Source organism: Lygodium microphyllum, chromosome 29 (genome assembly GCF_053477565.2).
Source record: "Lygodium microphyllum isolate KBCC chromosome 29, Lygodium_microphyllum_v1.1.10, whole genome shotgun sequence".
In the NCBI taxonomy this organism is placed as follows: domain Eukaryota; kingdom Viridiplantae; phylum Streptophyta; class Polypodiopsida; order Schizaeales; family Lygodiaceae; genus Lygodium; species Lygodium microphyllum.
In genome coordinates, this window is record NC_141163.1 from 59098208 (window position 1) to 59170296 (window position 72089).

Consider the following 72089-nt stretch of genomic DNA (forward strand, 5'->3'; position numbering starts at 1 on the left):
TCATGAGAGGCTGGACATTGCTAGACCCTATAAAAGCTTCTTTTCCAACTATATATTCTTTCCTTTTGGATAGATCATTTAAAAAAGTCAATATCGCTTATACATTGTGAGAAAGGAGTCCTGGGCATTTTTGTCTTCTAAATATGTTAAATGCCCCACATTACTCAATTTCAAAAGCAATGGCTTTAAGGATTAAGTTTATTTTCCCCTCATATCCTTAGTAAGCAACAACATGCCATGTATTTAGCTAGGAAAATATATACCCTAAATCTCCTTTTTGGCATAGATTGGACAATGGATTGGGAGGTTTCTATCTCATCTTGGATTTATATAAAGATTATGATAGAGCTAATTGGGATTTCACCTTTGGAAAAACTTTTCATTTCATGCTCTAGTACTTGCTCTCTAATGCTTCTACAATTACTAATACAAATGGATACTACACAAAACCTTTTGAGCTCAAAAGGTCAATTCAACATAGATGTCTAATTAGCCTTATTTTTGTTTGCTTTAATCATGCAATCACTGCTAGATCACATTGGTTAAAAGGTCCAATTAGGATTAATGAAATGTATCCCCCTCCTAGATGGCCAGATATTTACAACTTGCAAACAACAATTCCAACTTTTGTCAGTACTCAACCCGATTCTATTATGGAGCTCATGTGCACGTACAAAGAATTTGCCATTATGTTTGGATCGGTGATTAGCACTATAAGAGATGAAGGAAATTTTGTCACTAGATTCCAATGTGCTTATGAAAAATTATTGGCATTAATATATGCATGAGTATGGTTGCCAAAAAAAGTTATTGATATTTCCATAGGTGTATATCAGCTAACTAAAAAATTTCACAGATAGTTATACTAATGTATATATCAATGACTATTTTAACATTGGTAAGAAATACTTATAAGTGAGACCTTTGTTTTTTAAATGCGATTGAGCTTAGAGGTAGTTCTCAAAGCCTAGTTCTTTTGTTTTTATTTCACTTTCTTATGTGATTTAGGGTAATTTCTTACATCTCTACGTAATGTCATTTAGGCAAAGGATTTTGTTGTTTTTTAAAGGGTTTGCTTTGATGTTAGGTTTATTAGAGTAGAGTAGAGTAGTTTATTATCGTCCACAGACGGCCAAATTATGACCCATGGGACCTTTCCAAATATACAATGATTCTCCTTCCCCATGGTAGGAAAAGGGTAACTACGGTGAAAGAATGATCTATGCAGCGTGGTTCTCCCGAGAGAGAGAGAGAGAGAGAGAGAGAGAGAGAGAGAGAGAGAGAGAGAGAGAGAGAGAGAGAGAGAGAGAGAGAGAGAGAGAGAGAGAGAGAGAGAGAGAGAGAGAGAGAGGCATGAGAAATAATCTCATAGGGCATTTACGATATAAATTGGAGGAAAGCTAGCTTTGACTACAAAGAGTGAGTTTACATCTTCATCAGGCATATGCTAGATGTGCTAACTAATTACAAAGTCATTAATGAATTATTAATTATGTAAGAATTATTAGTTAACTTTGAAATTAAAAAGTAAAGATGTAAAGGTGAGAGGGAGAGAGAGAGGAGAGTAAAGAGTAGAGAAAGCGTAAACAAAGAGTAGAGAGTATGAATGCTCTTATTTATCCTAAAATAGAAACTCCCCCCAAAAGAGTATCTAAAACGTGCTTCAAAGGTACAACAACACATTAAGAGTTCCTCGTGGTGACCATGTTCATGAATTTTTTAAAATCCTTTTAGAAAGCTAGGAAAATCAAAGGCTTCTCTAAAACAACGAGGTATGTTCAAAGGCAATAGAATATGAGAGGTGGAGATGTGCATACCTCAACAAAAAGAAACCCAAGAATGTATGCATTCACCAAGAGAAGATATTCTTGTAAGAGAGGTAAAGCTAGAATACCTAGTGTCAAACTTACCTCAATATAGTCAAAAATATGCTCACCTAAGAAACCAACCATAGTGCCAAGTCCTCCCTCAAGTCTACGCTTAATATGCTCCTCTAAGAAGCTAACCATAGTGCGAAGTCCTCCCTCAATTACTTGTTTGATGCACACCCCACAGGTACCTGAGAAAGGACTTGATGATGTACTCAACTCCTTGAGTGAGCTTGTCAAGCTTCATTATATCACATATTTTCTTCTCTTACAAAAGGGTCTTCTCTTAATGTACGTGTATATTCTAAAGTTTTTTTTCTTGCAAAGGATCTTTCCTTCATGTGGTAGACTCTCAAAGGGTTCTATATATGTGTGTGTATCACATGCATCCAAAGCCTATTTATTTATATCCTTATTTGTGAATTTTTCTTGAATAGAATACAACCCTTTTTTATTCAACCTATAAGTAGCCCCTTTGTATGACACCATTCTGTATGTAAAAAATATATAAATTTTATGTTTTTAGAACATCTTATTTTGAACTCACGTGAGATATACATATATTCATCAGTGACCCCCCCAGTTCAAGGCTAATTAAGACGATGTGAAGAGCTATCCTAAATAGGATTGTTAGGTGATTTTATGGAATCGAACTTTAATGCAAATACAGGGGTAGATGCTCCCAACAAGCCACACACAGAGAGAGAGAGAGAGAGAGAGAGAGAGAGAGAGAGAGAGAGAGAGAGAGAGAGAGAGAGAGAGAGAGAGAGAGAGAGAGAGAGAGAGAGAGAGAGAGAGAGAGAGAGAGAGAACACTAACTATACTAATTTATTTATTTTTACAAGTTACAACTAGCACTTGCCACTATGAGATATTGGGTGATAGATGAGGAGATGCAAAGCTTTATAAAGGCATAGACCTTGAGACCACAAAGATTATGTGAGATAGCATAACAATCCTTGTGATGATCAATGTCATGTGCAATATCAAAGTAGGTAGCTCATATTGTGTATAGAGCTAATGCACTTGTAGTCATCACTCCCAAAGTTCAATTCTTATAGCTATGTAGACTGCAACATAGTGGAAGCAATGACACTATCTTGCCATTATAGCCATGACCCTTAGCTTAGCAAACTCCTCTCCCCCAATTATCATAGGCCTAACATCCAATCACTCCCTCCTGTAATGAATGAGATTGAGAGGAGGGAGGAGAATGAGTAGAAGAGAGAGAAAGAGAGGAAGAAGGGAGAGAAATACTAAAAGAGGAGAGAGAAAGACAAGAAAGAAGGGGGAAAGAGGAAGGAAACCACCATGGAAGGTGAAGAGTCAGTTCTTGATTATACGTGGATACCCTAAATTGGGTCTCTTACACCTTTTATACCTTGGTTAGTGTGACTGGGTATCTAACCCTTAGTTCCCATACACCCCACTCATTACATTCCATCTCGACCCCAAAAGTTTTTTCCCTCAAAATGAAAAGACAACTGGAGGGACTTGTTAGAGTGGCTAGTGAGTGGGCTTATAGGTTACTATTCCGATCGGCCTTACAATGAGAATATCGGATGGGGGAGGGGCATGTATCCAAGGTGAATTGGGGCAGAGAGTAAGGTATGGCTAACATGCATGTCGTTGGCATGGTCACAAGGAAACAATGCCACCAATTCATTTTAACTAAGGGCATAAGGAACTATGGATAACATATTGTCTACCATAGGCCTGCTAAGGTAAAATTATCATAGATTTTGATGGCCATGCAAAACATTTTTTTGCTCAAAAAGGGTACGTTCATCTTGATTTTGTTTTGGGCGGGGGGGGGGGGGGGGGGGGGGGGGGGGGGAGGGACATGTGAGTCTACATGTCACTAGTGCTGGTCAAAGTTCAAAACAATATCAGATAGTAGAAAACATTGAAGTGCAAAGGGCATCTACTTGCCACCGCCACATGCATATATACAACCTAGTCAAGATCCCCACCTCATACTATCCTTATGATTATTATTCCAAGTAAGTACCATTATCTAAAAGCTGAATTACATTACTTAATCCTAGTTGAAATTTGAGTGATTGGCCACTAAGTCCTTTTAGTCTCTATCATTCAACCTTTCCCATGTGACTCGTCTCATTGATCATTTATCAAATTTTAATTTCCACAAAGTGAAGTCCCTTTGGGGTCCCTTCCTTGTCAATTTTTCTTCCAATCAATTCCCACCATCTTGCTCTATACCGTAAGACAAGGGGGGCATAGATTGAAAATACATTCAATGGTCCACCATCAAATTCCAAACTAATGGCCTAGGATGTTACCTTGATCATCATTGTATGGTGAAGAAGGAATAAGGGTGTGATTTTGCTACAATCAACATGCCAGCCACCCTCTACTTTGAGAATGATTGAATGCTATGAAACCCTATTATTCTATATTGATAACTACATCTGCTTCTAATTTTTTTTCCTATAGACATAAAACTTTTGCCTTACATCTTCAATTTGAAGTTATGCAAATGTTCCTTCTATTGTTTTAGCACCTGCACTTGGTGTTCCAAGTAATTGAGGCCAACTTCCTGATGAAGACTCTCTCCACACTATGTTGTAGTTCACAAATTGGGGTCTAGATCTTTGTGTGATGCATAAATATTTGTGAATTCTTAAAATACCCTTCTAGGAAGCTTCTTACGGGAGGCATTGACAAGCTTTGAATTAGAGTCATGATTGGATCCCTTGCCTCCCTTACTAGTATTGGTAGAGGTTCTATTTAGTGAGCTCCTACCCTTTATTACTCCCCTTGTAATTTCTTCCTTTATCCTACCAGTTTTGTGGCTTCACACTACCTTTAGGCTTCTGTGCTTCCTTCTACATAATACCCAACCTTGACCTTATTATCTATCTCCTCCTTACTCTCAGGTCGTTGTTGCCCCTTTCTTTTGTTGGGGCATGCTCTAACAAAATCCCCTAATTGATGCCATAAATGGTAGGTGTTTGGGAAGGGTGCAAACTTAACCTCATAAATGACTTCAAATATCTTATTCTCATGCAATTCAAAGATCTTTGGGATTTTGACTCGTTGGTCCTAGAGGATGCACACCTTCCTTTTTCCTTGGGATTGAAGATGAGAATAGGAACATAAAGTGCTCTTGTTAGTGAAGAAGAAATGCTTTGAATCTAAATTTTTAAGATCATGTGCAGATTTGGAAAAAGAAAACCAAATGGGACATTGATCAAAACATCCGCTATAGAAAATCTGGTAGTCTACTTGGGGGTGCACCTTATAAAACATGTAAGATACCACGTGAGTTCAAAAGGAAGCAAGTTTGATATAGTAAAAGGGATCATTTTATGGCCTTATAACATGTAAAGAAAGCGTATTTCTTAATATCCTTTGAATGCATGTTATACATATGATTTCTTATAGGTGTACCCCCCTAAGGTAGTCTAAGGGTGATAGTGAACCAAGTTATCTTTAAATCCCATTGAACATGAGGGAACCCAATCTTGTTCCTTTCATGATGAAAGAAGCACCTACTAAAAGCCCTTGCATATGAATCTTGGGTAGACCATAAATTAAACTCATTATTTGAGGAAATACATCCCATGGAAAAAAGCAATAAGCTAGCAATAGAAAAATCATAGTACCTACTCTAAATAGCATATGTAGATAATAACTCATTAGCCTCATGCACCCTTTTTTGACCTTAAAGATCTTGCTTCTTTGCTTGATTGAGCCTTTTTATACAAACAAGTAGGGCCTTCATGAAAACTTGCAAGTGGATCCCTTTAACCTTGGTAAGGTCATCATAACTCTCTACCTCTATTGCTCGGGTAAGTTACTCATGAATATATGTGTGCATCACGTGGGTTCAAAAAAATGTATTTTTAAAATACTATTTTTATACATTTTTGACATACAAAAGGGTGTAATATAAAGGTGTTATTTATAGATTGAATAGAAAATGGTATTTTTTAATTCAAGAAAAATTCAATAATAAAAGATATTTATAAATGAGCCTTGAACACATGTGATATAGAGAATATACATATAGTAACTTCCCCGAGCTCTATTGTCCCATCTTCACTTGCTTTTTACACCTTCTAATTCACACTTGTGTCTTACACTTGCTCCTCTATAGCTTGTTTGCTTTGCATGCAAGATGGTTGCCACGTACTTGGCATTCTCATTAGGTACATCTCGATGAATAGTGTTCCTGCTATTTTCCTTGAACTCAGAGTTTCTTTTTGCATGCTCTTGTTTATGAAATAGACTTTGGTTCACACATTAAATTACCACTAAATCCCAAATTAAATGAAGCAACCAAAAGTTCCAATGGATGTCTCATAGTTTTTAATTCAAAAAATGATGCTTTTGTTGATATATACATAGTTAAGATGTGCCTTTTCCTTTGAATGATAGACTAACATGGATTTTGAAAGTAACATAATCTAAAACCATATATGAAGTGTACTTTAATGTCAACCCAATCACAAAATCCATGTGTTCATGTTATAGAGGAATATACAACAATGTACTAGTTAATACTTGTCAAAACTATATTATCCTAAGGTGATCTTCAAGTGTGAATTTAGTGTCATTCTTAGGGCACACACTTGAAAAAACATGATTTTCAAGGCTTTACACTTTTTCTTTGACAATTTCCCCATGTTTCATTGCACAAATTTTTAAGTCTCGTTCATATTCAAATAATGTGTTCATGTAAAGTTGCATCCTAGAAAAGGACTTTTAGTGGCAACTAAAGGTGAGAGAGCAAAATGAAGGAGGAAATTAGAAGATAAAATAAGAAAGTGACAAAGTATGATGCCTCCTTTGATTGGCTCGGGCTACCCTTGAAAACCTTTTCCAGATATAATTAGTTGAGGCGTCTTACCCTTGATGGGATATATTTGGACAGACTCAAGTGTATTATTATGTATGCAAAATTGGTGGTCAAATGCATGTAATTTATTATCAAAGGATTCCATGGATTTGAGTAAACACTTTCATACATTGTAGTAAGATGAATGTTAAATTTTTGCTCTTGCTAAGTGTAGCAAATCTATGCCTTCCTTTTTACATGAAAAGTTCAGCTTGATTTGGCACATGGTGATTTCAGAAGAATATTTTAGAACAAATTATTGGGTACTTGAGTTCAAGTTACTATTCACTACACAACTTTGAACAAGTTTAGAAAGAGTAACAAACATAGCTTAAAAGGAGTTGTGATGTCTCTTTCAAAAGAAAAGGCTATAGGTTCCTTTATGTTTGCACGTTGTAGGTCAATCAATGATATGCCAATTGTATCTCTTCTTCCTTTGGGGTAATGCTTTGTTACATTCATGAGGGTCACATTTCACGACTTCAAGGTCTAACAGACTTTGAGGAAATACTTCTCATAATTGCTATCAAATTATGAGTAAACACATGTAACCATAGGTTTCGAATAACGGTATGCTAAAGTATGAAATTAATTGGGACTTTATGCAATCTCACATGTCACATTGGTTCATGTTCCAAACTACATTGTGACTAAGATGTAGGTTGAAACTTCTCTTCTATGGTACATTTGGGCAAATAATGTCATTAAGACTTCTAATATCATATGTTATTGTCCATAGCATGGTCAAATATACTTAAAGGAGCATAAATTTTGGTCACTTACACATATCAAATGTGTATCAATTCATGTTCTATGGCTATAAAGAAAATCCAAGGAATCATCATCAACCAAATAAAATCATCATCAACCATCTTGATGATGACTAGTGATGATTTTGAATAGTTTTAAAGGATTTATCGAAGCAAGAGAAGGATAGTTGAAGAGAGCATGGAGTATGGCCGGTTTGAGCGAACGAAGTAGCTCAAGTTACGCCACCCACCCATACCAGCCTTGCTACAGAGGATCCTTTTTTGAAAAATAATGTGGTGCCTTTCAACACGATTATCTTATTTTGACTAAAGCTCATTGGCCTAAAGGCCAGCAAGTATTGCTCACTCGAAGGTAAAAGAGCCCCTAGGGTCGCCCCCACAATTGGATGGCTGCTCATGGGGTGCTCTTGAGAATTCTCAGTGTCCAAGTTCACAGCAAGTCGATTGATGTGGGGGCCTAGCCTTCTTCCTTTGACTTATGAAGGTAGTTCCTTTGGTGTGAATGCAAAGAAGAAAGGGAGAGGGTGGAGGCCTCATGTGCATAATGCAGCATGATTGATGATTGGCATGTGAGAAGCCCTAGTGGGAAAGGGAAGCATAAGAAAGGGAGTGGAAGGAATTGGAATGTGAGAGAAGGCCTAGCTAGTGTGAGAAGGAAGCAAAGGAGGGGGATGGGTAAAGAGTAAAAGGAAGGGGCTAAAGTAATAAAAGGGAAGAGAGGGAAATCATAGGGTGGCGAGCAAGGGGAACATTAGGACAGAAAAGAGCCAAAAGTCCGACAGAAAGGCATGCAGGGGGGGGGGGGGAGAGGCATGCATTATTATTACCTGTAGGTATATATATATGTGCATATGTCTGATGTACAGAGAGAGAGAGAGAGAGAGAGTGCTTTCCCGCGAATGCGTCTCTGTCCGCCTCAGACAGCGGCCACCTACCTCTCACTCAGATACATTTCTGTGACACGTGTCTTTGCTGACGAGTGCTTGTGCAGCTGTGAGAGCACTCAGAGAGAGGAACTCGTCACCATCAGTACTACTAGTCCATCACAAAGAACATGTCTTCGTCACCGCCAAGTAAACATCCTCTCTGCCTAACCTTAGCTTAACAACTAAGGACTGACTAGGGCCTAGACAAACTCCACATAGCTCACATGGAATAGAGTAATCTATAATCTATAATATACCTATATTATCTATAATATATGCTTTCATTAGCTAATATACAAATATACCCCATCGCAAGGCCGAGTCTCTCCCCACCAAGCATGGGCTAGTGGAAGGTCTCATGAGGAGGCCCGGGGCACCGAGTATGTACCTCCTACCTTGATACGTTTGTAGTTTCTTCATGTTGGCTTTTCTTTCTTTGCCAAGTAGTAGTCTTTTCCATGGTTTTAAGAATGTGGCTATAGCTATCATCCACCGCCTCCTTGAAGATCCTCAAACTCTTTAGTAGGCCTTGGAGTCAGAGTTTCATCATTCCTTAGTAATAGCTCAAAGTTGCAACACAACAATGGTGGACAATTATCTCCCCAATCTTGCAACAATGTGTCGAGTGGTTGGTAAGGACCTCACTAATTTTTGCAAGCCACTACCCCTGTTTGTTAAATTGAAGAAATTGAAGAGGTAAGTGGCATGCCCTATGTCATCTTGACAAATAAGAAAGAAAAGGAGAAAGAGAAAGTAGAGAAAGAGAAATACTAGAAAGATAAAGGAAAAAGTGTTCATATCAAAACTTATAGCTCTTCATATTAAAATATGTTTAGGAAGATTTACCAATATAAAACATCGACATGGTGTAGTGCTTTGCATGACCTAGTCATAGAGCATCTAGTTTCTATTTTATCTAAGAGAGATTGCCTTCCCTATTTACCCCCATGTTCACAAAAAAAAAGAGGTTAATGTTCAGCGAAGTGTCACATTTGAAAAGAAAGACCTTAAAGTTATTGGAGATAAGGTTTTTAATTTAAAATTATATTGCCATTTCAGTAATATATTGCTATCATGAAAACTACAAAATTTTATGAAAAAGCATACAAATTCTCAAGGTGGAAGCTTTTTACACCAGTTTGCCTTGTAAAATGAAAACAATACATGAGTAGGCATAAATACAAAGCTAATCATCAATGTAGGTAATCTTAAAATTGTCTATACATGATTCATTTCATTACACAACCTTCTTGTGTAATATATACATTTGACTAATTAAGCCTTATTCTTTTAAATTTTCTTATCTTCATGGCCCTTCTAAGCTAATTGTCAATTGTCATGGTCCTTCTAAGCTACTGGTTAGTTATCAAAGTACAATCACAAATTCTTGCATATGCGTGAGTATGAAATGCTTACTACAATGTCTAAATCACATAACATTTTGCAAAAAGCTTAATTTGTCAGCATGTAGAAGTTGTTTTTGGCATGTTTCGAAGGTTTGCACCACAAAACATGATTACGAGGTTAGTAAGTAAAACTCATATTTGACACATTCCATGTTCGTGAATGTGATCTTCAAAAAATTGGATTTTGTACTACATGTCTTGAAAATAGTTCAATGATTGGTTGAGGTAATTTGTTTGTTACTAAGCAATGATAAGTCCACATACTTCAACTCCAACCCCACAAGCATTGGGTGGTCATGTTTCAATGAGTTGGAAGATTCTTTGAGTTCTCTCTTATTATTGTCTTGCTGATCTTGAGCATTATTAAGCTTTAACTTGATTACAAAAATCATCAAATGCATCATGAAAGCTACACTTTTTACAATAATCTATTTAATCATTGATTTTGATACCTTCATTCGAACTTGACACCCTCTTCATGGTAACTTATGCAAGTACAACTATTGAGAATGTAGGTCTCTTTAGAAATTCATTGCCCTTTTTCTTTACATAAGTGCATGTCTTGTATGTATGTAAGTGCAAATGTTGAGAAGGTAGAGTTGAGAATGTTTTGCCATTAGTATTTATGAAGAATTGAGGTTTAATGCAAATAAATTGCAAAGCCTTCGAAAGGTTTACATGTACCTACGTGTAATCTCATCCAAACATACCTTCAAAAAGTTATGCTAAAGGTTTTTATATTTTCTACCAAAAAAGTTTTCATGAACATTGGCTAACATTCTCTTTGCATACATAAATGTCTTGTATGTAGGATCATACTAACATTCTTGTAACATGAAAATGTATTAAATTTTGATTGACTTGATTTGCCAAAAGGCCTTTGTTCAAGATTCTCATATTTAATTTTCAAACATATTATTGTCAAAGCATAGACGTGATGAAAATTTTTGAGGTTGGGTCCTTTGCAAGGTTGGGTCTTTGGGAGGCAATATGTGTTATTGACTTACAAACATTGTCTTTCAAACTTTATTGACATCTCATTGACATTAGAGATTATTTGCCAACTACTTGACTAATATAAATCAAACGAGAAGGATGGCCAACACACTTTATGGTGTATTTACGATCCTTTAAAAAGTTGCAAAATGTACACCCATTGGAATAGTGCACACATATTCTAGTTCGTAGTCTAAGTTTCCCAATTGAAAATGAAAATGTTTGGTTATAATTCAAGTGCCCCTTAAATTTCCAGCTCAAAATTTGAGCATTTTAATTACAAATCTTGGCAAGTTGTGTAATTTTAGTGTAAAACCTAGTTGCCTAAAATTTTGAGCACTATATTGCAAGTTATGGAAAGCGGTATAATGGCCTTTGCCTTAATATGGCTTAGAAGTTCAATTAAAGTGATGCAAGTTTTTTCAAAAGTCCATGTAAGAAAAGAAATCATGTATTGCTTATGTGGCCATTTTCTATCGGTATACTCATAAGTTACACAAAGCCTCATTGTCATACTAGTTGTTTGAAAATCAATAAGTAACAAAACAAGGCGCGTGTATGCATACATTATATACTAGCTCTCCCATATGTATGGGACAATAGGAGCTATAGGATAAGAACATAACTTGCAAGGGTTTGATCACTAAAAGCAATGAGCACCACTACACATTAGGAATTATCTCCACCATCCCTATCAATAGTCATCATTCTTATTATATTTTCTTGGATAATCTTCATGAGATTAGGTCTCTAGAAATAAAAAATGGGCTAGTTACAATTGTAATTTATGGTCTACCTCATCAATTACATACTTAGATAAGATGTCAACCTATTGTAGCTAATCAATTACATTTGTAGAGACAATCTTTCCCCTTTTTTTGCATGGAAAGAATGGTGACAATAGTGGCGTTGCGATATCAATCAAGGTAGGAGGTGAAGCATTTGTAGTCGTTTTGGTCTATGCATCTAATATTTCAGTAGTTAAAGCTAGGCAACGAGAGACAATTGGGAATAACATGTAGTATATGATCACACTATTAGTGAGTGACTAGAATATGACATACTTGGATGGGGATAGGTTGCACATTGGCAATGGCATGATGATTATGGAGGAGCGTGATGTTCGGGATGACCTTTCTGCACTCATGACCCCATGGATTTTGCATTGATGAGTCAAAGTGGTCATGCAACATTCCATACTTGGCATGGACCAGATCTGTGCAAGCCATGGTGGCTGCCTACTTGGTGGACAAGCAAGACTCAAGAGCCTATGCAAGATAACACCTCTAATCATGTAGTAATATTGGGTATGATGTATCTCATAGCATCAAGTAAAACTTCCAAATTTAATAACTTCTTTCTTGATAACCCTAGCTTTGTTAGAACAATAAAAATGTCATGGAATTAGGCTAGGAATGCTATTATAGTCGCCCTTGATTTTAGGTGGATTTGCTACATGGTAGCCAATGTGGAGGTCGTAAAGAGGTATGGGAGATAGTACCTCACAGGTGGCTAGAAGGACTAAGAGTTGGTTGTGCACTTTAGAAAACACTTGCTTCATTTTGTGGTTGCTACCTATCCTAATATCTTATATGCACAAAAGTTACTACAAGAGGTCAAGTGATACTTGAAGCAATAGGAGGAGAATGATGTCCAAGGAAGCCAGAGATTCAACTCAAAGGAATCAGGATCTAATAGGGGACACTACTACACCATTCTTCTTTAACTCACTAAAGCCCAAAAGGAAAAAAGAGACTATAACTTGCATATAGAACAATGATGGTACTCTCATCAAAGATTATGAAGAAAACTTAGCCTTTTTAAGGAGTATTTGGTATCGATTCTAGGGACACATCCAATCAACCAAAACTCTTATGATTAGAGACTTGGTGCCTTTCTTACTAATGTTACTAAGCCCATTCTAGCCAAGGAAGCCGTGCTCCTTCAAATACTATTTTTGATCGAGGATATGAAGATTAGTGGGGCGAAGTTGATGAAGAATGGTGAATCATCTACTTAGGTTGCTTGCATATAGAGGTGGTTTAACATATTTGGGATGATTGTTGGTGGGATCTAGTAGACTCATGTTTGATTGGATAGGGAGAATAGGCTATAAGTTGGATGACTTCAACAAAGTGATGATCACTGAGTTATAATGTATCAATTCTTTCAAATTCAAGCTAATCCTAAAGTTGATTGTGGGGACCAATGCATCTCATGAGCAATCGTTGGTTGTTTTTAACTTCTTCTACAAAGTGCTCACCAAAGTGCTTACCCTCAAGGTGAACAATATCTTGGTCAAGGTCATCTACCCTAAACACTACAACTTTGTGTTTGGTAGGAAATTACATGATGCAATGGTCAATGTAATGTTTTTCATGGACCATGCCTTTAGCTTGCAAGTTGACTTCCTAATCATTATTGGATTAGTGGGAACCTTGTTTAGGAATGTGTTTGCATTTGATAATGTTAATGGATTGGTCACTAACCCCTTTATGTTGAGAAAGTTGATTAGGTAGGGGGTGCCCATCCCCCCCCCCCCCCCCCCCCCCCCCCCCCGCCCCCCCAAACTTATGGATCCTCTCCTGAGGAAGATAACCAAAAGAAATTAGGATGGTGCTATAAAAATGCTCCCTAGATTGAGAGGCAGCACTTTCGCAATGCAATTATTCTAGCATAGTGGTAGCTAAGAAGCCACTGGTGGATGATCTTTTGGAGGTTTATGAAGAGTTTGTAGAGCTCTCAACATTCAAAATCAAAAGTAAAAACAAAGCTTGCTCTTTGGGAAGGGGCAAGCACCAATAGTGAATCCTAAACTATGGCCTCAGGATGGCCAAAGCCAAGAAAAAGAATATGAGATCTTAGATGTCCTATTGGGATTAGAGTAAAACTATGCCAAGCTCGAGGTAAAATAGGTCACGGATGCGAATGCAAGGTTGCATGGTCAAAGATTGAGAAGCTTTTCAAGCATTTTTTAGAGTCCTTCAAAGAAAAGAAGATCCAATTCTAGATTGGCTACAAAATTACCAAAATCATCATAATATAAAAACAAGATGGTGGCACTAGCCTCATGACATTGCATGAAAAAGTTTGATAGGTTATGCTTGCAAATCATGAGAAGAATAAATGAGCCCCAACCTTGGGTAGAGCATTGCATTTTTTTGCATTCCTATCAAAGATTCAATTTGAGGATGTGGTCGGCAACAATATGTGATTTACTGCTACCATCCCCATCAAGATACCTAAATTGGAAGTGGCTCATGCTCTTGTGAATGCATGGAGACCATCAATAAAAGATGCCACGTTGATACCTTGAGAGTAGGATGGGTGGCTCCTCCCTTTTATTCATAATATATGGCTAAACCCATGTACATATGATCTCCCTTAGTAACTTTTGAGGCAACAAGATGGCGATTTAGGTACATAACTGAGGGCTTTGAAAATGGGAGGATATCTCAAACTTTGGCTAGAAGTGCTTGAGAGATATTGGCTAGATCGAGCATCCAATTCAATCTAATTGCAATATGATTACAAGAAAGTAGGATTGGATGGGAACATATTGTGCAACTAGAAAGAATATGTGGCCAGCATTGAGAATCCCCTTGTAGGTTTGGCTAAAGTGGAAGAAAGAGTTTCCCCTTTCCAAGTTGGCAACATGGAAGAGGCACCTTTATAGAATCTAGAAGACTACTTCACCCTACCACCTAAATATACTCAGATGGAGGCTTATGTTCAAGAATCTTCCACTTAGGGGCACCTTGGCCAAGAGGATGCCAATCTCACCTTTGTGCCCCTTCTATAAGAGAGTTGAGAAATTTGAGAAGCATTTATTGTGGAAGTATATCCACATTTCCCTAGTATGGAGGAAGTTAATTGAAAGAGATGACTGGAGTATGGCCACTACATGCCGTCTTTAGTGGCCAAAGGTCCCTAAATGATGTAAATTGGAATCTGAACACTTTGATGTGCATTATAATTCTCAAATCCATTTGGCTGAAGAGAAATATTGTGGCATTTGCTAGGATACCATGAAGCTCCCCTATGGAAAGTATTGAGGTCATTTTTCTTGATTACTTAGTGATACAATCCTTCAGTCCAAGTATTGGATCTACAAGGTTTTATGTAAGAAAAATAGAATTTATGAGTATTTAGCTTTGGCTTACTGCACCTTAGGATACTATAACTAACTTTTCTATTATAATACATTTAAAAACCCCTAAAAGTTGAGGTGTTGCACTCGATGCATTTAGAGGTTTAAATTGCAAAGAAAGTTGCAATTGAGAATACATCTTCATATCTTATCACATGTGTATGATGCTACATATTCATTGGAAGCAAAGATAACTCCTTTGTTTGAAAATTGAAAATAAGGCCTCATATGGAATCACTTTACTATATGAACATAGAAAGACACTTTAACAATGCATTGATACACTAGTTCACCACTTTATATTTAGGCATTGCAAAATCATTGCTATGACCAAATTAAGTTACAATACCTTCATGTAAGCTTGATAAGTTCTTCTTGTATTGAGGAAATACTTGAAGTTTAATAGGTGCACCATCTTCACATGTTTAGTACAATTCAAAACAACAATAATTGTTTCTAAATCAAATATCCTATATCTAGACCCAAATGCCTCTCCTAATTGGATCATTACTATTGGATTCAAAACTTTGAAGGTAGGAGATGTATATAGATATATTTGGTGCTCCCTTAGGTTTAGGGTTAACTTCTTCTACAAAGATGTAGTAGATCATAAACAAGAACGAGCACAATATTGCAAGATTTATGGCCCTATCCATGAGCTTTGGTCGAAAATTAGTAGTATTGGACAAAATAATTTCTCCTTTAGTTATATTTGTAACAATATCTACCCCCTTCTCCAAGTCTCAATGGAGAGAAAGTAGAAAGGGTCATGCGATCCATTCTGTGATGACACTTTAGTTCATGGGAGATAATTACAACTTCTTGCTCTGATGGAAGACTTGACTTGGATAGAATTTAGGGAAAGACCAAAAGGCTAGTGTTTAAATTACTTCCTTGGTTAGAGAACGAGAAGCCATATTGGACAATCATCATAAAACATGTTTGTAGCAAAGCAAGTTTTTTGGCTCATTTGTGGCAAGTACTTAATGAGAAAGGTAAAATTCTCACCTTAGACACAAAGTTGAGCACTAAGGGATATAAGTCCGTTAGAATGATGATTGAGAGTCACAGAAACTACTATATTCATTTGGAATGGAATAAAGGGGTCGATATAAAAGGAGATGTTGGGTTGCTACAAAGTCTGACATTCCCTTTTTCCTTTGATGATAAGGTTTTGCCTTTGGCTAAGGGGCCCAAGATGGCTACTAGTATGGCAAGAAAAGGCCTAATTTGATGGATTGACACAAGATCATGGAGATATTCCAACTAGAAATAGAAGAAGGAAGATGCTTGAATACAATGTTGCAAAGGAAGAAGGAAGACTAGTTGGTGAGCATTAAAGTGGACCCATGAGGAGTTCTAAGGTGCTTGGTAAATCACAAAGGCAAGGCCACAATTAAGCTTAGGAAGAGGAGAGACTTTCAATGTCCCAAGAAGAAAGTGGCTATCAAAGTTTTGAATGATGGGAAGAGAAATTACCCATAGACCCCTATGCACACATGGTATAGATGTCTACATTTGATTGGCTTGTGACACCAAGTAGATAGCTAAACCTGCTTCTATGGGAGGTGATAGCTAGAAAAATCACTACCAAGGATAAAGATGCCAAATTCATGAGGGTTAGTCCCTTCTTTGCAAATACTATGCTATCCACACTAAGACAATGTGACAACTTTTTTGTCACTATAAGTAGGTAAGATGGATCTAAAACAATACGAATGAGTGATTTAAGAGAGGTGGACTTAAGGAGACAATCAACACGCAAGGTGCACTATTTGAAGATAGAGGGAGGATTGATGAAGAAAGCTTCAAAATTTGGAACATAACAAGGGTGGTTGTAATAAAGAATATTTGGGCCAACAAAAACCTCATTCTCATGAAAGAGGAGAAAGGAATAGGGCCCTACGTTGAGGTGGAAAACAAGTGTAAGGAGGAAATTCTAGCTATGTTGAGAGTGTTGGAACTGAGGAACAAGTCTTCAAATTAGCCTTTAAAAATCTGCTCAAGAGCAAATAGAGTGTATCAGCTTATGCATGTTTTTGATGCATATACATATCTTTAAATAATATAATATGATCACAAATTACAAAAAAAGACAATGATTATTGCACTTTGGATACCCTTTTAAGTATGGCACTCTAGAACATTTATTTTGTTTTGGACAATGGTTTTTAGCCCTCTAAGTTGGACACATCTTGTACTATCTTTCTCATGGAAAACCTATATTCCACTAACATATGCAACACATGATGCCTTTGACCAATTCCTTGCTAGCCATTGCTATGGTCTACTTGTTTCATATGAAGTATGACCTTTTTGGGCAGCTTTGAAATGTCTACCGCGGTCCATGACTTGGAAGGTGCGAGTCCATGACATAGAAGTTGAACGCGTACTAAGGTCCATGACTTGGAAGTTGGATGTCCAAAAGGAGGATGTCCATTTCAATGTTTTAAGCTTAGCAAATGTAGAAAGGTACTCCTTGGTGTGAAGGAGCTTAAAGTGTGGAGCTCAAGGCAACGATGCTCACCAGATGAAAGGGCTTGTGTGTGTATTTCGGTGTTAATGGAGGTGGTGGCTCTTTCAAAATAAAGGCAGGAAGAAAGGGATCGATCATCGATGTAGGAGAGAGAGGGAGAGTCAATTCCACGTGAGATACTTTTACACTACGTGCCACGTGGGCAAACGAACCTGTATTTCAGTTTGGGCTTCCTTTATGGCCTGGGTGTGGATGCAGGGACGTGTTACCCCCCCCCCCCCCCCCCCTTTCTCATTGTCATTATGCCTATAGGTGATTATTGAAGCCTGCTTCGATCGCACCTTCTGACAGGAAAGAGCGCGCGCGAAAACACACACACACACACACACATACAGTCTCATACACCGACTTGGCCGAACCATAGCGAACAGGGTACAGCACAACTATTGTATCTCCTCATCAGCTATTTGTCATGATCGTTACCTCACTCGTTCAGTCTCTCTCACACACACACACACACTCTCTCTCTCTCTCTCTCTCTCTCTCTGTGTCTGTGTTTGTCTGTGTGTGCATGCACGCAACTAGCCCCAACGTACCCCGCCCACAAAACCCAACACCCCCCCCCCCTCCCGCTCCCCCTCCTTGCACTTGCCGCCCCCCATCTCGCTCTCTCTCTCTCTCTTGTATTCCTCCGTCCTCATTTCCTCAACAAACTCTCTCTCTTCCAAGTTCCCATATGGCATATATCACAACGCCTGGGCCCTGCACCATGCACATGTACAGAGCCGCTAATATGGTCTCTGTACTTTGTAACCCCTTGTATTATATCAGCTGTCCATCCCCTAGTCCAATGATTTCCATTTTTGCTGCACCCCTATAGCTGCTGCCTGGTTGGGTGGGTATTAACCTTTTGGTACCTCTCGTCCCCCCCTCGGGGGTCGGGGTTGTGCTCTCTCTCTTTCTTTCCTTCTCACTGAGCTTATAATTAGTACCACTTAAGACGAGTCTCTCATTAGTAAGAGAGTACTCTCCACATTGAATTTTGACGCAATCGTGTGAACTTTGGACTCTGGAGCTCATCTTCATCGACTCTAGTACAGCACACACAGACGCAAGGTACAAAGAGAGACTAATGACTGGAGTAACAGTTGCCGAACACGTACTTCTACATCTTCTAATAATTATAGTAGCCCAGAGAGCAGCTAGCTTGACACTATAGGGAGTTGCAGCAATCATTTCTAGTGCAGTTAGAGGCCTGCCTTGAGTATTTATTCTGGGTTAAATGTACATGACATTGGGATGATCCCTTCTGCTGCACACTGGGCCAGGCAGCCACATGAGAATCAGCAGCAGCAAGACCGGTCAACTAATAACACTGTCGTAGGCCTGCTAGGCTCACCAGCTGGTTCCTGGCAGGTGCCTTCTTCTGATCATATCCAACAGCAGCAGGGTGACTGGGCGGGCGCAGATCAATCTCCATATAACCTCCAGCACCATATCGAAGCTGCCATTAAAGCTCAGCAACAGCAGCAGCCGGCTGCAGCTTGGGGAGGCCAGTCCGGCATTAGTGTTGGCTGGGACAACCCCATGATCTTGGCCAATACCGCACAGAGCCACCAACACCACAACGGTACTCAAGAGCACCATTATCATCCCGGATTGCAGCAGCATTGGCAGGAAGGGGGGCAGCAGGAAGCGGCTGCTAATAATATCGCACTGCAATCGGAGCCCTTGACTGCGGCTGCGAGCAGCCAGCTCTCGAGGCACTATGAAGCTCTTCTAGTTGCAAATAATCCCGCTCTGATCAGCAGCCTCCCGAGCGCCAGCAGCAGCACAATATGGCCGGCAGCCTTGCTGAGCAGCACGCATGGGGGATTAAGGAGCGGTGATCATGAGGGGCAGCTTGCAGGCAATTCCGGGGGGTCTTACAGTGGCTTCCACAGCATTAACGGTCTGATTATTGGAGCGGCAGGAGGGCTCCATGGGAATGGCAGCAGTAGTACTAGCACAGGGGAAGGAGGCAGTCTGAACTTGTATGATGCAAGCGGTCCTGGAAGCTCTGATGTGACCAATAATACGACTGCTTCTCGGTTGTATGATGCGGCAAGTAGCGGCCATGGAAGCTCGGCCAATACGGCGAGTACGACTAGTACGACAAGCAGCGAGCAGGATGCTGCGGCGAGGCTGGTGAACCTGCTAGGGTTAGGGGCGAGCCTGGAGGAGCAGAGGTCGAGGCTGCAGGGTCTAATGGGCACGTCATTATCATCGAGCACAGACCTTCATCATCATCATCATCATCATCAGCAGCAGCAACAGCATCATCAGCTCTCGGAATTAAGCACCCGAATCGGGCTCAATTTGGGGGGACGCACCTACTTCTCCGCGTCAGACGAGCTGCAGCTGCAGGCCGACCAAGATCATCATGCTCACGGCGGCTTCATGATGCTCGGCGGCTATGGCCGCTTCAGCGGGGCGGCGGGCAAGCGTAGCTTCAGCATGATCAGGCATGGCGTCCCGGGGCTCGTTCACGCACCCGCCCCCTCCTGCCAGGCCGATGGCTGCAAGGCCGACCTCGCCCTCGCCAAGCCCTACCACCGCCGCCACAAGGTTTGCGACTCTCACTCCAAGGCCACCTCCGTCTCCATCGCCGGCCAGACTCAACGCTTCTGCCAGCAATGCAGCAGGTAATCGCCATTATCTCCCGTCAAATCAGCGTGATTAGGAGTCTCTTAAATTCTTTCACACACAGTCTTTCTTGAAGAATTAGCTGTGTGAACTCTGGCTTCAAAGCAAACCCTAACTTCTCATGATCATTCGGCAATGTTGTCGGTCTGCTGGTTAATTGTTAGTCACATAAATCAAAGGGCTTCTGCAAACAATGCAGCAGGTAATCATTATCCCACATCACATCAATGTAATTAGCAGTCTTATCAATCGTATCACGCACAGGCTTCAAGGATTATCTGAACTCTGGCTTCTAATGCAAACCCTAGCTTGTCATGATCATTCAGCATTGTTGGTCTGGTGATTGATAGCCACAAGAATATTGAAAGGTCGCCATGCCCGTAGTACTATATCTATATTTGGCCTTTTAATGCAGGTTCCATGGCCTGCCGGAGTTCGACGACGTGAAGAGGAGCTGCCGCAAGCGGCTGGCGGACCACAACAGGCGAAGGAGGAAGTCTCAGCCGCCGCCCAGCACCAGCGATGTCAACCCCAGCACTAGCACCGCACCTGCTGCTGCAGCTGCAGCTGCGGCCAGCGTGGGATTAACTGCCCCCATTACCAATGACACCATTACTCCTGCAGTCACTGATCATGATCGTGATCATGATCATGCAAAGGTAATCAGTGGCCCGGATGATGACGAAGACGATCACAAATCTGCAACCATTACCGACCTTCAAGGTAAGCCTCCTATTTCAGTACTCATCTTATACTGTGTAGTGCTACTTATCTTTCTACAACCATGTGTTGTGCAACAATTTAGAATGCCTGTTTACTAGCAATATGATTGCCCCGTTGCACTGTTTGAGTGCCTAATTGTGAAACAAGTTTTAGAATGTATATGTCGCTAGTCCCGTTGTAGTGTTAGAGTGCTTAATTTTGAAACAAGCTTTAGAATGTATGCCAATGGGGTGTAACCAAGTGGTTTAGTCCAAAGGGAGCCAAAGTAATCTTAGAAGCTCATATAATTTGTCGTGTATAATCAATTGATGCTCATGTGTAACTGATTGGAGAGTGATCTAGGAATTAGTTGTAATAATTGGTAATTGATGAGTTGATAGTCTCTCAGTTTGGAAGGGCTTGATTATTACTCATTATGTTACAATCATGTCAAGCTAATTATGGGATCTCATTGCTTGTATTAGTGACATTAGATGCTTGTGCAAGACACTTGAGGATATTTGTGGTGGGTGAAAGCCTACAATGCTAGTCTAAGTTGGTATGCAAGTTCGGTGTATGAGTGGGTGGAGAAATATAAATATCCTTATTCATTTTAGACTCTAGTTAAAGCTTTGACTCTTAGAATTGTCCTTAGGGCTAGAAACAATCTTGATGAGATTCACATTACTTCACTTTTGGAAAGCCTTCATGCTTAAGCATGTTATATATGGATGGTGGTTGTCTCTTCTTTTGTATAGGATTAAGGGGCCACTATATTACCCCATTGAAATTTGTAGTAGAGGATCCAACTAAAGTGAAAAATTCATGGTGAATCCTAGATATTGTTAATTTACCAAATAAACTACAACTGACTTTAGTGGGCCTATTGTTTTATAAAAATGAAGCATGCTGGGATCACATATTTCTTGGTAGGTCCAATGATTGCAAATGATCTATTTTGATAGCTCGATCGATGGGTTTTACTAATAATAGGCCAAAAAGTTTATTTTTAACATATTATATTAGTATCAACAAATCATAATGGATTATCAATGTAAATATCCAATGTAATTCCTTAGTGTTATTAACATGTTATTGTTAACATAATCATGTTAGCCTAATCCTTGTCTTTTCGTAAAGGAGAATATACTTTTAAACAAAGGAGAAACAAGAGACAAGATTGAATGTCTTGTGGCCCATAAAGAGACTCTTGTATTTGATTATCTCCTCTCCAGACACATGTTTGAGAGATATAATTTAAACATGAAGATGTTGTATAAAAAGATATTCAAAAGGCCTCTTATGTACATATAGGAGTATGGGATTGAAAAGGAGTAAAAATATGACAAAGACATGGTTGTAGATAGATTTCTCACAATGAAAATGATTTCAACCACCCTATTGGATAGATAGTGAAGCAAAAGAAAAATGAGGAAAAGCCTACAAACAAGGACCCAAAACTCTTGGAAGATCTTAATATCTAGCTCACATATTACAATCAACCAAGCATTTCCATGTAAGGATCTAATGATGAATGTATATTAGCTTATTTACTTTGGATAAGGGGCCAGAGGGACTTTCACACATATTACAATCAACGAAGCATTTCCATGCAAGGATCTAATGATGAATGTATATTAGCTTATTTACTTTGGATAAGGGGCAAGAGGGGACAAAAGTCCTAGCTTGGCAAGGGAATGATCGTCACATTAGCTCAAATAATATCACCCCAAATCCTTTTTTATTTAGGGCATTATAATCCCCCAAATCATCCCATCCATTCCCATCATACTTGTCGTGACCTAGCAACTATTCTTAGTTTCATTATGTGACTATATTACTATGTTGGTTAATGTGACCTAGCAACTATTCTTAGTTTCATTGTGTGACTGTATTACTATGCTGGTTAATGTGACATTTGCATAGTTCATTACATGATAAATAAGATGGATGTTTATATTTGCAATGCCTATAGGTACTATTATAGCAATCACTTCGCATATTTGTTACTTAGGATTATTAATAACATGAATTTTCATATTATCATTTATTATATACTTGTTGCATAGCTAATGTATGCATTGTGTTCCTTAGTTTTTTAAATCCAAGCTTTCGAGACACAAGATTATTATATTGGGTACTTATAAATTTTAAAATGCCATATTTTAGATCTACAAGTATTCTAAACATGTAAGTTAAACAACAATCATATATTGCAAGTTAGCTTGGGTAACACGACTTACAAAGGATATAGAAGGCTAAATAACAATGTAAGGACAAAACAAAGGCTCGAAAGTTGCCAAGACTTGAATAGTTGGCAAGGTATGCTTGTGAATTGGTGATGTGATTTTGAGGTTGACAGCAGCCAACATTCATATGTTAGCTACAGTTTGAAAATACATTGGTTGATTGGGTTATTAACACTAGTTTTGTAGCAAAAAAGTTACTTTTGTGGCAATTTGGACCCTCTATAAAAATTCTATTTCTCATCATTGAGAAATATCAAGAAGAAATGGCTTTAGGAAAATGTGATCAATATATTGTCAAGATAATAGTTGAAAAAAAAGGGTCAAAACAAGCTAGGAAGTGTATAATTTTTATGTTCATCTTTAAGGTCATTTTCACAAAAAGTAAAAAAAATAATAATTAATATTTCTAATCAAAACCATCGCAAATTTTTTTTAATCAATCTATCCGAATAGTGTTATTGAGTGCTGTTTTGACTAATTCTCATGAATTCATTTTTTGTAGAAAATTAATTTTCACCTATACTTTTTCCAAATCTTTTACTCTACTATCTTACAATGTTGGGAAAGTCCTATCCAATTTTGGTATCATATGCACATATTATTTTAAATATAATGAAATAGGACTTGAGTTGCTAGACTAGTCTATAACTACTTTTGTGGCAAATACCAATATTAGTGTTAAGGACAAGCTTATCACATAGTAAGCATATATTTGTGATTTCCTATTATTAATCTCCATTAGTCAATCGGATCAAGGACAAAATGTAAGCTTGTCACATAGCAAGTGTGGCTTTGGGTGAGTCCCAATTATGAGTTTTCATATTGTGAGTCTATTTTTTTCTCAAAATATTTTTTAAAAATCCACTTTTGATCACTTTGAATGTTTTTTGATAGCAAATTTAAACCATAAAACTTGCACCACGATGGTAAAGTGTTTCAACTAAATAGGTCACTAACTTAAAATCTACTAATGTGCACTATTTATTCTATGGCACAATGAAATTTATGTTGAAAATTTTACATAATGAATTGAAACTTCCATTGAAAGCTTTCAAAACAACTTTAGATAACTTGCAAAATCAAATGAACTTGTTAGAGATTGGTAATACATGAAGTGTGGATATTGAATCTTTCAAGTACTAAATCATAAGAATCTAATCTATACAATGTAATTCATTTGCATCCTAGGTAATATTCAAGTTTCTCCTACATGCATAGGTACATAATTGAGTATAAGGTCTAGCCAAAGCCCATAGATATAGTGTTTTTTTAATATCTTTGCCCATTCATGGAATGCAAGCATTTGTAGTGAATTTTGATGAATTTGTCATGTATATGAGAGGTTTGTGGTTTAAAATTCATTTTGGATGAATTTATTTAATAATATGATTTTATAATTAAAAATACAAGCATTATTTGTACCACTTTTGAAAAGATTTGACCACACATGCAAAATGAGTTACTCGTTAAATCTTTCAATATAATTTCAATCTAATTTCAAATTTTAAAAAATCAAACTTTGGTGTATCAATTTACATACTTTTAATAAAGTTTATACTCTATCACTTCAAAAGTTAAACTCTATGTGGTGATGGAGTGAATAGTATAGATTGGTCGGCATGTATGAGGTAATCAAGCTTGTTGAGGTGCCCGATAAAGAACATACTTGGAAGTTTGCTACATGGAAGTGTTGATAAGTAATTTAAGAAATGGATTTGACAGAAACATTGATGGAAATTGGACTTTCAAAGTTGATATTGATAATTGGGATCCATGTCGATCCTCAACCATTGGCGTGCATGAAGCCATTCTCTAAGCTTAGAAAAAATAGTGGAGGACTAGAACCATGTGAGTATCATTAAAAAGAGAAAGGTTTGCAAAAATGTTTGTAGAAGAAGTTAACAATTGGTTAGAACCAAGCAAGTATCACTGCAATAGAATAAATGTAGAAATGTCTCCTAGAAAAAGTTATTAAATGGTTGGACAAGGCACAAAGTAAGAAAATGGCTTAAACTCATCAAAAGGAGAGCATCGGGCCCATTATAACTCTCATACAATTGAGATTTATTATTTTCATTCATATAGTTGTGTAGTATCACTAAAACTACCTAGTGCCATGATGTCAAATCTTCCCTATTTGAGCATATTGGGATTGTGGATTGGAATAGTCGGTAGATAATCTCAAATTTGTACTTCACCCTTACAAATTGTTGGAGTAAAACACTGTAGGAGAATCATATTATTGCTAGGCAAATCTATTTCACCTTCATGAATTGTTGGAGTAAAACATTTTAGGACAGTCACATTATTGCTAGACCAATCTATTCCATGAGAACAACTTGCTAGCCATATAGTGGCATGCATTCAATGGATGTTGCAAGAAATTTTATTTTGAGTTTTCTTAATATGAATGGACTTGTCTTGTACACTCATATATTCTTCATGAATCATTGTAGATGCTAGTCACATAGTATATTAAAATATTATATACTAGCAAGGGATCATCTTAGTCTTTTGAGAAGCCATGGTCATATGAATGTGGTCTATGCATTGAAATCTCTTTCTTAGCACAAGAGGCGAATTTCTCATATAGGTGACAGGTTTGAAGAGGCAATGTGATGGCATATCTGTTGTATGCATTTTAGCTTATGAGCATAATATTTTTGGGCATGAAGCATGATGTATCCATACAATGCATCATGACTATTTGTTGATAGAAACATTGGTTTCATTCATTTAGCGATGTTTAGTGGCAATCCAAAATATCATGTATCTAGTACCTTATGGGCATAATTCAAGAAGTACATTGAGATCACTTTAATCTTGAACAAAATTATCTCAAGTTTTATTTTCTTTAGTATCCATCTAGCTTTAAGTGGGACTTTGTTCCTCCTATTCAAGGCTTTTTGTGCTGGGGCGTTTTCAAGAAATTTGTGAAAGGATGTCTAAAAGTTCTTGTTTTGTTTATTGGAGTTACAAGCAAGTGGCATAGAGCACCATTATAGTAGTAAGACTTAACCTAATAGACATGCACATGATACACCTCTTGGAGGCCTTAGTGAGTGGATGAAGCTAAAGGTATGTTAGCTATGTGTATGTACGAAGGGGAGCATTGGAAGTAGAGATCTCAATGCTCGAGGAGTCCACCTATGAGCAATCATCTATATAACATGTGTTCAAAGGATATTAAAAAATACCCTTTCTTTATATGCTATAAGGCTTGAAAGCGATCCCTTTTACTTTACTAAACTTACAATTTTTTTTCAAATTGTAATTTAAAAATCCCTTTTGTAAATATAATCATGTAAGTTTTATTAAATATAATATCCTTTCATTTGAACTCACATGGTATCTTACATGTTTTATAAGGTGGACTCCTCAGGCCTCAATGTGAATATTATGTTCAAGCAAAGTTACACGAGTGATACTCTATGGCCTTGGTACTCTCGCAACTTGGTTTGATTGACGAAGTTCTAGAGCCAAGTGAAAATTGCTTCTCTATATCCATTATGCTTACTAGGATGACTTGCCAAGTTGAGGTAGTCAGTTAACATTGAAACAACTATTATAATTTATGAATATTACTATTTTTGCTAGAGGAAACCAATAAGCAAAAACAAAAAGGCCACAATATATATATCTAAAGATTAGGGACTACTAGTTTCTTTTGAGTAAGTAGCACGCCATTTACTTATCGATAATTCAAATATTGTTGGATCACACTTGATCTAGACAAAATGTTCCATTCACAATTAAATATTTGCAAATGGTGTGTCAACTCTATGGAAGACAAACTCGATGGTGGTTTAGGATTGGTGACTCATAATCGAACAAGGATGTGTGTATAGAGATTACAACTTATCTAAAGTCTATCTTGAGAGTAGAACTTAACATCCTAGCACTTGTCATTGAGTTACTGTACGCTAGGATCTTCAAAAAGGTAATCTCCCATTATTTAAAGAAACCTTTAATTTACATTTAAAGGAGAAAAAATATGTTTCAAGTTCAAGGTGGAAGGTTTCTACCTCATAAAATTAGAGATCCAATTAATGCTTCAACTTAAATCTCATAATATTGACAGTCACAATTGTATTTTATCGCCATTATTTGGTGGACTTAAGAAAACATGAGCATGAAAATGGATAATTTGCATAGTGTGTCAACTCTATGCAAGAAAAACTTGATGGTGGTTTAGGGTTGGTGACTCATAATTGAACTAGGAAGTGCATATAGGGATTACAACTTGTCTAAAGTCTATCTTGAGAGTAGGGCTTAATACCCTAGCGCTTGTCATTGAGTTACTCTAGGCTGGGATCTTCAAAAAGGTAATCTCCCTCTGTTTTAAAAAACCTTTAATTTACCTTAGGAGAAAAAAGATGTTTTCAAGTTCAAGGTGAAAGGTTTCTACATCATATAATTATAGATTCAATTAATGCTTCAACCTAAATTTACCTTAAAGGAGAAAAAAGAATGTTTCAAGTTCAAGATGGAAGGTTTCTACCTCATATAATTATAGATTCAATTAATGCTTCAACCTAAATTTCATAATATTGACGACACAAATATATTTTGTCACCATTATTTGCTGGACTTAAGAAAACATGAGCATCACAATGGATAATTTAAATCTCCTATTTAGTAAGAGAATTCTTCAATACAAAAGACTATTTCATACATGTTCCTCCATACGAGTGATTCTCTTGTATAGAACATCATTTCACAAAATAATACTTTGAATAAAACAATATTTTATAAGAAAGACTAGTGATTATGATTGCTTAATTTTTTACAATAGTTCCAACATTTGCTAGTGTGTTGGCATTGTATTATAGCACGTATTTTTTTGAGGGACTTTGTATAAAATTTTCACATTTTTCATAGAATATGTAATTTATTTTACATATAATGTGGAAACTAGCTCCCATGTGATGGGTTATGTTTTACCTTTTAGGCTTACCTTTTGTTAGACCTATATCATTAAGTGTGTAAGCTTGAGCTAGCAATTGTAGAACTCTTCTAGCTTGTCCAAATGTGGATCAAAGGTTAACCCATACTTCCTAGCAAAGTCTTCAATAAGTCGAGTCATTGTAGTTAAGCCTTAGACTAGAAAGAGGGTTGGATTTAGAGGCATACCTTTGATTACATGCTATGTGTCCTTGGTGTTATTGGGTTGCTCAAAACACATTACCTTGGATTGTATAGGGTTCTTGGTGGTTAAGACCTTTGCTTTTTAGGGCTTTATCATCTTCTTGATAGATGTCATGGCTATTGTCAATTGAGATTCTTGCATTGTGTTTGTTAGCTTATGTGATGCCTACTTTTCTTTTACATCACTTTTTGCTTTTGGAAGCCCTTCATTGTTGTAACCCCTTTAGGGTAAAATTGTCGATAAGTTAACACCCCCAAAAAGCAAAACATATGCCATCCCAATCTAGTGATAACATCGTAGAAAAGATATATCCTTTTCAGCCACTTAAATTTATGATATAAATTCTTATGAGTTACATTCAACATATAGGCTTAATGTGAGTCAAACAAGTGAGCCATGAAAATAGTTTTATATTTTGGATCTTATAAATACTTAAAACAATGCATCCTTGAGTGTAAATCTATTGGCCCCTCATTTTCACTCTTTTGTGAAAATTTCATATAGCCAGATCTACTTGGTAAAAATATCAAAATGCCCCAATCTTTTAACTTGAGTGTCAAAGTATATATAAATTTGTAACTTCCTCCACATAAGAACTTATTTAAAACGTAAACTACCCATCAATCAATACTTCCTTTCCAATATCCACATGGTTAGCCAACACAATTTAATGATTTGCACCTACCTAATCATGAGTATGGATCTTACATGTTACTAACGCAACCTCAAGTTGCTCTAGGGCTCTCCTTTCTTAGTGAGAGTGTCCAATGGGAACAATCTTTTGACCACCAACCTTATCCTAAGGTAAACAAGTGACATAATTGGATATTCGTCTTCAAGGGGTACCTCAGTTAAATGAATTGCTTTGTTGGTTCTTTTCTTAGCTTGAAGTTTGACAGATAGATAAGCATTTTCTTCCTCCTTTTGGATTCACATTACATGATTATTTCGAGGGGTTATTCATTGTAGTTAGACCTAAGGGTTTCTTGTTTTCTTTGAAATCTTGAGGGGTTTTATTTTGTTGGGGTTGATCTATACCCTTATGTTTATTAAAGTCACAATGTAGGTTTTTGTCCTCATGACACCCTAATTTAGTGCCTTTGCTCTTCTTTCAAGCAAAATAGGCTAGTACACAAAGGAATGCCTTGCTCTAGACTTGTGAGGCCAATTGTAGTGCATGTCTGGTTTCATTTTCCTTACTTTTTGTTTTTTTGCTTCTATGTCTTCCCATTTGCTTGGTTTTGATAGCCTAGAAGTTAAGAGGTAAAATAGGTTGAATCCCATTTTCTACAAAACTATAGGCTAAATGAGGATCCTATTTTATGTTCCAAAGTTCCCTTTTCAACAAACTTTAGGTTAAACAAGGATACTATTCTATTTTGCAACTATTGACTAAACGAGTTCTTATAGCTTAATGCTAGAGTGGCAACCTGAATGGCTAGAGGTGAGATCAAGTTATCTGATAGCCACTCCTTAAGTTCATATTATTACTTTCATAAGTATTTGTTTGATAATTTTTCACATTACTTCTAAATTGGATGATTGATGTTTGTTAATACATCTATAACGAATGAGCATGATTGAGCTAGCACTAGTCCACTAGTATGTCTCCTAGACTTTGTGGTTCAATGTCTTGTGTCTAAACCATCAAGCTCATGGTAAAAACACACCGAAGAATAGTGCACCACAATATATTACTCTCAACATGTATTATAAGATTAGAGACACCAAGGCATCTCACCAAGAAAGAGCAATATCTCTTACATTGGCATCCAAACTAAGCACAATATGAGCTAAGAATTATCATCCCTTGTCATGATGAAAGGGGGATTTAACATTGGAGGTAGGATTGGGACATGGGCACAACATGGGATTAGGATAGGAAGCTAGAAAGTGGCCATTGCATGATACTATGAGTGGCTCCTCAATGAAGTTTGGAGGATGGATCGCTAGCCCAATAGGAGATAGAACATTTACTAAAATACACCTTATACATTATATAATATGTGTGGGCATTGGTTGATGGCAATGTTGAACCACATGGGTAATGAGTCAAGGTGAACTGTCAATGTGCCATTCATGATAGGCCAATATTGAGTACTATACATACATAGATAGTGCTACTCTCTATCACATATAGCTATTAAATGCTCATACATTTTGTATTGATTGTCATTCATCAACTGTTTGGATCACCATTAAAGCTTGTAAGGGCATATACATGGAGAAAGCCTTTGTATTTTTTGAATATTTGGTTTTTGTTCTTGTGTTTGAACACAAACAAAGTTTGATGACATGTCCATGAAGTGCGTTTTGTGTTTTTTGGCAAATGAAAGTGGAGGATAGAGATTCTATATCCCCTGCAAAGAAAGTGATTGTCTCATGTAAAAGATAACAAAATGGATAATTGAAGATATCTTCATACTCTTCTTCCCTTGGTTGATGTTGAAGAGGTTAATGGAGAGTATGGCCATCTATACACTCTCATGTGTAGCCATAAATGTTGTCTACTAGTTAGTTTATTGTCCAAATGGATTTGATAATTATTGATAAGACAAAATAGTTGCCGAGTGGGCTTTACAAACTATTAGAGAAACAGCTTGGCTACTCCTTTGCTTAGCAAGACACATGTTGGTGTTGGAAGAATATTCAAATATCTCATATAAGCCTCCAAAAGTAAGCAATGCTTATCCTTCCACCTATCTTTATTTATGATCGCCTTATCATGTAGCACCTACCTAGTGGATCTTTTTCCACCTACCACATTGACCTCTTTATGCGGTATCCTTATATATAGACATTACTTGTACAACAATGTATGCATTTATCTTTCAACCAAGTCTTCTTCCTTGCGCTCTTAAATTCTTACTTCCTTTCTCTTACATGGTATCTGAGCATACCAACATCCTACTTTAACTCAAATACTTCAGGTCTAGCCTACCCACTATCTTTGAGATAAGGTAATAGTGATTTGGAGACTATCTACCATCATGTCTCAACAACTCATAACTAGCTCTCAATCCTCCTTTCTCTCTTCTCAATCCACTCAAATGGATATTGAAAAATGAAGTTAGTTGCAACAGGATGGTAACTAAATACATCAAACTACATATAGGTCACCAAGCAATAGGGGGCATCTAGATTAATAGCTTAATAAAGAAAATCCTCAAGAAAAACACTTGTTGGGTTCCAACTACCAAAGTTGGAGCTTCAGGATGCACCTTTACTCACATAGGTAAAGCTATGGTCTATAATTGATGGTGCCAAGGACCCATCGTAAGAGGCTAACCTAGACTTCTCCACATGGAAGCAAAAAGATGCAACTACCTCAACCAAGATCATTCTTCATTGCAATGATCACCACATGCAAATGGAACGTGGCTTGAATATTGCCAATCTTATTTGGAAGAAATTTAAGGGTGTTAATGAGAAGAAAGATGACATCCATCAAGTTAGTACCTTGCACAAACTTGGGAACTATACTATGCAAGAACGGCATTCAGCAACATAGTTTATTGAGAAATGGCAAACTCTTCCTGATGAAGCCTTGCTCATAGGCTTGGAGATCTTTGATAAGCTCCAAACTACCCTTCTTCTATCCTCCTTACCATCTTCTTGGTGTGCTTTAATAAGCACATACTCCAACTCTTCCCAATCTGTCTGTGAATTGGTGGCCAAAATCCAAAGAGAGGACCTCCTAATGGGGACCTCTTCTAAATCAGTGGCTCTAGCTACTTCTATCGAGCATCCACATAAGAGAAATGGCAATCATAATTAAAGATTTACTACTACTTCATCTACTCTTCCAAAACACAATCCTCATCAACGTCAACAAAGGAATAATCAAACTCTCACAACCAATATTAACAATCCAAACTATTATACTATTTGCTCTTACTACAAGAGACAAGGTCATCGAGAGAATGAGGGTTGCACAAGGAAAAAGGAGCATTCCTTACAACAACAGCCTCAACAACATCGTCAAACTTTGGTTCTTGAAAAGGCTTTGGTAAAGCTCAAGCACATATTACAACAAGTGCAACTTGTGAAGGGGATCCAACTGCACTTAAATGTTTGCAACCTATCTCAATACTCCTACACTTTACCAACATACATACTTGGATACAAGAGCTACCCACCACATAATACATCATCGTGAGTGGCTTAACCACTTTATTCCTTGTGATAGTTCTTTGCAAGTTATGTTGGGAGATGATAGTACTCAACAAGCTCAAGGCTATGGAGATCTTCAAATTCGGCTATCCAACAGTCAATCTATCACAATCTCGGAGGTATACTATGTCCCAAACCTCTATAAGAGTCTCCTCTCAATAAGCAAATTCACTACCATTGGAGTCACTACTTCATTCATAACTTATGTATTCTCACTTATCCACTTTTTGGTGGTTCTCTCTTCCATCTAGAATATCCACAAAAAAATAATCTATCCTTTAAATATACACGTTCTCCCTCCATCTTTTGCATTCAGTACACAAATCACAAAAGAAAAAGACTCCATGCTTTGGCATTTTAGGTAAGGTCATATTTCAAATTCTCTCCTCTAAGAAATGGGAACCAAACATTTTGCAATTGGAAATCATACAAAATAGTATTTTTGAATGGTGTTTTCGAATGCAAAAACCATACTGATGAATATTGCAAAATGGTGTTTTCAAATGCAAAAATCATACACTCATGAATATTACACAATCTATGCTTAGCCTTGCAAGGTTAAGTAATGATTATTGGTAGGAAACTATTGCCACATCATGCTATCTACGAAATCGAATTGCTACCAAAACAACAAAGGAGTCAGCCATGTATACTTTGTGGTATGGTCACCTACCTCATTTGTCTCATTTGAAGACTTTTGGATCACCTTACTACTTAGTTACTCCATCCGATCTCTGCAAGATGCTTGATCCAAAGGCAAAACCACATATCTTTGTGGACTATGGTGATCGCTTTGGTATGAAGGCTTAATATCGTCTTATGATCCTACTCACCGGGTTTTTTCCTTCGCACGAAGTGTTCCAAGCCTCAATGGCACAACCCTCAGCCTGTGTCTTATGCTCCCAGAAGCCAACATCTGAACCTTCCGATTCTACTATTTTGTTTACCCACATCCTTTCTGCCACACCCTTCAAATCATTACTTCGGGTGATCTCATCTCAGACAAACTAAAACACATTAGTTATGCTACTCTTTTGTCAAAGAACTATATCAAGAGGGCTATTTTAACATTGAACATGTGTCTAGTTCCTATAACTAAGTAGATTTTCTTACAAAAGTTGTCACTCATGAAAAATTTCATCTCACTTGTAATGCTGTTCATTTACATTAACATCGTCTTATTGCAATCCATTCCTTGCTACATGGGGGATATAAAGTAGCAACTCATTTCCCTACAATGTGCCTTTTCTTAGCTTAAGGGGGGACATTGGAAGAATATTCAAATATCTCATATAAGCCTCCAAAAGTCAACAATGCCTATCCTTCCACCTATCTTTAATTATGATCACCTTATCATGTAGCACCTACCTAATGGATCTTTTCCCACCTACCACATTGACCTCTTTATGAGGCATCCTTGTATATAAACACTACTCATAAAACAATGTATGCATTAAGCTTTCAATCAAGTCTTCTACCTTCTTGCACTCTTGCATTCTTCCTTTCTCTTATAGTTCAGACTTGTTTTCATTCTTTATTTGTTGATGGCCATGCTCTTGTTACTTTTATATTTGATGGTGAGCAATTTATCTTATTTGGAAAAGTAAAAAAGAGAGTTGATTTGATGCATGCCATGCAGGATGAGTATGGTTTGATATTTGAGAATGACATGTGGTTTGATTGACTTGTCTCAAGGCAAAAAGGTACTATTTTGGTCTACAAGTTGAACATGAAAGCAGATGGTAGTGTTGATCACTACAAGGTACAAGACACATGTTGGGACTTGTTATCATTCTCTATTTGTTGATGGCTATGCTCTTGTTACTTCTATCTTTGATGATGAGGTATCAATCTTGTTTGAAAAAGTAAAGACAAGTTCTGATTGGATGGATGCCATACAGGATGAATATGATTTGTTATATGAGAATGACACCTAGGATTTCATTGACTTGCCTCAAGGCAAAAAGGCCATTGGTACTATTTTGATCTACAGGTTGAATATGAAAGTAGATAGTAATATTGATCATTACAAGGCTCTGCTGTGCTATGGAAAAGTGTTATTCTTAGTAGAAGGGGATTAATTACGATGAGATCTTGTTGCATTGGATCCACTTTATGGATGGAATATACATAAGTTGGCATTGAGACTACTTTCCTTAAGGGGCACTTTGAGGTATATGTTTTGTAGTCTCCTAGTTTTGGTGTTTACGAATCTAACGCGAAGGTATACAACTAGATGCCGCCCATCTGCCCATGTGGATAAATGAGAAATGCAATCCACTAAAATGATTAGTATGCAATGGGAGTGGATGAAATGATCAAGACCTGAAAACCCTAATCTCTATTGAGTGTGCTTGAAATCAAGGAATTTGGTACACAAAAAAGACCAACTAACTATGAGAGTGGGATAGCTTCCCATGTCCTCATGAGGTCCTCATCTCCCTCAGGGTGAGGCTCCCAGGTAGGAGATGTACACGAAACTAGACATAGAAGAACATGTTTACTAATAATGGTCCGTATGATCATTTGAAATATTTTGGCTCCTTTTGACATGCTAGTCGCACTAATTTAAGGGAGGAGGGGTTACCAGATTTTGCTTTACGGCTTCTGCCTCTTTGCCCCATTTATCTTCGGGACAGCGACATCAGGAGCCATTTCCCAAGCAAGCTACATGCTGAACTACTTCCCCCTTGAGCTTGTGCATGTGTACTTGCCTTGGTACTTATCTCATGGTGGAAGCTTCAAGGTATGTTTGGGCTTACTTAGACTCAAATCAGAAGGCGTTTGCTACTTTCTGCGAATAGAACTTGGAAGACTGATGGAGAATCAATCCATCTACATGGTTCAAGGTGTTAATGTGATCTTAATGGTAAGTTCAGCTCCTTTGAGTTTGACAGGTATTGTAGGTAGCTGGCATTCTGCTCCAATTTATTGATGTAAAGCTGCAATACGACCTCCATCAGCCAATGGTGTGGTCAAGTACTGGCAAAGAGGGCCATGCTGGGGATGGCTATGCCCATGTTCGAGTACAAAGGGCTTCCTAATTCCTTATGGGATGAGGCAGTTTCTAGAACCGTTCATATCTGCAACTAGTCTCTTACAGTTGGTGTCCCTAATAAGATCTCGCCTGAGATATATTTTGGGTGGAAGCCCTCCATTGCTCTTTTCGAGTTTTTGCATGTTATGTCCATGTTCATGCGCCAAAGGATAAGAGAGAGAAATTGGATGCTAAATCCAAGCGGCACATCTTTTATTGGCTACAGTCCATAGACCAAAGGCTGCATCATCCAGTGGTTCCTCTTCATCCTTTTTATTGAATTCCCTTACCCCAATGGTAATGTCCCTCCTCTCCTTTCCATGCTACCTGCCCTTCTCTCCAGTCTCTTGACAGCTTCTCCACCCCGCCCCCTTACCACCTCCTTCACCAACTGTTCTATAGAGGGGAGACTGATTTTTGCGACGAGGAGAAGCCCCTTCAAGATTTAGAGCCCCATAGGTTTCTAAGGCTTCGTAGCCTTCTTCACAGAATTATGCTTCACCAGTCCTCGGTGGTTCCAGAGGCTCACGTAGGAGTCTAGAGTTACACCTAATTTCCAAAGCTCGTCGATTCACCTCAGAGACAGGAACGTTTTTAACGGCTTCGATAAGAGTAGCTGTGTTCGCTGCGTGTGAACTATGCCCTTACAACCAGGCTCATGGAGGATTCAGAGCCTACCACCATTTAGGAGGCTCTTGGCTATGTCCGAGGAGCTTGATTCCATTTAACAAAATTAGACGTGGTAGTTGGTTCCGCATTCTCCAAAGAGGGAGATCATTGGTGTTTGTTTGATCTACAAGACCGAGTGTCGGGCTGATGAACCCTTGCACCAGCATTATGGAAGGCTTTTTACCAAGGGGTTCGCCCCAAGAACCGGGCCTTAATTATGCTAAGACATTTGCTTCGACCGTCTGATTGTCTATAATTAGGATGGTCCTCTCTTTTGTAACCTATTACGAGTGATCAAGGGATTAGACGGACATCAAATCAGCTTCCTCAATGGCGTTTTCCAAGGGAGGATTTGTATTATTAGTCTCCGGCTTCAGTATGCCTACCAACCAGGATATGTCCACTGTCTAGGGAAGGGTGTCTATGGCCTGGGTGTCAATGGCCTGAAATGGGCACCTGGGGTTTGGGGCTTGGTATTAATGGATTGACCACGCTTTTTCCTTCAACATGGATTTAGGACATCAAATCAAAACCTCAACCTCTAATATTAGGAGCTTGGTCTTTGTGTACACATCATTATTTATTTTTATAATTATCTTTTGATAAGGAGACATACAACTAAGGTTGAGCGTATGTGGGAGACACACAACTAAGGTTGAGTGTTTCTTGGAGACACTTAGCAAGGAGGCTGATATGCCGGCCTATTTGATAGGATAAGGAGCCACAAGCATGAGAGAACAAGAGAGCAAGAGAGAGAGAGAGAGAGAGAAGACCAATATTTGTGCGGGTACTAAGATTACTTGTATTCTTTATTATCTTCCATTATATATGTATGTACAATGTGTATACATCTAAGGGGAGCCTACCCTACCTTTGGGCATTGGCCCTTTACCCCAATACCTCCCAATTAAAGGCCAATGCATCTGTAAGGGAGGGAAACTAGTAAATATACTATTCAATACCCGTCAAATATCTCTTGTAATATACTAAGTGTTCCAAAGTTAAACTTTTTGTAAGAAGATTTGTAGAGTTTTTGTAAGAAGATTTGTAGAGTTGTCATCCAAGAAAATTTTGATAAGCTAAATCTGCTTGTCCTCCACACTTCCATGATGAAGTGATACTTCATCTCAAAATGTTTTGTCTTTGCATGAAAGATAGGACCCTATGCTAACAAGATGACACTCTAACTATCATCATGCAAAATTGGCACCTTTCCTTCAATGCCTAGATCTCCTAATAGATAATTAAGCCATTTAGCTTCCTTGCATACCTTAGTGAAAGCAACATATTTAGTATTAGTTGCAGATGAGGCCATACATAGCTGCAATTGAGAGACCCATGAAACTACACCTTTTGTGAATGTAAAAACAAATTATATTGTACATGTCTTGGAGGGTACATTCCTTACAAATTTTGCATCTACATACCAAGGATAGATTTTCTTCAAAAGCAGATGCACATAGTTATTGAACCATTAAAGTATCTCATGATATGCTTCACTACTTTCTAATGCTTCTTGTTAAGGTTAACCATAAACTTGCTAACCACTTTCACTATATAAGTAATGTCTAGACATGTAGCTACCATAGCATACATAAAGCTATCACATAGGGTATCTTTGCCATTTTAGACCTCTAGTCATTTGACTTATAGTTCTCTTCTTGGATGAGTGTCATGTATGGAGACAACCAAACATTTATTATATTCCCCCTCTTCATATTAAAATGCTCAAGTACTTTTCCAATGTAGAGTCCTTTTGTGACAAATAAGTTTTCTTATGTTTGTCCTACATAACTCTCATGTTAAGAGTATGATATGCATTTTTGAGATCCTTGGTTTTGAAGGTCTAGTGTAACCTTTTTCTTATAAGTGCATCCGCATCTAAGATATATTTCTCAGCAATAAGCATATCATCCATGTAAAGGATTGGGAGCATACGACTACTATTCATCACCTTCTTCGTATAAAGATAATAACTCGTCTAACTCCATATATATCCCTAAGACCTCATTAAGTATTAAACTTATGATTTTCATTAGGAGAAATGTGGACTCAAAAAGAGCCCTTTAGCTTAGGAGTTAATTACTTTTATAAACAAATAGATTATATCATGGGCCAATAAGAGGGGGAGAGGGGATGATGTGCACAATTTCTCCACTCCTTTTTTTGTCTTTGGCTTGTAAATGTGACTTTGATCAAAAGATAGTGGTTTTCTCAATGTAAAATTATAAAAAAATTAGTTGTGGCCTAGAAAATTTTGTAGAAATTTTTGAAATAGAAATTTAAAATTGGTTTTCGATTATTAGAAAATTGGCACTCATATGAACAAAAAGTAGAGCAGTTACTACATACATAAGAGTTCCACAGTGGGAAAGGCAAGATATGAAATTCTCATGTGGACGGATGGGACCCAAAAATCACACTAATGTATGCAAGTCTTCTTGGTTGAAGTTCAATTTTAAAATACTATCCTTCATTGCATGTGGGGTTTGAACCCCAAAGCTCCAACTCATAGGCCCTTGGCCTTGCTGTCTGATGCTAACCTAACAACCATTGTTGTTAAGCCATCCCATAGATATAGTTAATAATTGAATTTTATGCTTTTCCTTTTTTTTTGCTAAAACAACCCATGGTATTGCACAAAACCTCATTTACTGTCATCATTTCATCTAGACCCACTTGAGATTTGAGATTACAAAAAATAATCATTCACTAATCCATTTCTTAAGAGAGAGTTTTTGAGTCCATATTTTTCCCTAATGACCACCTTGGAGCTTGCTTCAATCCATACAGACTTTTGTGAAGCTTATATATCAATTGTTTCTTACCCTACATAACAAACCCTTTTAGCTGTTGCATGTAGACATCATTATGCAAGTTTCCATATAAAAAGTTATTTTTTCATCCATTTGAATAAGCTCCATATCCTTAGCAATCAATGCAACCATTGCATGAAAAGTGCTCATCTTGGCTATTGGTAAGAAGTTCTCATCAAATTTTAGTCATTTTTCCTACTCAAAGCCCTTAGCTATCAATTTCTCCTTATAACTATCATCCTTGGATATTGTACCCTTATAACATGAAGGCCCTTTATAATTTGCCACCATGACAAAATCCAAAGATGAAGTATCTCTCTATGGAAGTCTAGAGACTCTTGTAGTTCATCTAGTTGCTTTATCTAAGCATTCTGTTGTTCCAATTGTCAATTCTACTGAACATAATGTTATACACCTCACTATGGCATTCCCACTTTAACATATCATGACTGTCCTAACCTTCAACTATGTAGGATATGTTATGCATGTGACTCATGTGGTGGCTATCCATTCATTGAAATATCACCCTATGTCTGTACGCATCTTTTCTTCATCGAATATCACGTTGTAGCTAGATCCTATATTTCTCGTTTTTGGATTCTATACATTTTTGTAACCTAAGATCAAGCTTATCTTGTTCTTGGAGATATGCACATAGGCCTCACAACCAGACACACATAAGTGCTTATAAGAGATTTTCTTTCTTGACCATACCTCTTTTGAAATGTTTCCATCCAATGGCTTATTAGGTGATATGTTGGATAAAATGAACAATTAGTATAATAGCTTGAGTGCAATATCCATTTGAAAGTCTTGCATTAAATAGTATGCAATGAATCCTTTTTTATATAGTCATGTACATATTTTCTACTACAACCCCATTTTGAGCGGATTTCTAGGAGCAGTGAACTCCCTCTCGATACCTTACATTTTATAAAAGTTTTGAAGGATATAACAAGTATACTTCCCACCACTATTAGTATGCAAGCATTTGAGTTTCTTGCATGATTGATTTTCTACATATGTTCAAAGGTAGGACTCTTTTTAGGAGTAGGATAAACCCTTAATTTTTATGTAGTATCATCAATAAACATAACAAAGTATGATGCTCCTCACAATGACATAGTAGGCATATGTCTACACACATCATTATGAGCGAAATCCAAAGGTTTAGATCTCTTCTTGCCATGAGTCTTTTTATGTAACAACTTAATCTACTTGTTATATATACAATGCTTGCATGTATTAAAGTATGAGAGGTCAAAACAAGAAAATTGCAAATGTGAAAGAATTTTCATCACATTGCCAAAGACATACGGATAGCTACTTTGTAGTAACTACAACATGATATTATATACTAGATATATGTAAAGAGCATAAAGTACCAAGTCTTGGCCCACTTGCCACAACAAGAGACCCTTCGCAAATCTTTCATAAATGAATTCCAATGATAATATAATATATCTATTTTCATTTAGCTATCTAGTGCTAATTGGAACATTCTTGAGATTTGGTAGATGTCATACATTCTCGAGAATAAAGAAACACATCTCTCACTCCAACAATGTTACATGTATGGGCATTTCTCAAATGAATAAAACCTGTTCTATTTGTATAAGATTACACAAACCACTCATGTGGAGTAACATGAAATGTGGCTGTTGAGTCAAGGATCCATTCTTGTGGCATGCCATCATTTGTGATAACTAGAAATGCATGATCAAGTGTAGAGACATACAAGACCTGTCCCAGAGAATTGGGAGGCTTCGCACAAGTTTTTATCGTCATTCGACCTTTAGGTATTGATAGGTTAGAACCCGATTCATGCCGTTTTAGGGGACCGGAATGGGACTATGCCCTATGGGCAGAGAGGTTGAGCAGCGCATCCCTCTCGTTTCCCATTCTCTTTGAACCAAGTGCGGCATGGGTCTGCTTCGGATTGGATATCTCTGCGTAAAGTAGTATGTCCAAAACCCGATGCTAGAATTGCTAAGAGGAGACCTTGACAACTAGGAACCCGAATTTCAGGTCGATCCCTAGTGGGTTCGGTCGTGAACATTCCGTTGCGAGGCGGATTCAGGAAACCCTAGGCGACAAAACTCGGAACATTCCTTGGGAGTGCCGGGCAGCGACGCTTAGATTTGTTTCTCGATAGACCGCTAAAAGAGTGCCTGGAACGCCGATGGGCGGGCACCTCACAGTTGGTATCAGGAACTATTAGGAGTTGCATTATACTTCTTATTGACCTTTTGAATAAGCCAACCACTCTCAATATTTAGACTAGACAATCTATCAGTAGTTTGTGTTGAAGTGCTTATAGCAATCCAAAAAATATTCCAACTTTCAAGTAAAGCAACAAGCAAAAACATGGCTTTGAGAGAGCACTCAAATGTTATCTTTTTAGTCGAAAGCTAGATAAAAATAGTGGTGAACTCATTCAAGTGATTAGATATAGATGTCTCCTCTTCAATTCAAAGATCAATTAGCTTCTTTAACCAATGCATGTAAGATGTAACACTTTGCTTTTCATAGAGTTTATAAAGCTTCTTCCATATAACATGAGCACCATCTGTGTCTTTTACACTAAGCTATGTAGACTCAAAGGGTATCAATATGATATAGAGCATGCTAGCTCATCCAAGTCATCCCAATCATTTCTATTCATGTCTATAGGACTCACATTTTCATATCTGATGGGCTTACTCTACTCCTTTTGCTCTAAAACATTATCAATTTGCTCCTAATAATTGAAATTAGTGTTATCCAACTTCTCAATGTTGAAAAATACATTTTTAGAAGAATTCAATGATTTAATAAATGTGAACCATGAAGTAAGATGTCAACTACCCTAATGAGAAGACTGGTGATACTACAAATCGAGTGCACACTATAATAGCCAAACAAAGGTAAACACAATCCCAAAAGGCTCAATTTTGAAGACAAAAAATGGTCTAAGCACTCATCAATTCATGCTACTTTTCAATAAATTTTTGGTAAATTTTCACCAACCAAAATAACCCCCAAAACTTGCATAGAATCTATCTTTTACACTTTCTTAAAAATTAGTTTTTCCCTTTGTATGTGAATACAAACCACTTGAACCAGTTTATTGGAATAACTGGCTCAAATAATTTACGTTGTAAAAATAGTTCTCTATAAGTGGCTCAAAAGACTTGTTCAATTGATTACTGTGTGAATAGAGCTATATTTCCCAAAGGGTTGAATTCGAACTAGTTCAAATGTATGCAATGTGAAACCATCTTGAAAAATAATTACTTTACAGGTTCCTAATGTGAATCTAGCTTCACAATTATCAACTCCAATCCTTGTATAAGTTCCAAAGAACCAATTCACAATTATCAGCTCCAATCCTTGGAGGATTTTAAAGAAGCAATTCAATGAGTACTAGTGGTACAATGAATTATTTAAGTGAAGGTTTGGGCCTTAGTTAACAAGGCTTGAGGCTTTAAAGACTTATCTCCATGAAACATTGGTTGGTTTTTGCTACATGATTCAATCCAAGGCCCACAATGTAGATTTGACAATTCTCAGTGACGCAAACACATCATCTGTTACCATACATTGGGATTGTAGACACCAAAGACTTCAACAAAACACACAATGAAAATTAAAACTGTAATCTCTTTTTCTCTCTCTATCTAGTAAACACAAGTTGGTCCCCGACTTTAAATCATAAGCAAGCCTTGTAATTCTTCAAATAAGGCAACTCCTTGCTTCTTGACAAACTAGTTGTCTTTGTGCTTAAGTAACCCTTGTGCTTGCATATATGAGACCATTCTCTTCTTAAGAAATTGAGAAAAGGCAATTGATTGAGCTTGATAACAACCTTCGATGGTTGATCAAACATTTCAAACTTGTGCTATGGAAACCGCTAAAGTAAGCCTTAATGGTTGCCTTAATTGAATAATCTCCCTTAAATGAGAGATCTCAATAATATAATTTGTATTTCTTTTAGGTTTGGGCAACAAGCATTGATCTTGTGATAGTCCTCACACTCCTCGCTCCAACCATGAGCATTGAGGATGATGCTCTAGTACTAGTTGATAGAATGAGGAGCCACAAGCATGAGAGTACAAGAGGCACCACAGAGAGAGAGAGAGAGAGAGAGAGAGAGAGAGAGAGAGAGAGAGAGAGAGAGAGAGAGAGAGAGAGAGAGAGAGAGAGAGAGAGAGAAGGACAATAGTTTTATAATGTCCCTCCCTCCCTCTCCCTTCTTTTCACTCTCCTCCCTCTCTTTACCTTGGACTTCTTTTCTCTCTCCTCCCTCTCCCCCTTCCTCTCCCTCTATTTTTATCTCTCCTCCCTCTCTCTTTCCCCACCTCTCTTTCTATCTCTCTCTTTCCCTTTCTTTCTTTCCTTCCCTTTCTCTCTCTCTTTATTTCTCCCTCTCATTGTTTCTCTCACTCACCCCCCTCTCTCCCTCTATCTCTCTATTTATCTCTTCCCCTCCCTGTTTGTTTTCCTTCTCTTTTTCTCTTCCTCTCCCTCCTTTCTTCCCCTTCCCTTCTTCTCCCTCCCTCCCTCCCTCCCTCCCTCCCTCCCTCTCAATGCCATCTCTTCACAAACAAAAATAAAGAAAGAAAAGAAAAAAACACAAAAACAAAGTAAGAAGAGGCAACGTAACTACCTCAAAGGCTTGAATATGAAACCCTTTGCACCTCCCTTTTACGGCTTCCCTCCCTTCTCCTTTGCACCCTTCTCCTTTTTCTTCATGTATGGTAGTGACGGCAGCGACGGCGGTAGCAGTGATGAGCACTCTCTCTCTGTCTGTTTGTCTCTCTCTCTCTCTCTCTCTCTCTCTCTCTCCCCCCCCTCTCTCTCTCTTCCTCTTCCTCTCCCATTGAAAGCTTTGGGCTCTCTTGCTCTCTTTCGTTCTCTTTCACAAATGGTTTCGAGAAAGGCCATGCTCACGTTTTCAGTTCTTTTTTGCTCTCAAAGCAATGTCGCTATTTGCATCACTATCGGTGTTGCAAATTGCATTGCTAATTTTAGTTTGTGATGCTTATAGTGATGCTCATAGCAATGCTAATAGTGACATCGAAAATTTTCATCGAAATTGGTCGTTGTTATCGGCCCATTCCCTTGTAGTGATTCATCAGTTTGAAGAAACTCATCCATTCTCTTGAACTAAGACTATGGTGCTTACTTTAGTCCATAAAGAGCTTTCTTCAAGCAAAAGGCTTGAGCTTTTCACTCAGAAGAAGAAAATCTAGATGGATGCTCCACATAGGCTTTCTCCTCTAAATAACCATTTAGAAAGACACTTTTCTTATCCATCTGATAGATAAGCTAACCTTGGTGAGCGATTAGCATAACCAACAAAGTGAATAATCTAAACCACATAGTAGAAGCAAAGATCTCTTCATATCAATAATTGCATTTGTTGAAATTTTTATACTATAAGGCCAGCCTTATATGTGTCTAAAGTTCCATTAGCACTAGTTAGCTTACTCCTAATGATCCACTTTGTGTCGATGAATTTCTTGTGACTTGGACAATCGACAAAAGTCTAAGTCTCATTTTGGTAAATACTCTGTAGCTCCTTTTCTATGGCCTCTCACCATTGTTGAAGAGCCTCCCATCAACTATCTATCTGAGAATGCACTATATGATCAGTTGTAAAGAGCAATATAAATGAAGCCTAAGGTACAAGCTGAGCAGATCTTCAAGGGCCTTGGAAGGATCCTCAAATCCCACATGGTTTGTTGGTACCAATGAGGTAACAAGTCTCATGGAGGAGAGATGGGAGTTGAAGAATCTACTGAAAGGTTTACTTTCACCTTTGATTCCATGCCTTTGAGGTATTTGGTAGAACATCATACCCTCAAAGGCAACTACTTACTCACTTCATAAACAAGCTTTCATCTTGTGCTCTTTTTCTTTCTAAAAGATTGGCATGTTCTAACAATCTATATCCAAAATTTTCCCAATCTCAAACCCAACTTAGCAAGCCAAATGGCCAAGGTACCAAGTTGTCATGGCTTTCTAGATTTGTAAGTCTTAACATAATTTCAAATATGTGTTTGGATAAAATAATTTAGTTAAGGTTCAATGTTTGCAAAAAGTAGATATTCAACCTTGATGATTTGCAAGTTTTTTCGTGTATTTTGGGATTATAACCAAAATGAATCTAAATATTAAGATTAAAGCCCTTCCCTTGAAAAATTTCAAGGGTTTCTCTTAATTTAACAATCCATTTCACACTAGAACTCAAATTTTCATGAACAATACAATGGGAAAAATGATAAGAGTGATGAGATTACATGCTACTAGGTCCAAAATACGAATTGGTATGCAACCTCCACTTAGTCCTTTTATACAAAAAGACATAGGCAACATGAGATTGACATGTTTATTTTAGTCAAGGAGGCTGTTACCTATAAGAGCATAATTTATAATCCTCATTGAGCCTATTAATTGGTATGATTGTCCTATCTCATCATGCCCATCCACTTCCAAACTCCATAAAGGATAAAGCGTTGTTATCTATGGTTACAACTACAAAAAATGGCTTTTGAACTCAGTTTGTGTTACAACTATAGAAAATGGCTTTTGAACTAGGTTTGTGTTGCTTTCCCACTCTATCCCTATGCTATTAAAGTGTTTGAGTTTATAGGATTTGAGATGTTTAGGGCTTCTAGGGTATCCATGTTTAGCTAAGTTACCATTAGCTTTAATTAAACAATCCCAAAACTCAAGTTAGTTAATAAATTTTAACCATTATTTTAAACTGAGAGTTCGAGAGAGTTTTAGTGTCCCACATGTAAAACCCTAATTGGGGAGGCCCAAACTTTCTAGAAATAGATAGTCTACCCTCCCATTCAACCAATCTTAGGGTTTTAGGTGCTCTAGCTTTGCTAGCTACACCTTGTTCATGGAGGACAACTCAGTTGAAGATGTATGACAATGTTTACATTCACCAGTGCATGTTTGCAACCTATATCTCATAGTCCATGCCTTTTGTTATTGCTGCTCCTTGTTTTCATTAGCCCTTCAGAGGCTGTGTTTGTAGTTCTTGACTGTTTTGAGGCTACATTTACATCACATCCGATATCCCCATCTATTGGCAACCACATTGTAGGTCGCATTTATCATTGGCTATTGCGTTTGATGCCAAATTGCTGCATTTACCTCACTCTGGTGCTATACTTTTGGCTATCGTCGCGCTCGAAGAGGCTACATTTGCTAGTTTTCTCTCTCCCATGGTGTAAAAGCATCATCATTTGCTGCATTTTTTGCAATTTGACATCTTGCAAGCTCTCTTGCTATGATTTGAGATCCTCAAAAGTAGGACACACACTCTCCAAGTCACTACCCCTACCTTAGCCTTTGAGACATGAGAGTTCAGGGTACAATATTTCTTCACTACATAGTGTGTTTGCTACATGAGTATAATATTATTTTAAGATTTATTCATTTATGATCTTCATTGTGTTCATTGTCTTTGTGTTACCCTAACCCTAATTGTGCTCTATTGAGTTAGGCCACTTAACTTGTCCTTTTTGTTATTAGCATTCTTTCCTAAAATAGGCCACTTAACTCAAGTTAACTAGAGGTAGTTTCTCAAAACAAGAATTATCTTGTCACCATTCCATTATTATAGCATATGGTCTCTCGGGTAATGCTAACAAAGTATTAAAGATGAGGTGATAGCATTGAAGAGCCAAGACATTGAGGATATTAGCTTGCCCATTTCCTCATCCTTGCTCATAACAATCAAACCCATGACTAACCACATGTTATACAACCGTCCACTTGAGAAAGGAGAGCCAGGGTATAAGAAACACAAAGCTCATATAGCAAGACATTTGTCATTAGCACTCTCTACTAACCTTTGTCTTGTAGATTCTTGTCTCATAAAATAGGATGGGAGCTATTCACAGACATTATGAGGAGGTTCATCAAGTAGACATCTTGCATAGTACCAATGGCGTCTCCTCTTGCATCTCCTTTTTGTGCTTTTTAAATGAGAGTAAACCCTCCCAACTAGTCAAATAAATCACGCCTTGTCTATGTAGCAATGGGAAGGTTGTGTGTGGGTGAAGCTGCTCATAGTCCTATGACTAACCGAATGTTTTCTAATTATTTCACAAGGTTTTAAGGGCTGCATCTTGGCTGAAGACCATCTCCAATTCCTACGTCGAATATTTTTTAGATAACTCATAGGGTCTTAGTAGAATTAACCATCCTAGGCATGTCCTTTTGGGCTGAGTAGTGTTATTCCATATATTTTCATTTTTTTTTGAAAAACACCTCAAACTTATTGAGGATAGTCCTTTACTGAGAGCTATAATCGAGCTAACACCCTTGCTTTTAGTCATGAGCTCTAATTAGGTGTGCTATGCCTCCCGACTCCTAATATATTTTTATACCTATAACTCTACTACTTATTTGTTGAGTTTAACTCTTTTTCTTAATTCTAATTACCTAGCCCAATGCACATGGAAATTTGTGACTAAAGAATGTAACAAGTAGGCTCACCCCTCTTCCAGATTATGTGGACTAGATACCCATTTTATAATCAACCTAAGAAGATAAGGTTAGGAAATCCAACTCCCCTAGTTTTTTGGGTGATGTGTAGTCCCTCTAGACTACCTTGGGTATTTTGAACATTTCCCTGACATCCCCTATCCATAAAAATTTCCTAACCATAACTTCCAGATATTTACCCAATCCTACTTTGTGAGGTTTCAACATGATAGATAATTTATGGTAGAGGGTATGTTTATGTCTTTAAGCACTAGTACCCTACTTGCCAAGTTGAATTATTAGCCGATCCTTTTTTCCTAACCTTTTCTTGCACACACTACCTTATACTTTGAACCTATCCCCATTCCATGCCCTTTTTTTTCCAACCTTGTATTTGAACATGTCCCCATCCCCTATACATAAAAATCTCCTAGCCATAACTTCAAGCTATTTTTCCAACCCTACTTTGTGAGGTTTCAACATGATAGAGGTTTTATGGTAGAGGGTTATATGTTTATGTTTTTAAGCTCTAGCACCCTATTTGCCAAGTTGAATTGTTAGGTTCTCCTTTTTTCCTAACCTTGTCTTGCACACCTTACCACCTCTATTTTTAGTAAACTTTGAACCCCATTGGTATCCCAATTAACTTAAAGACCTTCCCTTTTGCAATAACCTTGCAACTCACCTCAAGTTTGAAAGGATCCTTAATAAGAGTTTTAATGCTAGTTTTTGAGAGTATAGTTACAAAGCCAGAGTCATTTGAAGACAATTCCAAGAGGACGAAATTGAAGTGAGATCAATTTCTATTAACTAATTCAGGATCATATCTTGGTTATTAGTCAATTTATCCCTTTTAGGTTATCAACATCAACTTTTGATTCGATAAATCATCCGAGAGAGTTTACACCTATGGGAAATAAGAAAGGGACTAGAGGGCTTCCTTGTCTAATTGATAATCTAAGGAACAGATTGCCAAATAAGATGCTAACAACTACTTGATGAATCTTTTATCCAAACCCATACCACATAGAAATTGGAAGATAAAATCCACTCAAGCATATCCTCAATTTTATCAAGGTCTATTTTGAAGAAAACAACATGCCTTTTTTTAATTGGTGTAGTTCTATCCTTTTTAAAGAGCAATGATAGAGTCTAGGATATATCCTCCTTTATTGAGCCTTTCTACTCCTTTATTTATCCAAACCATTGAGGTGGGGGGAAGTCATTTTGCCATTGCCTTGGTAGAAAATTTGAAGACGAAGGTAAGAGAATTGGTCTCTAGTTTGATAAGTTATGTATGTCATCCCCATTATAAATAAGTTTAATCACCTCATAGTTAATAAATTTACAAGGAAGAATCCATGGCTCATAAAATCTTTCTATACAAGTAGAAGAGGGTTAATTAAAACTTTGTAAAATTCTTGAAAAGCTCATTAGGGAGACCATCCAAATCCTTGACATTTACCGTTCACTAGTGAGTCAATGGTATAATTTATTTCAAAGGCTATAAAGTCATTGTCAATAATATTAGCTAGGGGCATAGGCACAACCTTCTTTCTAGTTTTGGCAATCAGGGCTCTAGCTTGGGTACATCCAATTAGGATATGACCTAAAGATAATAAAAAATTCATTGGCTATTGTTAGGTTATCATGGTTGTCTTTGGCTTTTGTGCCATGTGGCTTGTGGGGTTGGGGGGCAGCAAGGGGGAATGATGTCTCTTTGCTTCCTCTTCCTGTGTAGGCTAAGCACTTCTTTTATTGGTTTCTATGCTTTTTCTTCTCACCATATCCTGGTATACATGTGGACATTTTGGGCCTCAATCTCCTTAGCAATTCAAGGTCATTCCTAGTTCTAACAAGCTCCTCTTAAAGATAAGCCTCAATGTGCTCTACTATATTTTCCAAATGGACATGGGTGAGCATACTTAGAGTTATTGAACTCTCTTCTTTTCCTAATTGACTAGATTACAAGCTTAAGCAAGAGTTCTTCTATTTGAGAAGGCCCTAATCTAGACATGTTTACTGTTTTTCTCATTGTATTAATTGTGAATAGATTGGGGTCTATGAGTGGCCAATCAGCTTTGATTGTAGTATCATTGACTAACAGGCAGAAATGAATAGGGTAGTGGTCAAACAAGATGTTCTTACACACTTACATGCAATATTGAAAAATGTTGACATTAATCCTAAGGGTGTATAGATCTATCCAATCTAGCTTTGTTTAGACTAGATCCATTTTGGTTGTTGGCCTAGTTACATCCAATATTTTGGCCAACATCAATAAGTCCATGAAAAGATTTACATTGACTCAATAATTCATTTTCTTTGCTTGTTAATATCTATCCTATATTGAGACACCTATCTTGGATGGTCTCTAACATGGTACACTCCCTTACATTTACAACAGTCATTGAAAATTCAATAGGGAAGTCCACAAATTATTATAATTGTCTTGCGCACTACCACAGGTATGTTCTTTGGATATAGCATTTTCATTTTTAAGAAGTGCTTCAGCTGTGGCTTAAAGTTCTTGTAAGAAAAGGATAGATACAAGCAATTGTATGCGAGAATTCTCAGCCAGTCTCTTACTATCCTTGCTCTATTGGGGTTAGTCATCCCCTTAGCATGGTTGTTTCTTTTTATGCTCTTTTTCTTTCTTTTTGACCGTCTTCGTCTTGTTTAAATGGATTACTTCACTCTGAGATGCTTATGAATATATTCTTTCGGAGATTCGGGGAGAACTAATATCTTTTTTGGAGCTGGTGATTTTCTTACTAGGGTCCATCAGCTGGTTATGACCACATGGGAGCTCCTCTTTCTCAACTTGAGAGATGTGTATATCATTAACGTGGGCATTTAGAATTATTACTTGAAATTGAGTTTCTTCCACAATCACCTCATTTTGGATTTTGATGTAGCTTGTTGATGATTAGGTTGGTTATTGATTTTCCGTATCTCATTTGGGCCATCAAAATTGTCAGGAAGGTTCTAGTAGTCTTGGACTTATCACCATTGGTAGTTCTTGACTGTTTTGTGGTTCTTGATGCGGCCTGTCCTATCCACTGTTTGGAAACCATCATCCTTTGGTTGGACAGTCTCTAAGGAGGAGAAGCCCCAGGAGGCTCAAGGTGAAGACGATCCCCCATGAAATGTCTGGCCTTTAGTTTGGCAGATTTTGATAGATTGTTTGTTTCTTTTAAATAGAAATACAATTTGTACCGGTAATATTTAAGAATTCATGCAAATTTTCACTCACATCTTGTTCCAGTAGAGCTGGAGGATGCCATCAAGGGTAAAGACTTAAGGGGATTTTGAAAGGGTACTTCAGAAACCTGGATACTTGTGTAGCTTTGAAATTACTCCAATAACAGTGGAGTATCTTAGAGATGTGGCATGCTCTGTAATGGCTGACATGCCTAGACTCCCTTTACATCGCCTGTATGTGTCTTACAAGTTGATCGATACGACACTATGATCATCCAGTTTACACGTCCCCATACATATGCGCCTTCTTCAGAATTTCTGCTGAAAGAATCAGGTATCTTTGGCAGTCCCCCGCCATAGCCAGTCCCGGAGATCTATGCTCATGGAAAGTTTGCTCTAACAGATTCTAAGTATCGGTAGAACAAGAGAGACTCTCTCTCTCTCTCTCTGAGATCTCATATTCAAGGTTTTAGGATACAGCTACGATATTAACGAGTTTCTAGAATTTTAGGCGTCAGGCTGTAGCATTTTGACTCTCATGCATCGAAGTTGCATGAGTGACATACTCTCTGTCTCTTTCTGTCTCTCTTTTACTCTTACATTTCATGAATATCATCAAGGCTTTTACGTTTCCGTGTGATAATAGCGAGGGTAGAAATTGAAGGGAAAAGCGAGAGAGAGAGAGAGAGAGTATATATGCAGTATATTCTCTCATGCAGGAGGACGCCCTTACCAGGACGAGAAGGATCAGGAGCAGTGGTCAAACATGTCATCCACCCTCCCATTGGCCAGCACTGCTGCGTGCGTGGACCAACCCCAAGTCGACGACCACCCCATGCTCCGCCACGTGGAGCCACCCCAGCCGCAGGATGCTGGCCACCTCGCAGGTCCTGGGCCCCGCCTCTCGCTGACCAGCACACAGGACGCACCCCGACCGGCCGGCACACGTGGCGCTTCTTGGACCCCTGACTGGCTCCGACGTGGCAGCTCCACGCAAGAAGATGGCAGTATTATGGACGTCGCGTCCCGGAGCCCGCCGCGCACCAGCACCAAAGACGGCGCTAACACTCAGGATAAGGTAAGTAGATTGTTACGCAAGTTACCCCTAGCCATCTCATAACGTGGAGGTGTTTTCCCAAGGCCAATATTGAATATAGCTTGCAAGGGTGCACTTGGTAGGTGCATATAGCAATGATATTTTAAAATACAAATTTAGCCGTTTCTCAAAGAAAAGATATAGGATTGTAGAGACATATGTACCCTGTCAAGTTGAGGACTTTGTTGCCCAGCTCTGATAAAATTTTCAAGGGCTTGAAAAGACAAACGTTAGTGCACAGAAAGCTGCTTCTCTTCTCTTGGGCCATGTTTCAATCACAACCCTTTCGGACTATCACGAAAAGAAAAAGAGAGGATAAAAATACACAAAACTAAATAAAACCAAAAGCTCTCAAAGTGTTTTAGAAATGGAGATTCACATCAAACGTACACATTTGCATAGTCATCTTAAAAATGATCACTAGGTGAACCAAATACTCACAACAAGTTAAGGGGTTTACTTTATCCAAAGCTTCAATTAATATGTTTTTGGGCGCATGTTGTTTTTAGGAACTCCTCTACCTCGAATGTATGTAGCCAAATAGTAACTATGCCTTGGGACAATTATGCATCCATACTAATTGTTAGTATGTTAAGGTTATTCTTTATAAAAATCTAACTATCTGAAAAGGCAATATACAAAAATAGAAACTATGTGGCAGCTTGCCTCCGAGCACAAAGGGTTGAAATAACGACCTACCACCTAATAACTATTGATTGGAATTAAAAAGGAGAGCTAAAGAGAGAAGGAAGCTTTGCAAGTGGAAAAAGGAGATACATCAAAATGCTTTAGAATTAATGGATACCATGTTTTGTACACTAACCAATATAACCAATACTAAACCTCAAAATGGAGTGTCCTTAAATGCATTATTCTATATTCATTTTTCTAGTTTGATAGCATAATGGAGGGATCTGAGGATTTCTATCTCATCCACTAACTTTGATATTTTTTAGCGTTATAATTGTAAAGACTTGATTTTGCTTCATCTCTTCAATCAATCTTTAATCATACAATAAGCACACCCATAGGTGTATTACCCTTGGAAAGTTATTAAGCTAGGACTTGACTCACAATCACACAAACCTCATGTAGTGTTCTTATGAGCTTAGTTGCTACTTTTAGGCTCTCTTAACTCTATGGCTACAATTGGCAAAGCTCTTGAGATTCAAGTTGGTGGAAGTAATCACCTTGTATCATGTCAATACTTCTAAATCTCAAATTTATAAGTATCGTATTACTATATTTTACCTTGAAATTTTGCTACATGCTCGAGAGAGACATAGAAAAGCTTAATAACAATGTTGAATATGAAATAGCATGTATTGCATTCTTACATGCTTCATTTTATCTTAATAGAAGCATTGATTACATTTATTCTTCTTTTAGTCTCTTGGACTTGGGACAACTTACACTTCGAGTAATGGCATGAAGTCATTTGGTCTACAGGAGTTGGGATTTTCCCAAAACAAATCAACTTGTCTTGACCCTTGGGAACAACATGATATTATTGGTAAGAAACTTGTAATAGCCTTAGTATCCATAAAATCTTATAGTTTATAAAGCTAACATTTTTTTTTTCTTTTGGTTTGTGGAAACTTAGGTTGAAGTGTCGTGAAGTCTTATGATTCACATACTTGCAAATTAGAATCATGATAAGATGGTTACATTTGCTATCTTCTTAGTGTGAAGAGTGCACACTTTCTACGATAGGCATTCCCATCCTAAATGGCATCCATTTCTCTACTCCTTAGACCAAGTGAGCATGACCACTTGTTCCCCAATGGCACCATCCATAAAAGTTGTATCAATATGCACTCATATTGTTGTCATGTGTACTTATATATCTATTTTATAAAGTTCTTACTTACTAAAGACAACACATTCAATCTACATGAAATTTCCAAATTTGTGGTGCAAGGTGTGTAACCTTCATTTTTTGGTTTCATTTTTAATTCACAAATGATCTACTTCCAAATATCCCACACTTCATTATGGCTTAAGTAACAAGTCAACTACCATTGTACATTGTGTTTGAGTGGTAAGAGAGGTCTACTTCTTGGACAAGGTCTTTTTGTCCAAACTTGATTGCACACATACTTTTTTGTAGTAGGTTGTAATAAGTAACGTCACATCAACCTTTTAAAAAGTTGTGATGGTAGATTGTTGAGAATATAAATAAATTTTTCTAAGTTATGTATTATCCACTTGCAATAGTAGAGCAATAGTATATAAAAAACCTTGAAAATGAAACTATGCTAGAAGTCACATTCCCAAGAAAAAAAGTCAATGTTAAAATTTTGGAATGCATTCATAGCAAGATTATTCATAATGCAACCCTTATTCTTAATCATATTATTTGCTTAGGATTATGTACATTATTATGATGAATGGTGGAGTTTTGTGCCTTTCTCTTCCTTGCAATACTATGTTTTGAGTTTAGATGTTTGCATATTACAATGCAAACATCATTTAAAAAAAAACTCGAGTCTATTTTAATGTCTTTAACTTTATGTATATTTTCAAATATTCAAATTCTCATGTTATTTTGCATTAAAGGGAGATTATTAGGCTTCATAATTATTATTAAAATTCTACCCTTCATGAGTTTCATTTCAATGACATTGGTTTAGGGATTGGAGGGAGATGGTTTATTGATTGATGGATAAAATTATAGGCACATTGGAGAAGCAAATCAACTAAAAACTTTCATTTGCTATGATTGTTAGCCATGGCTTGATACATCATGTCATATTTATCTTGTGTACGGTTTATACCTTAGTCTATGTTACGTATCTATGTGAATAGGCTTAAGGACTTTATCTATGTCATATTTTAGCATTATTCTTTGTTTTTTGTCTTTATAATGTTGTAACAATTTTCACATGGTATTTTCTTATGGTTTAATGAAATTATTTTGATATTTTTGTTTCTTTTCTAAAGAAGTAGGTTTATTAGTTGCCATACGTATAGTAATATGTTGCATTTTGCATATAGCAAAGCAACCATTTTATGCATTATGCATTGTAACACTTTGGATATCTTGCCAAGTATCAATATCTTATATATAGTTTATACCTTAGTCTTATGTCTTAATGTGAATGGGCTTAATTAATCACAAGATATGTAGTTATTATGGTTGTTATATGCATGGCCTAAAAGGACACATTTTTTTTCATTCACTAATGAATAGTTGTATGATGGGATTTTATGAGTGCAAATTTGCTTTGATATTGTGGCTATATTCTTTACTCTATTTGACTTGACAATTTTTGAGCCTTGCTGCTCACGGATTGTCCTCTTGCTCTCTTGCTATTGAGATGGTTGGTCATTTCTCCTTTTTATTAGTAACTCTCTCCATGTGGTCCTGCTATTCCTTGTGGTCTTTGTCTCCCTCTTGTTCTCGGATTGGTGATAGCTCCCCCCAACACATCCCTCCTTGGGCATTTCTCAGTCTTACTACTAGCTAAACCCAAGGCCTTCTCCACCATTGCAAGGCTCAACTCCACCTCTACTTGGCGAGTTTCTTCTCCTCTTCTTACCATCACCATGCCATAGTTTCTTTCGGCATCGAACCTTCTCAAAAATTCTGTGCACTTGCTGTAATTGATAGCCTGCCCGACCTTCTCTACATACTTCTATAGATTGCATTGGTCCAAGAGTTGTTTTATGGCTGGCTCCTCCATGATGGCATCTTTTAGGTTTAGGGTAAGCTTGAATGTAAACTAGTTGAAACCCCTTGTTTCCACCATTAAGTTGTACTTTGTTTGCTCTTCCGCTATGAACAGGAGCTTGCCACCTTAATATTGCTCCGAATGTAGAGTTTGGCCAAGAACGAGAGAGTAGCCAATGGCTGGGCTTTGGGCCATGCTCAAATGCAATGTGTGCTTTCTATAGGGGTGACTTTCTCTTCCAACAGCGGGGCTTTCGTTATGGCTCTTTTTTCTTAGTATTTATGTCACTTTCTCCATAATGGCTATTTGTGGGGTTGGTAGTCTTGTGGTGACTTGGACATTGAACGCTTTCATACAAAGACCTGTGTCGTCCTGCATTCACTTGGCAACTTGTGAGAGCACATGCAAGTCATATCCTTCAACCACCATAATAAACAGGTGCAACTCAAAGAGACATCACTTATTTGAGTTCCATGGTGTTGACTTCGATACATATCACCTGCGCTTGCTTATCATTGCTTGTGTGTGTGCTGGCTTTTTTTTTTATATTATCTATACATAGTCACAAAAATCATTGTTTATTTGTATACACATTTATGAATCCATGTCACTTCGTGAGGATAAAAGCCAATTGTAAAACTCAGGATTGTACTGGAGTGTGGCACACACATCTAGAATTCGTGGCAACCTACTCAATAGCAATAGATAACATCGAGTAGCATGATAACTTATCCGAGTCTACTTACAGCATGTAGCTCCTCCTCAGTGAGAATTTTATCAACTAGAGAGTTCTCTTGGCTAGTTCTAGCTAAGTCCATACCCCGAACGGTAGTCACTACTCGAAAGGAAGTTGGCGCCACATAGGTTGGGTCTCTTTGAGACCCCCATTTGGCCAATCACTCCTCTGAGTCATAAAGTGGGCTCCAAGTTTGGCCATTATAGCATACTTTTCAAACCAATGTTTTTCAAATTGAATTCGACCCTTATCGTCACTTTAGCTACTCTATCTCTAAGAGATTTGGTTGGCAAAGGGCTTCATTGAATGTCACAGTTAAGCATAGTTCGTCGGCCTCCTCGTCAAAGATGAATTGCATGCATTCATACAGGAGCTTATCATAGTGCTCGTTAAGATATTCTTGCTCTTACTAGGATAGAAAATGTGACAAATATTCCTCAAGCTACTCTTTAAGGACTGTGCCCATGTCCACAAGGACGTAAGCACGTGCAAATAATTTGAGTTTAGCCTCCAACTCGGTCAAGCACTCTGTGATACTTCTATGTTCTATGAAGGCTTGCTTGCTTGCTATCTCATGTAAGGTTTTGGGAGTTTCCCTAGGCTTTAGCATAGTTGGGGGCTCAAGCCTAGATGAGCAAGATTTGTCAATGCTAGGATTGCTTATGTCCTCGAGGTTTTCATGTTTCTCTTGAGGCTTTACTACCATTGTGCCATGGTTCTCCTCGGATGTGACCGGTATAGTTTTGTCAACTTGTTGTGACATTATTGTATCCACTCTTGATTGGTCAACGCAAGTTCTATTGTCAATGGATTGAGTGTTGCAAGAAACCATTGATGGTGGTTGCTTTGACTTATCAGAATACACGAATGTGTTAGCTTTCATGGATGCAGATAGAGAGCAACACACAAAGTGAAGCAACATGCTTCCTCTCTAATTCTTCTCATTTACTGAAAGAACATTAGTCAAGTATTTACAAGTCCAAAAGGACCATTCACACCAACCATAAAGACTAGAGTACCGACTTATTTAATATATCCGACTAATATAGCTAGACTAGCTGTGTCTAGCTCGGTCAAACACATATGAAAGAGCTTGATATTCTAACACTCCCCCTCAAGCTCAAGACAACATTTGTACTCCAAGCAGTTGTCTAAAACCACAGAACTTATCTTTACCCAAAGACTTGGTAAAGATATCTGCAACCTATTCATCTATCTTTACATGCATAAGATCCACTCGTCTTGTAAGAACCATCTCTCTGATGAAATGGTAGTGTATCTCTATGTGTTTTGTCCTAGCATGATAGACTAGATTCATAGCTAGGAGTACACTACTCAGATTATCACATAGTAACTTCACTAGAGCATCTACCTGTATGTCCAAATCAGCCATAAGCTTGAGCAGCCATGAAAACTTGCATGCTCCCAATGCAGCCCCCCTGTACTCTGCCTGAGTAACTCGACAAAGCAACCGTAGGCTGCTTCTTGCTGCTCCAGCTAATCATGCCGCTACCAAATCCAAATGCATATCCACTCGTAGATTTACGATCATATGAGCAACCTGCCCAATCTGCATCCGTGTATTGAGTCAATATCAAGGGCTTATCTCTGACATAGAACAACCCATACTCTACAATGGACTTAACATATCTCATAATGCATCTAACTGCATCCAAGTGCAGCTTTCTAGGCTTCTGCATAAACTGGCTTATGAGCCCTACAGCATAGCTCAAGTCAGGCCTAGTGATGGTCAAGTAAATCAAGCTGCCAACCATCTGCCTGTACATAGTCACATCCTCTACTTCAGCCCCAGTATTCATGTCTAGCTTGACATTCTGATCAAGAGGTGTATCCAACGGTTTGCATTCAGCCATGCCATACTTCTTTAGCATCTCCATGGCATAGTGCTTCTGCATCAGCCATAAACCGTTTTCAGTTGGAACTACCTCAATGCCCAAGAAATACTTCAGTTCTCCTAGGTCTTTCATGTCAAATTCAGATTTCAACATCTTCATTACATACTGTATGCCCAAGTCATCATCATCAGTGATTATCAAATCATCAACATATATGACCAACACTACCAAGCCATTGTCAGTTTTCTTTGTAAAGAGGCTGTGATCAGCCCTGCCAATAGCAAAACCCAATCTCTGCAAGTAGTTACTGATCCTAGCATGCCAAGCTCTCGGAGCCTCCTTCAGCCCGTACAGTGCCTTTTTCAGCTTGCATACATAATGTTGAAAATCAGGGTGAACATACCCTTTCGGTTGAACCATATAAACATCCTCTGCTAGGTCTCTATTAAGAAATGCATTCTTAACGTCTATTCGCTGCAATTTCCAGCCTTTAGCAACAGCCAAGGCAATCACAGTGCGAATGGTTGCCATCTTGGCAATAGGGCTGAATGTTTCCTCATAATCAAGTTCATACTTTTGGGCATACCCCTTTGCGACCAGCCTGGCTTTGTATCTCTCCACACTGCCATCTAACTTGCATTTGATTTTGTAGACCCATTTGCAGCCAATTGTCTTTTTCCCTTCAGGCAGTGGCATTTTCAGCCAAGAAATTATCAAAATCATTTGATACATACTCTCCACCATTGTCAGATATCAAGCAAGAGATGTAGCATTCAAACTCCTTCTCAACCTGTGCTTTAAATTGCTGAAAAACAGCAAAGATCTCATCTTTTGTTTTCAATATGTAAAGTTCAACAGGATAATTAGACAAATCAAATCGTAACTAACTATAGTGTGTTATAGAATGGAACCAAGGATGTGTTAAGGAAAGACTCTCTCACCTCTTGAGTTACATGCAGGATGAAATCCAATAATTTCATGAGCTATTCCATGCAGTTTACCAAGTAGGATCTTGGTGCAGTCTTGTCTTAAGAGACGAAACATTTCTAGGAGTAGATATTGATATCTCCAATGTACCAATTCAATGCAAATTGATGGATTGAATACCAAGACTAGGGTTAGACACCTTCCTACTACTCCATACATGCTAATCTAATGAGAAATATAGAATATGATTTATGGAGGCTTCACTAGGCAAAACGATGCTTGGTTTGATTTTTCATTTTCAATTGAAGGCACACCAATTGTATGGTTCATATGGAAGGTGAAATAATGACCCTAAATCAATGGGTCTATTGTTGCATTACTCAAATTATCCAACCAGTTCACATTATCATAGCTCACTGAACTTGTATTAACAATTATGAGATCAATGAGAATCTTCCCAACCTCCCTAGCAAATATTTAGCACTAGATGCCTTCAAAGAGTCTCCCATTTATTATATCATGGCTGCATACCTAATCCATGGCTAATAAATGCATCTACTCAAAACATCTTTTTTCATAAAATGCCTGATAAAGAAAAAATGAAATCTTGGACAAACTCCCTTATGTGAATCTTCTGTAGCCTATGACACAATAACAGTATGAAATATAACTCTCTTTTTTGGTAGAGATCTTGCCAAGCTTAACAACATGATGTCAATGATGGATATAACATTTTTGACAAAAATAAATGTAAGAAAAAAACTTTATTAGCAACCATGCTAAACTCTACGATAATATGGCAATGCTTTGAGCTAATGGTCTCGTCAAGTTAAAAAACAGTGTGATTTTTTCTTTTACACCATCAACTTTACAATTCAATTGAAATGTCTAGAAGGACTAATAACTTATAAAAACCAAGAATTATAATGATTTATTAAAATATCTATACATATTTGGGTACTTCAATAGTTGTACCTTCAATTGTTACCATTATAGAATTGAGTGAAGAGAAAGTGAGAAAGTTTCTTCTCAAATAGGTCAAGATGCCCAGAATCAATGGAGAAGGAATGAAGGTAGAAATCAATGCCAAAACCTAGATTGAGTAGATGGAGGATTACTATACAACAAATCGAGCAATGATTTCTTGCCTAAGACTGACAAGAGAAGCACAATTGTGGTGTAAGTAGTGGTATCATGAGAAAGCTATTTCTAAAGCCACAGTGACCTAGAGTCGAATTAAGAGAGCAACCCAAGGCTCGTACTTGTCATCTACCTATCAAATCCTGGATATGGAATGAATTCTTCAACCTAAAGCATCAAAGGGTTGTCTCTAGAAGGTTACTATTCTCATTGTGTGACATTACAAAAATACGCTCCCCACATGTCCATGAGCTAGTAGGTGGCATGCTTCTACCAAGGACTAAATCCACCTCTTAATGGCCAACTTGAGATGATAAGGCCTTCCAATCTAGAGGACATTTCAACAAGAGCAAAATTTTTGGTGACTACCCTTTCCATGTGAAACAATGGGTCTAACCAGTATAATAATAAGTATTCATATTGTAAGAAGGCTCGAGTGAACTATTAGCATAGCAATGATAATCATGGCCATGTAAATGTTTCCAATGCCCTCCAATATTGCAATATTAATAATAACAAAAATAGTGTTGGGTATTTTACTCACGCCTTACTTACGCCTACGCTCATATGGGAGTGTCGGTGATCAGTAGGACACTGGGGCACTTTTTACTCTCGGTAGGAGAGGTTTTTTCCCCCAGACTTATGGTCTTATTATCGTATGTACTTATGTGCTTATGTTACACACATTTAGGCACTTAGTGTGTGTCGGGTGTGAACACCCCCCTACAACCCTAAGGTTTAAGGGTTGTACTTTGTACTTTCAGATTACACTCATTCAGTCTATTCTCTTGGGTGTCGTGCTTCAACTCTGTCTCTCACTCTCACACTGTCTACTGAATCCCAGCTGTACCTTGATCCTATGTTCTCACATTTGGTATCAGAGCTCAGCTCTGAACTCAGCTTCTGCAGCACACGCCAATCCTGCTCCAGCGTCAAACGTCACGTCAGCACAGGTACATCCTGTCGTCAGTCCTGTCAGTAGTCAGGCGCTGTTTCTCAGCGCTGCCTCAGCACAGTACAACTCGTCGTCAGCCTCCACCAGTACCCTGCCCGTCAACAGTCGTCCGTCAGTAGTCTCTCGTCAGCTCGCGAGCAGCACCACCAGTCCGCCAGGGTCCGTTTTCTGCAAACGAGTTTCCTCTGCGCTCGTGACCAGTTTTGTGCAGGCGGAGTCAACGCCTGCTCGCGACGTGCTTCACGCCACCTGCCCTGTCCACGCGCAGCCCGCCTGCCCATCACGACTCGTCAGCCCGTCAGACGACCTGCTCCCGCCTGCCCACCTGTCTACGTCATGTCAGCAGCTCGCGACGTGCTTCACGCCCAGGTAAAATTTTCAAAATTATTATTATTTCAGCCCAGAATAAAATTCTGGAAGCGGCGGTTCACACGTGGTTGGCACAGATCTACTGGAAAAGTAAATTTCATGCAAATTTCTGGACTGAATGGTCAGAAATTTTGGGGCTTTTGTGTATTTGGAGGACAGATGCATTTAAACTGCTGATACAGTCACAGAACGACTGTTTTTTATAGAGATTTTGGCAAAAATTTTGGGGATTTATTCATAACAGTGTTGCACTACACTGTTTGCACCTTGGGAAGCGTGCAGTAAAGGATAGTTTTCTGACAGAGTACGCCCTTGCACATCAATTGCAGAAAAGTATTTGCTGCAATTTTTGGAAATTTCAAATTTCCAGTTCAAACTGCTTTGACATTGCTCATATTGTCTTTGGAAATTTGTCATCATGGCAGATCAGGGAGGTGATGTTTTTACGTATGTATCCAAAGAGGACAGACTGGACGGAAACAACTATTCCCTTTGGTCATTTATGATGAAAAATGTATTAGTGGCCAATAATTTATGGGATTATGTCAGTGGAGAGGAAACTCGGCCGGGAGTTGTAGCTCCCGCTACTCCTCCTCCCCATGGCGCACGTGGACAACGGGGACCTCAGCCCGCTCCACCTCAGCCACTTCCTCCAAGAACTGCAGCTCAAAAATCTTGGGATACCCGTGATGCACAGGCCTTGTCGTTGATTGCTTTGGCAGTTCAGCGGTCCATCATACCTCATATCCGGTCGGCATCTTCTTCACGAGATGCATGGTTGACTTTGGAGCATATGTTTGCAGGAAAAAATGAGACATGGATCTCTTTCTTGAAAAAAGAGTTGGAAACTCTAAAGATGCATGAAGGTGATTCTATGCAGGATCACTTAAACAAGATTCAGGACTTGAGGGAGCAGCTCATGAATGTAGATGAGTATTTTTCGGATGCACAGTTAATATCCACCACCTTGAATTCCCTACCTCCTTCGTACTTGTCTTTTCATACTGCATTGAACCTCACAATGAGGATTGCTGAGCACCCAATCACTTTTATTCAGTTGGTTAGCTTGCTTCTAGAGGAGGAGCAAACACGGAAAAATAGTGGTGTGGATGCTATAGTCTCTGAGCAGGCTTTTGTGGTACGACAGAAAGGCAAGAACAGCAAGGTGAAAAATGCTCCACAGAGTTCTGGCACTTCAGGCACATCGCAGAATCAGTCACAAGGGGGGATGCAACCAAAGAAAGGAAAATGTCATTATTGTAAGAAGCCCGGCCACTATATCACTGAGTGCAAAAAGCGCATTGCCAAAGAGAAGAAAAAGGAGTCAGGAATGTCTGTTTCTTCTACTCCTTCCACTGCTAGTGAGTCCGCGTCCTTTGTTGTGGACCGGGACTCTTGTTTTTACACTTGCAGTTATGATATCTCTTGGGCCGATAGAGCACTTAGCTCTACAGAGGATGCTGACACTTGGTTCTTTGACAGTGGTGCTTCTAGACATATCACATCTCGCAGAGATATGTTTGCTTCAGTTAGTGCACCTCCCGTTGGGAAAACGGTACAGTGTGCCAATAATGCATCATACCCTGTTCGTGGTATTGGGGAGATTCAGCTCACAGCCATTGATGGCTCTATTCTCCGCCTGCAGGATGCTTTGTTTGTGCCTGGAATAAAGAAGAATTTGCTTTCTATTTCTTCTTTAGCACGTTGTGGTATGCAGGTCACTTTTGATGATGACCGTTGCATGGTTCGAGAAAAAGAATGCATGACATTGGTCTTGACAGGATCTTTGTGTCATGGTTTATATGAGTTGGATGCTCTTTCAGTAGATCAGTCAGCATACTTGACATCCACTCTTACTCCTGCTATGATACAGGCGGAGTTATGGCATGCTCGTTTAGGGCATGTAAACTTTGGCAGCTTGATGCTTTTACAGCGTACTCAGATGCTGGATGGCTTACCTCTCTTGGAGAGACCTCATGAACACTTATGCGAGGGATGCATTTTGGGGAAAATGCATCGTTTCTCATTTCCTCGTGATGTTGCTTTCAGGGCAACAACCAGATTGGAGTTGGTGCATTCAGATGTTTGTGGGCCTATGCAGACCATGTCATTGGGTGGTTGTTATTATTTTGTGACATTCATTGATGACTTCACACGTTTTTGCTGGGTCTATTGTTTGAAAAAGAAGTCAGAAGTGTATGATGCATTTTTGGCTTTCAGTGCACTTGTTGAAAACCAATCTGGATGCCACATTAAGACTCTCCGTTCGGACCGAGGGGGGAATACATGTCCTCTATGCTAAATTCTTTTTTGCAGCAGAAGGGCATAGTACATCGGTATACTACAACTTATACTCCACAACAGAATGGGGTAGCAGAGAGGAAAAATCAGTCACTCATGGAGATGGCCAGATGTATGCTGAAGGCAAAGAGCTTGCCTCATAGTTTTTGGATGGAAGCAATCATGTGTGCTTGCCATATTTTGAACAGATGCCCTACCAAAGCCTTGAAGACCATCACACCATTTGAGGCTTGGAACAGCCGTAAACCTTCTGTTGGTCACTTTTGTACCTTTGGGTGTCTTGCCTATGCCCATATTCCACAGGTACTTAGAAGAAAATTGGACAACAAGGCTGTTAAGTACATTTTTATGGGATATAGCAATGAGAGCAAAGGCTACAGACTCTATGATCCCGTTACTAAGAAGGTTTTTGTCAGCAAGGATGTTGTTTTTGATGAAAAATCAGAATTATCCTTGGCTGGTTTGGACACATATCAGCTTGCTCGTGATATTTTTGAAGGGCTGCTGCCCATTACTTTTGGTGACTCAGCTGGAGGTTCACAAAATGAACCTAATGTTCAGCCAGCTGCTCCTATGGAAAGTGCAGAAATTCAACCATTGGCTGATCGGAATACTCAGCATAATGCTGAAACAGAAATTCAGCAAGAGCTTGCACACAGTCAGGATGCTAGACAGCTACCTAGATGGTATTTGCAGACTATGCAAGATAGTCCTTTGGATGCACCCATGGCTGGTCGTACTAGAAGGCAAACTCGTTTGCATGATTCAGCACATATTATGGAGTTTATTATGGCAGCAAGTACTTTTGATAATGAAGAGCCTGAATGTTATGAGGATGCACAACACAGTGTGTATTGGAAGGTAGCCATGCAAGCTGTATTAGATTCTATTACTAAGAATCACACTTGGGATTTGGTGTCCTTGCCATTTGGGAAGAAAGCCATTGGAACAAAATGGGTCTACAAATTGAAAAGAAAAGCAGATGGATCCATAGATAAATACAAGGCACGGCTGGTAGCTAAAGGCTACGCATAGAAAAAGGGCATTGATTATGAGGAGACATTTGCTCCTACTTCCCGTATGACGACCATCAGGTCTATGATTGCTTTGGCTGCACATTATGGTTGGACAGTTCATCAGCTAGATATCAAGACTGCATTTTTGCATGGGGAACTTCAGGAGGAAGTTTATGTACAGCAGCCCATTGGTTTTGCAGTTGAAGGCTCAGAACATTTGGTATGCAAGCTAAAAAAGGCACTATATGGTTTAAAACAAGCTCCTAGAGCTTGGTATGAAAAGATAGATGCTTTCTTGCTTGGTCAAGGGTTTCTAAATAGTTCATCTGAGTCTACCCTTTACGTATGTAAAGAAGGGGGATCTATGCTGATTTTATGTCTTTATGTTGATGAACTTTTGCTCACTGGAACACATGCTGATCAGATTTCAGCATTTAAACAAAATTTGCAGCAAACTTTTAACATGTCTGACTTGGGAGTTTTGCATTACTACTTGGGCATCCAGTTTATACATACTGCTCGAGGTATTGGGTTATCACAGTCAAGGTATATTGGGCAGCTTCTTGAGAAATTTGGCTTACAGGATTGCAAGCCAGTTTGTACTCCCATGGAACCTGGACTGAAACTGTCATTACATGATGACAGTGATTTGTTTGATATACATACATATGCTCCTGCAGTTGGATGCCTTATCTATCTATGCAATACTAGGCCGGACATACAGTTTGCAGTTTCAGCCTTGAGCAGGTATATGCATCAGTCACGTATGTCACATTGGCAAGCTGTCAAGCGTGTTTTCCGCTACTTGCAGGGTACTCGTTCTCTTGGGTTGCTTTATGCCAAGGGGGGACCACTGCATTTACATGCTTACAGTGATTCTGATTGGGCTGGTGATTATGATACACGTCACTCTACTAGTGGCAATTGTTTCTTTCTTGGCACTTCTTGCATTTCTTGGCTTAGCAAGAAACAATCCACTGTTGCCACATCGTCATGTGAAGCTGAATACAAGGCAGCTTTCACCACCACAGTTGAATGCGTATGGCTTAGACGCTTGCTAGCTGATTTAGATGTATCTATTACTAAGCCTACTACTTTGTTCACTGACAGTCAGAGTGCCATTGCAGTGGCACGGAACCCAGTGTTTCATGCTCGCACGAAACACATTGAGATTCACTATCACTTTGTCAGAGAGAGGCTACATGCAGGTGATATCAGCCTTGTCTATTGTCCTACCACCAGTAATGTGGCAGACATCTTCACCAAAGCTCTTCCTCGTGACAACTTTGAAGCATTTCGCGATGCTTTAAATTTGATATCCTTTGGTGGCGGATGATCCTTGTACTCTTGATCACTCTTCACTCCAGGGGGGTTTGTTGGGTATTTTACTCACGCCTTACTTACGCCTACGCTCATATGGGAGTGTCGGTGATCAGTAGTAAACTGGGGCACTTTTTACTCTCGGTAGGAGAGGTTTTTTCCCCTAGACTTATGGTCTTATTATCGTATGTACTTATGTGCTTATGTTACACACATTTAGGCACTTAGTGTGTGTCGGGTGTGAACACCCCCCTACAACCCTAATGTTTAAGGGTTGTACTTTGTACTTTCAGATTACACTCATTCAGTCTATTCTCTTGGGTGTCGTGCTTCAACTCTGTCTCTCACTCTCACACTGTCTACTGAATCCCAGCTGTACCTTGATCCTCTGTTCTCACAAATAGGAGGATGGAAAATGAACCATGCTCAAAATGCAATCATCAGGTCATTTTCGAGTTCAATATCCCAATAGCGGCATAAATACTCATGCTAATGTTCCTCGTAATCCTCCAAGGGGGCCAAACTTTAGTATCTAAGGACATGGGCATGGGGGCAATGCTTGAAGCTAGGCGAAGAGAAGTTGTGGAGCTGGAGCCTACACATGTGCTATTACAATTGATGAAATAGATTATTTCTAAGAAAAAGAAGTTGAAAGGGGCACCATCCATGTAGTCATTAACAACTAGGGCATGGGGGCAACAATTCTCCATAATGCAAAGTCCAACTAAACACCAAGGTACTCCTTGTTAATTTTGATGGATTACAAAGCTACCCATTCATTCCCCTCAATATACAAGAAAGATGAAATTAAATCTAGAACTAGCTAGGAAATTACTAGTAGAATTCGCAAATGGAAGAGAAATTATATCAGCATAGGCAATCAATAATATCCACTTCTAACTAGGCAATGCAAATATAAAGTCAAATTTTAGGGTTATTTCCTAAATTAGGAGTCTATCACTATTTATTAGGGATGGACTGGTTAGTTCCAAATCAAGTAGATATACACTGTGGATAAGGTACATCACATTCAAAATCCTTTTCAAGAAAGTGAGTCACAAGGAAAATCACGAAAACCTAGGATTCAGCTAGCCAAGGCTAGTTTGATCTTTGAGGGAATGAGGAAGGACTTCTAGTCTATCTAATCAAAGTAAACGAGGTAGAAAATGTTAAGGACAAGAATGATTCATCATGGCTAAGTGAAAATGAAAATAACTTCCTTGAGGAATTAACGAAATCACCTCTTGAGTGAGATGTAGATCATGAGATCAAGTTGATACCTAGAGCAGAATCGATCACCAAAAAGACCATACAAAAAATCTATTCTTGAAGTAATCGAATTAAAGGAACATTTAAAGCAACTACTAGATTAGGGCTTCATAGGATAGGAGCACCTAGAGTGCTCATATTTGATTCCAAAAGAAGGAAGGAACCCTTAGCTATGTATCAACTCTACAAGGGATCAAATCAGGTTACTATAGAAATAAGTACCCCATTCTCCAAATCAATGAGTTGCTGGATAAGTTACAAGAAGCTATAATATTTTCAAATATTGATTTGAGATAAATATATTTCTAGATCTGGATTAAGGAACATGACATTTCAAAAACAACTTTAGCAGCTCCCTTGGATTATCACGAGGTCTGTCTCTTAGGCCCTACTGAGTCTACATCACAACAGTAGAGTTTTGGCGGAACCCACAAGGATCAACCTAAATTTCCAGGTTCCTAAAATCAGTCTGGTCTCCTAATAGCCAGCTAGCATCAGTAATTTCAAGTTTCCACTTCCTACAGGATTACTCGACTAAAGTGGACTTGCCATTGCACTTGGTTCAAAGAGAATGGGAGATGAAGGGGAGTGTAATATGTCAATCCTCTTTCCCATAAGGAAAAATCCCATTTCGGCCCCCTAAAACAATGCAAGTCAATTCTAGCTAGTGACCAGTTGGTCAATTTATCATCTTTCTATTTCTATTTCCAATTTAGAAAAGCTCCTAACTAGCCGGGACCACCCTACTATTGGATGGACGTGTCGAGGGTCACACCCGCTCGCTTTCCTTTGATGTTGGTATCATCTTTAGTATTTTAATTACCTACATCACATTTATTGAAACATATACAACCAACTTCCTTAATTAGATTGTTAAATCATAGGTTCCTTCACATAATTTATCTCATGGACACACATACAATTCAAACAACCCTTGAATTAAAAAAAAATCATTTATTATATTGGAAGTTTATTACAATTTTCATCTTTTTGATCCTGCGGAAGATATACGGAATTCCACGAGGGTATTTTTCCCACCAAGATTCCTTCCTTGTAACTTGTATTAGGGTTACAAGATCCCATTTTGGATCATGAAGGGGCTCCTCAAATTCTAGGAGTAATGTAGAATTTACAGCCAGAGTCCCCCCTGGCATCCACATTTCCTATTGCTCAAGACTATCCCTACAGACCTTTCCACTATGGAGCCGGTCTAAGCCTCTTGAAGCGATAACCATGACCCCCTTGGAGTAGGGTCTCATAGCTAGCTTGGGGGTAGCCTAGTGCAATCTTTCCTTTTGTCTAGTTTCTCAATGTTTTTAATCAGGGATCTAGATTATTTTAGCAAACACAAACAATCCTTTCAAATATATATCAATGATGCAATGACAATCACACCGTCATGCAGCTCACAGCTTCACATAGCCAAGGTAGATCTTAGCCTAAGGTAACCTTACCATATAATTATTATCCTCCTCCCCTTGGGAGAAGTGTTGAGTACAATTCTTTCAACTTTGTTAAGTAAGACATAAATTTCCCATTTAGGGCTAACTTACCCAACATACCCAACATAAGTGAATTTCCTTTATTTGGTACTTGGAAAATATTGCGACAATAATTTAACAAGATGATTTACAAGACCTTTAAATAGACTTTCAATTTTAAAGCATTAATAAGCACATAACCTTATCACTTTTGATAATATATCAAGTTATTTTACTAATCTTGAGTGCGTATAAAGTTCTTTACTCATTTTGTGCAATATCCTCATGCAACTATTTTCAACATGATTCTATGAATTATAATCTCGATTAATCTAACTACAAATCATAGATAGCAGTTAACCATTTATGTGTATATTAATACACTCTTTAGATGAAATTGTCATTTTGTGTGTGAGTGTAAATATGGAAGCTAATATTTTATGTAATTAATTTTTATACGAATGTTATCCATGTACTCTGACAAGCAGTTCTTGTACCATATAATGAAAAAGCTAATATTTTATGAAAATTTTTGATAAAAATCTTATTATTTTATGTCGCAATATGAAAATAATAGTCTATTTCTGAGTTGTAAACAACCTAGTTTGGCATGATGACATTGGGAATTTTGTCTTTTCTTGCACTTGAGTTTGCTACACCCGATGTTCCATTGGTAGTGGCAACTCCGATAATCTCGGGCACTCCGTATCTCTAGCAATACCCGAGGCTGCATTGGATCTCATCATCTTCGCGCCTCGTTGCTTTGGAGCCATTATTTGCGAGTGGGTTCGAGAGATAGAGAAGGTGGAATGAATCCGGGATGGGAGAGTGTGAGAGAAGATTGTCGAGATAAAGACAAAGATACACTATAAGGATACGGAGGCATAGCGACGGTGCTTTCCGACACAAAATAGTAGCATTGTTATTTCTGTTGCTATTAGTGTCGCAAATGCGACGCTAATAGCGACAGTGCTCAGATGAGAAAAACGCGAGATGAAACCCGAGCGTTTTATTTTGCGTGAGTAAAAAAAAGAGAGAGTGAAAGGGAGAGCGAAAGAGAGAGTGAACTCCATCTTGCATTCGAGAGGGAGAGGGAGAGAAAGAGAGAAAGAGGGAGAATGAAAGCTTCTCACCACCACCACCATCGTTCACGAAGAAGAGGTGGAAGTGTATGGAGGGCGAAGAGGAGCCGCCGAATCCATCCTCGGGCGGCCTTTACGGTGAGAGTGCATTGTTCCTTCTTGTTTGTTTTAATGTTTTCTCTTTTTCTTTTACTTGTTTTTGTTAAAAATCATGTGTATTGAGAGAGGAAGAGGAAATGAGAGAGGGAGAGGAAGAGAGAAAAGGAAAGAAGGAATGAGAGAGAGAGGGAGAAAATATTAAACATAATAGGGAAAGAGAGAAAGAGAGGGAGAGGGAGAGGGAGGGAGAGGAAATGAGAGAGGGAGAGGATGAGAGAAAAGAAAAGAAGATGAAAGAGGGAGAGGAAGAGAGAAAAGGAAAGAAGGAATGAGAGAGAGAGGGAGAAAACATTAAACATAATAGGAAAAGAGAGAAAGAGAGGGAGAGAGAGAGGGAGGGAGAGGAAATGAGAGAGGGAGAGGAAGAGAGAAAAGGAAAGAAAGAACGAGAGAGAGAGAGAGAGAGAGAGAGAGAGAGAGAGAGAGAGAGAGAGAACATTAAACATAATAGGGAAAGAGAGAAATAGAGGGAGAGGGAGAGGGAGGGAGAGAGAGAAAGAGGGAGAGGTTATTGTTATTGTTGTTGTTTTATTTCTTCTTTTTTTAAAAAATTGTTTGTTGTTATTGTGGTAGTTGTAGTAGTGGTAGTGGTAGTGGTAGTGGTAGTGGTAGTTGTTGTTTAATTTCTTATTTTCTTATTTGTTTTTTTGTGATAGTGATAGTGGTAGCGGTAGCGGTAGTAGTAGTTGTTGTTTAATTTCTTATTTTTTTGTTTGTTGTTGTTGTGGTAGTCGTAGTAGTAGTAGTGGTAGTGGTAGTGATAGTAGTAGTTGTTGTTTAATTTCTTCTCTTCTAGTTTGTTGTTGTTGTGGCAGTCGTAGTCATCGTAGTTGTGATTGTAGTAGTACTAGTAGTAGTAATAATAGTTTTCTTGTTTGTTGTAGTAGTAGTATTTTTCTTTTCTTGTTTATTGTTGTTTAGTTTTCTTGTTTGTTGTTGTAGTAATAGTAGTAGTTTTTTTTTCTTTTATTGTTTATTGTTGTTTAGTTTTCTTGTTTGTTGTTATTGTAGTAGTAGTTGTTGTTGTTATTGTTTTTTCTTCTTTTCTTGTTTATTGTAGTGGTAGTGGTTTGTCGTAGTCGTAGTTGTAGTCATTGTCGTTGTCGTTGTCGTTATCGTTGTAGTCGTGGTAGTAGTAGTAGTGGTGGTGGTGGTGGTGGTGGTTTTCTTGTTTGTTTTTATTGTTGTTGTCATTGTAATAGTAGTTTTTTTTGTTGAGATATTTGCAATCACACCTACTTTAGTCCCTTTGTGAGAAGCTGTGAGGGATCAGGAGCAAAATCCCATATGCACAGTAAGAGAAAGTACCACCACTCAATTCCTATAAAGCATTGTACTTGCACTCTTTTTCTAATGCAATGATAGTACTCTTTTCTTTCTAGTAAAGTGTCATGTCATTGTCAATACACAAGATTGTGATTATGAGTCCAAGTCTCAATCTTGGAACTTAATTCACTTGTGTAACAATTTGTCCTAGTCAGGGTCAATGTCTTCATGAGTTTCTTTTTCCTCTTTCAACCTCCATAGCTTCCGCATCTGCCATGCTCTAGATCCCGTATATTACACATGGTATTAGAGCTCAGTTGAGCATGGCTCAACTCTCCTTTCACTCCTCTCAGCTCCTTTTCATCTCTTCTCAGCTCAGTTTGAGTACTGGACCCTATCTCCAACTTCATTTGCATTCCTACCTTCAATGAAGCTTCCATAGCAACCATAGACAGCAGCACCCTGTGAGTTTGAAGCTTTCATATCTCTCTCCATAGGCCAAATCTCTCTAAAATTCCTTCTGAAGAAGTATTTCTCTACTCCCAAAGCTCCTTGTTGGCACCTCAATCATTGAGATTGGGCAACTATAGCTTCAGCATTGCCTCTTTTCAGAGTCGCTGCCATAACTTTGTCTGTGGATAGCATCTACCTCCCTCTGTTGGAGCAGCTATATCTCATCAACCATGCCATATCTTTTCGATCTTTCTTCTCGAGATTGTTCTTCAAGTCAAGGTGCAACTTCTTGGCACAAAAATCAGGAGATTGATGCACACCATGCTCGGCATTTGCATTTTCCCAAATCTGGGCATAAT

The 72089-nt window shown here is 38.2% G+C and overlaps 1 protein-coding gene across 5 annotated transcripts; it reads left to right on the plus strand.

Moving 5' to 3' along the window:
* The first annotated feature begins 17772 nt into the window (after window positions 1–17772).
* LOC148010683 (uncharacterized) lies at window positions 17773–53678 on the plus strand. Of its 5 annotated transcripts, none has more exons than XM_087671169.1 (6): window positions 17773–20140; window positions 20557–20864; window positions 50522–50554; window positions 51350–51708; window positions 53176–53239; window positions 53330–53674. In XM_087671169.1, the coding sequence occupies exons 1-6, from the start codon at window positions 18756–18758 to the stop codon at window positions 53332–53334; spliced, it is 2154 nt and encodes a 717-aa protein (XP_087527295.1). In that variant the 5' UTR covers window positions 17773–18755; the 3' UTR covers window positions 53335–53674. The 5 variants fall into 5 exon arrangements, 4 of the variants coding, with proteins under 4 accessions (XP_087527295.1, XP_087527297.1, XP_087527293.1 ...); XM_087671167.1 differs by having other exon boundaries at window positions 17775–20140; window positions 53116–53239; window positions 53330–53664; XM_087671168.1 differs by lacking the exon at window positions 50522–50554 and having other exon boundaries at window positions 17777–20140; window positions 53116–53239; window positions 53330–53658.
* Window positions 53679–72089: the final 18411 nt, after the last annotated feature.

Bases quoted from the DNA above. Each gene is read 5' to 3' on its own strand.
- LOC148010683 (XM_087671167.1), top strand. From the start codon at position 18,756: ATGATCCCTTCTGCTGCACACTGGGCCAGGCAGCCACATGAGAATCAG. The intron at 20,865-50,521 runs GTAAGCCTCCTA...TTGGTTGGACAG, and splicing joins AACCATTACCGACCTTCAAG to TCTCTAAGGAGGAGAAGCCC. The intron at 51,709-53,115 runs GTAAGTAGATTG...TTCTTCTTTTAG, and splicing joins GCGCTAACACTCAGGATAAG to TCTCTTGGACTTGGGACAAC.